We start from the raw sequence: 60,710 nt of genomic DNA on the forward strand, positions 1-60,710 counted from the left end.
AACAGAGGAGTAAGATGTTAACTACAGGGACTGGCAAATTAGGAAAGTGAAGTGGGTGAGGGTACAGCATGTGGAAGGAACCAGAGAGGTCAGTGAACGCAGCACCTGCCCTTGCTCATGGCCAGCCTCAGTCTGTTGTTTTGGTAGCTCTTCTCTGGAAGCAATGTAGTCTTGCAGATCAAAATGTTTTGCTGGACACACAGTGTGAAGTTATGAATTCTTGGAATTGTGTAATGAAGGAGCAGGGTCACATGTGAAGAAACGTGTCAAAGCCTGTGGCACTGGGCTGGGTGTCAGCACCCAGAAGAGGGGTGCAGTCAGAATTAGTTAAATGACACAATTTGTACTTAGATGCTTAATTTATGTCCCAAGCACATTCCAGAGTTGAAACTGCAGCTTTGTGTAGACTCCCCTAAGTTAACGTTTAAAGTAGCTGTGCGTATACAAAAGAAAATGCAGCTCTGCTGGTGCCAGTTCCAGACGATAGGTGCTTAACTGGACTCCAGGCTGCCCTGCAGCTCGCCGAGCCCTGTTCTGCCACGGGTGGGAGCAGGGCTTGCCCTGAGCCAGCTGGCTTGCATCCCTGAGAGCTGCAGCTGCCTCCCGGGGCGCAGGGCAGGCGTCTGAGCTGCAGGGAGTTTTGCTGCAGCGCTTTGAAGAGGCTCCTGGCCGCGTCTGCTTGGTGCGTTTATTGAAGCCAGACACGTCTCGCACTGTAGAGTACAAAGCGTGGTGTCTTATTCTTAAGACTGCCTTCTTCACCGTTCTGAGGCGAAGTTTGAGCCGTCTCAGCTTTATTCTCCACCTTATTTGCAGAACCATCGGAGCGGTTTGCGAACACATGCCTGAGCTCCCTGGTTCATAACTTGGTCACACTGAAAGACCGTGGTGTAAACCATGGCTGCTCAGGAGTGGTTCAGCTTTGCTCCAAACATCTGAAGCAAGCAAGTTGTATGCTCATCTGTTGCTTCTTCAGTGAGGAAGGTGACCTTGGCAGCAGCGTCTTACATTCCTTCAAACAGGTTTGCTAGAGTTCACTAATAATCTCTCCTATGGCCAGAACTTGCCAGTTCAGCTCCTGGGTATGTCTCAACTCCTTTGAGTTCTTGCTGAAGCTCAGGTGAGCTGACATCTGCGTGAACACTAGCTGAGATGCTCCACACACCTTTGGATGCTGGGTGCTCCCTAGCATTGCCGTGTCTATGCTAAGGAAAGGTCATGGCTGGGCAAGAGATACCAGGTAGCCCAACTAACGTTGTGTGGAGAAAGAATATGACCTGGCCAGCCTGGTTTGTTTTCAGACTGCCTTCTGTGGATTTAGGTGACCATTATGAAGAGACACCAAGTTCAAGGAAGTGCTGAGCAACATGTGTGATATAAGGGTTCAGCAGCCCTGGACTGCGGGTAATCTACATCACCATAGCAGGCAGTCAGAATGTGGCCCAGTATCCTCCAATCCATGAGACGGACACAAAGCATCATAGTGGAGCACAATCGGTTAATAATCCGTGTATTTATAGTGTTCGTCTTGCTGTAATGCGTCAGACCAGCTGTCCTCAGGGCAGCCATTGTGCAGTGGTAGCTGTTGCCTGAAGCAATAAAACATTTTCACAAATGACAGCTACAGAATGATTTTTCCTTTCTAACACTTGCTCTGGTAGCTCATCTTTGAAGCGGGAGGGTCCACAGACTTTCCATCAGCGTTTGCTTTTTTGATAATCATTGCTGTGGTGAATGTCCTAGAAGGAGCAGTGTAAAAGCATAAGAAATGCCCTTCTGAGTCAGACCACCAGTCTCAAAAGGAAAGGATGCTTTGGGGAGGTGCTCCAGCCAAGTCACCTTCTGCAGTTCATTCTCCTCACATTGCCTTAGTTCCACAGCTGTTGTATTAAGAATGAGAGAGGATATATCTGAGGCTGTTCCTCTTGGTATCTGCTCCTGGATCTGTTACCCATGAGTTTGTGGAACCCCTTTTTGAACCTGTTGCCACAGTCTGACTCCAAACCTGAGCGCAGGTTCCAGCGGTCCACAGCTCAGCGAGTACAGGAGTAGGGATGTGGTAGGGGTGACTGTGGCCTGGAGATATCACACCACCTCAGTGCTCCTCTTGATGTCTCAAGTTCTGCCTCTGTGTTAGCAGGGCGAGAGGAGAGGGGCGTGCCGAACTGCTGCGTTTTGGCTAGCAGCAGGCAACAGGTAGAGTGCTGAAAACGTGGGGGGTGATCGTGTCTGTTGTTATTAGCGTAACAGTCAGCTGGTTTTGATTCACATCACTCTTCACTGCTTTACGACTTGCCTCCTGCCCCCAGTCTTAGCTCAGTGGTGTAAATTCATAAGCCTCCTTCCACATTGTGAAAAAATATTTCATATTAGCAGTTTGACATTTCCAGTCTTTTAATTTCATTGAATACTGTTTTGCAGCAAGTGAAAGAAAACTTTGCACGGATTCAAGCCTGCATTTCAGAGCTCCGTTCACTGCCAAGAGAAGGCTGTTTTCCACAGGGGGGAAATGGAGTGGTACAAGCTGTGCAGGATGGATTGCAACAGTTCAAACAATACAGCAGACACGCCGCAGCAGGAGGCTCGACAAACAGTTCTGTTGAGGTAAGAAAGTGTTGGGAAGGCAGTGGGAGCCATCCAGCAGAGTTGCCACTTGTTAGCACGTGAAGATGAGAGTCTGTGTGGTGTGTAACGTCCACGGGAGGGGGAGAGTAATTAAGAAAATCAGCCCTGCAGAAAACCTCACGTGGCAGTCTCCAAATGCTCGTGGAAACAAGATCGATTCAGATTTGAGTTGCTTGTGGAGTCTGATGGACTTTACAGTATAGAAAAACGGATTTAATTTCCAGGCATTTAAGACTGGATGTTTCTTTAGGCTTATTTTGATTGCTTTCACAGAAGAACTGTGTCAAAGGCAAAGACATTCGCAGTGCTTACGGACACGATTTTCCTGCCAGCCTACAGTTACATGCTGTGGTTACAGTGCCTGGAACTCTCACCGATACAGCACGGTGTTTGTCCAGAGGTCCTTGTGTCTGAAAGCATGTCCACGATTCACTGAAAGTGAACTCCTACAGACAAAAGAAATGCATTTCATCTTGAGAGTAGTTGGAATGGTTGCAAAGGACAGGAAAAGCCTACGGAATGGTCATTGTCTTGGCACAGTCCTCTTCAAATCAGTTTTCAGAGTAGAAAGAAAATGCGGTCACAATCTGGAATAACAAGAGGGTTTGTTTATAATTAGCATTTTTCTTCTCTCACTGGCAGCTTGGGAGTTCCACATGGCTCCTGCTCTGCAAAGGGTAGTAGGGGTCCCTTAGAGTACGTCGTTGGCAATGGCTGTATGAAATATCTGGGCAGTGTGAAACGACCAGTGTAAGCTCTGTGCAAGGACAGCCCCTGCAGCTTAGGAAGAAGCATGTCTGTTCTTGGCATGCATCCCTACCCTGGGTGAGTGGAAAAAGGGTGATCTCTGACACCTTTATGGCCGACACAGAAGGAACGGGGCAATCCATTTGCTTTGCCCATGTCCCAGAGAATTGGGGAAGAACTGTGCCTGCTGTAACCCTGATGCACTAGTACTTCATCCCCACTCCTTGCACTTTACAAGGCCCTGAATAAGGTGCAGCTGCTAATGCATAAAGAGCACTTTCTCTCTCACTTCCCACTCCATGAATCATGCTTTAGAAATGTATATCTCCCATGTTCCACCTACATTCACATAGTTTAGGAAATTTCATAAAAGATAGCCTAAAAGAAAGTTCCACACCTAAATAAGTATTCCTGCATCATGAAAGGTATTTCTGTTCATCCCACATCTAGGCTATGTGTTACTCTATATGCCATGCCACAGCAGTTATCATAGAATCATAGAATGGTTTGGGTTGGAAGGGACCTCAAAGATCATCTAGTTCCAACCCCCTGCCATGGGCAGGGACACCCTCCACTACACGAGGTTGCTCAAAGCCTCATCCAGCCTGGCCTTGAACACTGCCAGGGATGGGGCAGCCACAGCTTCTCTGGGCAACCTGTTCCAGTATCTCACCACCCTCAATTTAAAGAATTTCTTTCTTATATCTAACCTAAATCTGGGCTGGAGCACCTCTGCTATGGAGACAGGCTGAGACAGTTGGGGCTGTTCAGCCTGGAGAAGAGAAGGCTCCGGGGGGATCTTATTGCAGCCTCCCAGTACCTAAAGGGGGCCTGCAGGAAAGCTGGAGAGGGACTTTTTACAAGGGCGTGTAGTGACAGGACATGGGGCAATGGCTTTAAACTGAAAGAGGGCAGATTTAGATTAGGTATAAGGAAGAAATTTTTTACATTGAGGGTGGTGAGGCACTGGCACAGGTTGCCCAGAGAAGCTGTGGCTGCCCCATCCCTGGCAGTGTTCAAGGCCAGGTTGGATGAGGCTTTGAGCAACCTGGTGTAGTGGAGGGTGTCCCTGCCCATGGCAGGGGAGTTGGAACTGGGTGGTCTTTGGGGTCCCTTCCAACCCAAACCATTCTGTGATTCTGTGAAGTTTTGAGACTGGCTATTGATGATTTGCCTGGAGAAGGTAGAAAGAACAGGGACTCTAGCTAAGTAAGTCTTGTTGGACAGGTTAGTGATGTGAGCTGGTATGGTGGGACAGCCTGATGTTTGTCTGGAATTTCAGTGCACATACATACTGGTGTCTCGTTTCCCAGGAGTCTCAGTGGGAATGAGCGTGCACACAGCAGGTGTGTGCAGCGCTTCCTGAGCCAATTGCATAGCTGTGTTGTCAGTGTTTAGCTTGAGCGGCGGCTCTGGCCTGACCTCGTGTACCATGAACATGCTAGAAAATTTTAGGTATTCAGCAATCTAGCTGTCTCAGAGATCCAATGTCCAAGAAATTCTGCATGAACATATCAAGGCCTCAAATCCCTCTGGGCAGATTCCAGTAGTAAAGGGGACATATCTAGGGAAAACTGTGTGTACAGCAGTACTGGGACAGGATGTAATAGATTTTGGTGCACGCTGGTGACTGTATTCTCACCTGGGTGTGTGTATGTGGGTAAGAGGGAGGGAAGCTGCTAACGACATATGAGAACATATATGCAAATGTGGAAAGCAGAGCAAGTTCACAGGAAGAAATATATATTTTTTTTAAGTAGTATCAACTGATGGGAAAGGATAGGCAGTTATCAAGGGGGGAAGGACTCAGAGAGAAGTGATGTTTTCTTCGGGACATGAGGAAACATCAGCTCCAAACTATCATTTCAGACTTTACAGGCTTAGAGGCCACCTGGTTTTGGAGCTTTGTCAGTCCTGAAAAGAAATCCAGACTTCCATGAGTGAAATTTCCCCAGTCCTACTTTGTTTAGATCCTTAAACGCTTCCAGAGTCATGCTGTGGTTAGGCAGACCCTCCTAGCTGTAATTAAGACTCACTTCTAGTGTCTATCCAGGAAGCCTTTCTCCTGATGTATTGCTTCTGTGTGTTCTCTTAGGGCCTTGAGGTGTTTTTCCTGACCCTTTCAAATGTGATTTGTGCTATAACTTCAAAGATGGGGGTAGGAAAACACAGAGTACGCTTTCGAGACAAGACCTTCTTTGACACACACAAAATCCAGGATGTTTCTAGTATAGTTGAAGGAATGAAATAGCTACATTCAAAATTAAGTTATCTACGAATATAGCAACTTTTTACTCCACCAAGTGATCCTTGTTCCTCTGGAATATGTGAACATATTATACTTTTCTTTGCAAGAGGATGTAAGACACCTGCTGCAGTGATAGGCTGATAGGCTGTGATATTAGATACTTATTTGGAAGTGTTCACCCCCATTTTTACCATCTACTTTCATCTTCTCATAGGAACAGATGCAACACTGATTCCTCCTCTTTTGACAGTTTATCAACTTGTACTTGCTCTTATATACTTGGATCAGCCTGGAAAATCGGGTGTTCTCCACTCTTCTGGAATTAATCTGACCACGTACCACTTTGTTGATAATTTTGATAGGTAGCTAAATGTTTTTCTTCCTGGCACCACAAAATAGTGAGTTCACATTGTTTGTTACGTTATTCCTGGCCCTGCAAAAGACCTGGATATGTATCCCCAGTCCCATCTAAAGACGACCCTAGACGGGAGTCTTTATAAAAATGCTCTGGGCAGTCTGAGAAGATGTAGAGCTGGCTGTTGTGCCTAGCTGGAAAAGCAGTCTGACTGACATTTGTGTGATTAATTCCAGTATACCTGAACCAGAGAATGATACGGTAGATTTTTGTATTAAAAAAAACAAAATCAAAACCACAACACTCAAACAACAAGCAAACAAAAACCCACTCTCACACATGCATGGATTCTAACTTGAAAGATTTCTTATGGAGGACAAGAATTCTGTAATCCAGGAAATGTGGCCATTCTTTAGAAACTTTGTGCAGCAAACTGTACTTAAATTGCTGCATAGAGAATCTCTGCCAGAAAATCTCTCAGGCAGTATAGAGAACCCTCACAAAGGGTCAGCTGAACAGGCAGGAGCAGCTCCTTGCCGTCCTCGTAAACTGGAAGCCTCTCACCGATAGCTGAACGTGAAAACTCGTTCCCTTCACCACATTCAAAATAACATCCACGCTGGAGTCTTTGAATTTTCCAGGTTTCCATACAACAGCAAATACACAGACATCAGTCACACATGCCAGCTCTAGTCTTCCCTCTGAGTTGCTCCATGCTAATTATGTTTCATTCCCTGTTTCTGCTGCCTGACTTCCCTTTGAGCTGTTTCTGACAGGCATCAAACGTTTCTTCTGAGAATGCATGCCTTACAAAGCAAAGGGGAAGAAAAACTAAAGTAAGAAAAGCTTTTTCATGGCTTCATTAGTGGCTACAATTTATAGTGTTCCTATTCCACTTGAAAAATATCCAAAATAAAACTAGAGAGATAATTCGAACAACGTAGAGATCTGAAATATTGCAGTACACTTGATTTTAGCACAGGTACTGGAGAGGGTGCTGAGGACTTCCAAAAGGCCACATATCATATTTGTCTTTCTTGAGGAAACTTGAGCTCAAAGTTTAGATCTGTGGAGAATTTCAAGGACAAAGGACTTCTCTCCAAGCTAGCAATCCTTCCAGTTCTGCATGCTGCATAAACATAACCTGCGGATGAGATCCAGTCTTCTGCAAATTCCAACAAAAGGTGTTTCACAGACCTAAATGGGACCTAAGGAGTGGCTTTGGTCTTTCACATAAGGCTGAATAAGCACCATCAGATCACAGAGGAGGCAGGAAATGAGCAGAAGAGCACCTACAATTCTCAAATCTCTGTTGAAAAATAAGAGCAGGTGATCACAGAAAGGCAGAGGGTATTTCACCCTTACAAAAGGTCATGTTTCTAAAAAAGGCAGCTTTCTGCTTCAGATACTTCAGTGATTGATATTTTGTCTTCATCAGAAGCTTTTTTTTTTATGCAAAGTAGGATTTTTATTTCTGTTTTCTTTTCTCAGAAGGCATTTGAATGTTTTTGCTCAGATAGAGTATCTTTTGAAGAAGGAAAAAAAAAAATACCTTCTTGGAAGCAAAGCCTGGCTGACTTAAGCCAGTTAAAGTAGGCATTTACCCTGTTCAATTAAATCGTACCAGGTGGAGCACGTGGGGTGACAAGTACTTGACATATCCCACAGGCATTTTCTATTTCATGAACTGTGGAGAGAAGTAGCAATTCTGTTTCTGTGGTACTTCGAAGCATTAGTGAAACGCTGGCAGGGGTTGCCCAGAGAGGTGGTACATTCGTGGCCAGGTTGGACGGGGCTCTGAGCAACCTGATCTATTTGAAGATGTCCCTGCTTATTGCGTGGGGGGTTGGACTAGATGACCTTTAAAGGTACCTTCCAACCCAAACTACTCTGTGATTAGAAAACATATTAGGAGAAGGATTTCTGCATTGAACTATAAGGCACAGACAGGAGAAAAGAAGCCCTGCTTTATCAAATTTTTGGAACTCTCTAGTTGCATCTGTTTCGCGATGAGATGAATGTCAGATTTTACCAATACAATTTCTTCCTTCTGTCTAAAGAGCTTCATGCCTTAGTTAAGCGCCCTCACAAATCAGTTGATTCCAGTATTTTGCAGTTAAAATTCAACATGACTTATCTAGACTGTTTGTTATTCATCAAAATTTAATGCTTCGTACATCATTTTAGTGCAGCGATGCGCGATTGCCAAACTGACGTCCCGGCGTGCCCTATTACTGAGATCCCGTAACCCATGGTGCTGGCTGGAACAGCAAATCACAGACAGTAAACTGGGGAGTCAATAACTGAGAACAAGTAAGATCACTGCCTGTGAAATCCTGCAGCAGAGGGAAGGTGCTTAGCAGATGGAGCATGCACAGCTGGGCAGGAGGAGAAAAGGCAGCCAGCGCGGGGCCAGACCTGGCACTCAGATGCACTGGCTCATCTTCTCATTTCTTCTCTGAAAGGGTTGTCAGCCACTGGAATAAGCTGCCCAGGGAGGTGGTTGAGTCCCCATCCCTGGATGTGTTTAAGAATAGGGTGGATGAGCTACTTGAGGATATGGTTTAATGGGGATTAGGGATGGTTGGACTCGATGATCTCTAAGGTCTTTTCCAACCTAGAAATCTATGAAATCTATGAAATCTCAGCAGGAAAGTTACCGTTTCGATTTGTGAAGCCTTCTCTTCTGAAAGAGGTGCTCTTTCACAAGTTAAACCAAAAAGCTTTCCACCTGCTTCCATCCACGTGGAAGAGACTACTCTGGAGCTGTGTGCCAGGAACGCTCAGCCTACAAATACTTGAGAAGGGATGGGGGGGAGGTAGGGGAAGGGCTCTTTACATTAGTGATGAGTGATAGAACAAGAGGAAATGGGTATAAGCTTAGTCAGGGGAGATTCAGGTTGGATGTTAGGAAGTATTTCTTCTCGGAAAGGGTTGTCAGCCACTGGAATAGGCTGCCCAGGGAGGTGGCTGAGTCCCCATCCCTGGATGTGTTTAAGAATAGGGTGGATGATCTACTTAGGGATATGGTTTAATGGGGATTAGGGATGGTTGGACTCGATGATCTCTAAGGTCTTTTCCAACCTAGAAATCTATGAATCTATGGATGCTCTACTGCCTTTAGCACCGTCCCGCTGCTGCCGCAGGGCAGGCAGAGCCTGGAGGGCAGCAGCAGTGGAGCGGGCTGCGGGCAGCTGGGCACATGCTGCTGCAGCTCAGCGGGAAGAGGGAGGAAGGTCAGTCAGGACAGGACTATGAACAGCAGTAGAGTGAAGAAACATAGTACGTTGGGAGCTGTTGGTGAAGTCTGCTTATATGTGAGCTAGCAGAAACGCAAGTGCTTAAGGAGGAGTTAATGGTTATGTTGGAAGTAGGGTTTGTTTATCCCAGACGAGATGGCAGGTGTTTATAGGAGATGACAACGGCAGGTATTTATAGGACAAGAGTACCACTGGCAATTTGCTTGTGCAAATCAGATGTAGTCTTTAGGCAAATGTGCATTTTCCTAACAGTTAAACCTCAAAGAGGCAAGTATATTCCTTCCTGACTAGTGAGCATAGGAGGCAGACTTTGTTACAACCTGCAATCATTTAAAACCTAAATATTTGTTAGAAGTATTGAAAATGCTTACTCTTTTGAGATCCTGATGTCAGAGGAGGAAGACCACCAGCATCAGCAAAGCTAAGTCTCAGCAGCAGCTGCAGGGCAGGAAATGTGGCCAGTCTGCAATAGGATGAAAAGCATTTTTCAAGCAACCAGCAGCCCAGAGGCAAACACTGGGGATAAGTTTGGTTGGAGAGGTATACTTTGTAGGGAAATTGGGCTTGATCTGACATCAGCAAGGCTGCCACAGCTCCATGCCCCCAGGCCCAACTAGATGTGTGCCCAACTGTGTTCAGCTCTGGGGTCCCTGACACAAGAAGGACATGGAGCTGTTGGAGCGGGTCCGGAGGAGGCCACAAAGATGATCCAAGGGCTGGAGCGCCTCTGCTATGGAGACAGGCTGAGACAGTTGGGGCTGTTCAGCCTGGAGAAGAGAAGGCTCTGGGGTGACCTTCCAGTACCTGAAGGGGCTAGAAGAAAGCTGGAGAGGGGCTTTGGACAAGGGCGTGTAGTGACAGGACATGGGGCAATGGCTTTAAACTGAAAGAGGGGAGAGTTAGATTATAAGGAAGAAATTTTTTACATTGAGGGTGGTGAGGCACTGGCACAGGTTGCCCAGAGAAGTTGTGGCTGCCTCATCCCTGGAAGTGTTCCAGGCCAGGCTGGATGGGGCTTTGGGCAACCTGGTGTAGTGGAGGGTGTCCCTGCCCATGAGGGTTTTGGAACTGGATGATCTTGAAGGTCCCTTCCAACTCAAACCATTCTATGAGCATGGATTCCCAGCAGGCAGATACCCACCAAGCACATATATATAACACGTATATACACGCATAGTTGGTCAGACAGATCACAGCACTCAGAACACTCACACAAACATGACGGCACCAATGGCCTCAGCCTGATCCCCTCTGGCTGAGCAGGATGGAGATTCACTATCAGGAATATATACGCGTGTGTGTACATATATATAAACACACACACACACACACAGCTATCTCCATACATAAATGAGGATCTTTCCAGCAGCTGGGCTCAGACATTCAGTCTGCTAGTAGCTGCTCTCAGATCCCAGTGTCCCCAGCTGCTGGCATCTGGACATACAAGCAATGAGCAGATGTGCTGAGAAGACTTAGTACTTCACCACTGCTAAACATCAGGCAAGGTCAGAACTCAAAACTTTCTCACCTAACTACTCTTCAGGGTAGAAGCTGGTGTCGAACATGCCTGATGTTTCTAGAAACCGTTGCTGCTTGTTGATGATGAAGAAACTCTTTGCAGTCACTTGGTGTTATGTCAGAACTGGGAGGTGGGAGCAGCATCTACTGCTGCTCTCTTAAGAAGAGTATTTAGGATAGACTTTTTTTTTTAATATTACTTTTATTACTTTTTTAAAAAAATAATTCCCATTCAGCCTTCAAGCAAGAAGACCAAATTAGTCTACTCGAACTGTAATGGATGCAGTAGTGGGAGGTGGCAGTGTCCCTCAAAGCCCCAGGCAGAGCCCCTTCTATACACACACAGACTCACCGTAAGTGCAAAGCATAGAAGACAGTTGTGGATTGTTTCACCTTCCAGTAGGGGCACAAAACCTGTTGGTGTTCCTACAGTGAACCTCTCAATCCAATTTATATTGGCTTAAATATAAGCCAAAGCACACAAAAAAAAAGCTTTTAAAAAGATGAGATATTTTAGCAAGATTTCTCTCCTCGCTCCATGGTGGAACCTGTGCTGTTCAAACAGACCAGGCATCATCGCCTGTCAAGAGAGGATTAGAGTAGAGGCAGCTCTTGCACACTCTAATTTGTGTTTCAGATCACAGTGTTGACTAGCCAGTCCAGCAAAGAAATGGTAAAGCTGCTGGAAAAGAAGTTAAAAGATGTAGACCTTGTGAGCCTGCGAAGAATGCAAGTCATTGAGGTTTTGAAGAGAGACTTTCTGGAACCTGAGGATGTGGAACAGGGCATGACAGCAGAAGAACCCAGCAGCAGTGGTGAGTACAAGACAGGCAGAGTACCCAGGGGAGTTAGTTTTGGACAGCAGGACAGCCACTAGTTCGTGCTTTGGTCCAATATCTGCCACTTTGTGCCATTTGGCATCAGTCCATCATCAGTAGGGAACTACTGTGCCTGGAGGAACAGCAAAAAGTTTGTACCACAGCACTTCTCTGGGGCTTTTTCACCCTTGAGCAAAATTAGCATATAGACTTCACACGTTTTTTGCGTCGCTTGGCATTACCTGACATTGACTTCAGGTGCAATAGAGCTTCATTGAGGGATAAGGAGAAAGACAGGCAGGGTTTATGGAGGTGACACACTTTCAGACACACGTATGCTCCTACTGCTGAACGTCACCCTGGGCGATGACTGCCTGATAGAAAGGTCCTTGGTGCAGGCAGAGGCAACCAGAATCCTTGAAGCAGGTAGTTGGGGGAGAGAGAAGCAGACAGGCAGGCAGAAAGAGAAGGAGAAGCTGGCGAGCCATTTGCCATTTCAATGGTCCTGCAGAGATTGCTCCATCCTCCCCCTCACCAACTCAAGATCTTGTCCTTTTACAAGATGTTTGATTTCTAGGCAATTCTTAGCCTTCAGTCCTTTCCCCCAGGCTCCGTACTGCACAATGCTGGGCAGAGTTACTCTCCCAGACCAAGTCGGGTCCTTACCCTGTTGATTGGCTGGGTTTTGTCACTGCTATTGTTCTTGCTTAGTTGCTGCTGTTCTCTACGCTTAGGGCAGTTTTTCTTGAGCTGCTAAGGTTGTACTTCTTCAGTAACCAGTAATTGCATATCACTGAGCTCTTTGTAGCCCCACAACCTCTGTTTTCCAGTCCAGGTCTCTGTTTTAAAGGCCTTTACAGCTGACACTTAAATTCCCCATCAACAAGACACACCTGGTACCAAGCTCTGGTTAACACAGCAAGTTCTCACGAGTTTAACAAGCTTAAAAACCTGAGTCCTGATGCCTTTCAAAGTTAGTGTCAGACCTGTTACTAGAAATGCTTTTTTTACTGAGTGACAGGCAATGTTGGATGTGGTGGCCTTACCTGTATCTAGCTGTTCTTCTTTTCTGGTTGCAGTAGCAAATTTCTGGTGAATTGGCGGAGCAGGGGCTGGGAATGTTTACCTGGATCACAGATTCCCTTTTGCCCAGCACACACACACAACTGGTCACGTGTTTCATTAGTGAAAGAGCAAGTATCCCCCAGATCCTGAAGGTTGTTTTTCCTGGCCATATCTCTGAAGAACTCCTCCCTTAATCTGACAGTTTTCTGCAGTAAGAATTTAAGCTATAGTAATGAGAAATTCAGAAACAGAAATTCCTGTCAGCTCCTGTTTTGAGCTTTTTTGTTTCAAATCGAAAGGTGCTGAGCAGACTTCAAATAAACCAGCCAGCCAGCGACCAAAAGTCCATCACCACAGTGACTCAGTGGTAGAAGCCCGTACGTTGCAATGCTGCTGTAACTGCAGCTTTCATTTTGGTGTTTCGTTTTACCTGACTTTTAAATCTGCTTTTTTTTTTTTTAAATCAGCTCTTTCCCAAGGCTGATGAAGTGACTGCTAAATAGCAGGAATTTGCGCTGGTTTTCCCCTGTCTGCAGCACAGCACTGAGTGGGTGCATCGTGCTACAGATGACTGCTCTCCCTGCTGCCTCTTCGTCCGCCAGCATGGTGGTAGAGCAAAGCAAACACTGAGCTGTGTCATCAAGCACTTAGAGGTCTGTCATCCCTCTTACTGCTTGTTAAAAGCTTCCTGCCCTGAAGGGACAGTCTTCCTCAAAGAGACATAGCTGGTTTTTCTGGACTCTGCCTGTTGGAAAACAGAGGCCTCAGGGAGGGTGCTCATCTCTGCAGGTAAAACTGCTTGGCTGGAGAAAGGGAGCACCTTCTCTTTCTGACCCGCACCATTACCACTAACACTGGGAACAGTGAGTCCTAAGGAAGAGGATCAAGGTTTTATCACTCTGATGTGACTTTAGAATTAATTTAATATGCCAAGACTGCACCAAAACTGAGTTACAAAACCATGGAAGCAACTGTTGCCCACAGCTCCAAGGCTGAGGTGTTCTTTAAAAGCACCGATCTGATCTTGTCCATATGGGAAGAGAGCAGTGTTTTGGGTGGCTGCAAATGGTGGCTTCTCAAGAGAGGAGGATTATCGTGGAGCCTTTGCATCGAGCTGGTGCTGCGCAGAGCTGTGTGGGGATGCCTTGGAAAACTAGACAGCACAGCAGGAGATGTTCTGTGCCTCTTGGTCACGAGATTGCTTTAGAGCATGCAAAACCCCGCCGTGTTGTTTTTAAAAGCGAAGTTGTGTAGCCCTTTCACTTAGTAAAAGGAACGAACACAGCTCAGCCGCCGCGCGGCCGCGCGCTCCGTCCTCCCCGCAGGGCGGTGAGCGGGCAAAAATGTCACAGAAGGGCTGGGGGGCGAGGGAAGCACAGGGAGGGACCACCCACTGACTGCGGCCCCGGGCAAAACGTACTCAGTTTGGGGACAAATCAATTTAATTTGTTAACGGCTCGTTCAGAGAGGATAACAAGAAATTAAGACAGATCTTAAAAAAAAAACACCTCCCCCCCACCCCTCCCTCCTACCCGGCTCTACCTTCTCCCTGACAGTGCAGGAGACAGGGAATGGGGGCTGCAGGTCAGTTCACGCGTTGTTTCTTCCACTCCTTTCTCAAAGGAGGAGGACTCCTGACACTCTTCCCTGCTCCAGTGGATCCCCTCCTCACGGGACAGTCTGCAGACTTCTCCAACGTGAGTCCTTCCCGCAGGATGCGATCCTGACCCATCTGACTGCACCAGGGCGGGCTTCTACCGCAGTCACAGCTTCTTAGGGAGTTGCCCCCTGCTCGGGCGTGGGGTTCTCCACGGGCTTCAGATGGTTCTCCGCCTCATCGTCAGCCTCCAGCAGCTCACGGAGACCATTCCCTGTGACCTCCTTCAGGCAGACATCTCTGCTCCAGAGTGGGGTTCTCCACAGGCTGCGGGTGGGTCTCTGCTCCCCCGTTAATCTCCACAGGCAGCAAGGGGGCTGCTGCTGTTTCACCACAGGCTGCGGGGGAATCTCAGCTCCTGCACACTACCTCCCGCTCCATCTTTGCTCTCCTCGGTGTCTGCATGGCCGTTTCTCTCAGGTCTCAGTCCTCTCGATGAACCTGGGCAGTCCCGGCAGAACGAACTCCTCCCAGTGGCTCCCGGGAGCGGGACGCGTTGGAGCTCTCCCAGCCGCGCTGCTGCAGCCATCTCCAGTCGGGTGGCAGCGGCCCAGCATGGGCAGCCGCCTGCCCGGGCGGCCATGGGCAGCCCCCACCTCCCCTCTCTCCAGTGCAGGTCCGGCCTCAGTTCGGGCTCCTTTGTCCCCGACTTAACAGAGGTGCCGATGACGCGACCCAGGACTGCGGGGATGGAGCCCTGACCTGGCCAGAGGCCGGTCCCACTGGTTTTGGAGCTGGGGAAGCTTCTCGCAGCTCCTTACACAACCTCTCCCATGCTACCAAACCCCATCACGTAAAGCCAGCATGTTCAGCTTTTCACAGCTGCTTACAGGGGCCATTTCTGCAGCCCCTCTCGTAAACCCAGCATGAAAACATAAATGGGGATACAAAGGCCATTGAAATTTCAGATGATGACATTCTGATTTTTTGAGTCTTCTACTTATGAGAAGACTCAGATGATGTATTTGCTCTTTAAGAGAAGGACCAGGGAATGGATAGTCCAAATAATTTGAAAAAGGAGCCAAACTGATTTTTAAAGAGGATTTTTTTACTTGTTGGAACTCCTTTCCTCTGTTTCTGGAAAAAAAAAAAAAAAAAAACAACCCACGTTATTAGAAAAAATTACAGTAAAGAGCATTGAAGTTGCAAGATCTAGGATGCAGCAAGTGCAAGAATTAGTGCTGTGTTCAGCTGCAACACTTAATTATGAGGTTCACTCCACTGTGGATTTTCTTCCATTAGTTTGTGTAGTGGTTGTTTCAACCTGCTGACATTTTTAATATCCAAAACATTGCTGTGACATCGCATCCTGCATTTAGATTTCTAGCACATCAAAACATCATCTCTTTTTAAATCCTCTGCCTGAGAAATTAATTTTGTGCTCTATCCATCTCAGCTTATTGAAAGCAAATGACAGTTTCCAATTTATTTTTTCTGTTACTGTTTTACATAGCTCTACCACAGCACTCAGAGGTCTAAGCACGTTGTGAGTCTGATGAGCCTGAACAAAATCTCGTCTAGGGATTTAATTCTCCCTAGAACCTGCTCTTAGGATTTAATGTCAGATTGCTAGAGTTCGAGCTCTTTTCTTGGTTGGCCCTGTCGTCCTCTTTTTGAGGTCTTAGCAGTTAATGGCCTCCCTGTGTACCGTTTTCTGGCTGAGTTTCACGAAAAGTCTTTATACCATTGTAGGCTTCTGTCTATTGCTGCTGTTCCAGCTGCTGGACCTTGTGTCTGCTTAGGAACGATCGGTTAGCTGTGTCCTGCTAGCCAAACTCAAAGCTCTTTCATCTCACTGTCCCAAATTTTTGAAAGGAATGGTTTAAATCTTATCCCCAAATCAGGAAGCTCTCCTCTCCAATGTACCTTTTTACCAGACCACACTCTGATGTTTTATCCAACCGTTCTGGGTATTACTTTTGAAACCGTCTTCCTGCCAGGCAGGAGGGTTGGTAGGAGGCTGTTCCTGGCATCTCTCCCCTTTCTCTTGTAGGAATGTCTCTTGGGGGGTGGAGCGCCTCTGTGTCTGGCTGCTGATATTCACTGCAGTAAGCCTGACGTGTTCTTCCCTAAGCCCAACATTGTGCTTCTCCAAAACCTTCTGTTAAAACATACTTAAAATTAAGGTTTTGTTCCTCTCCTGACTTAATATCCACAACTCTTGATTTCAAGAACAGGAACATGTTGTCTTCCTACTGTTGTGGGTCAGGCCGCTCCGGCAGCCAAACCCTACACAGTCGCTCACTCACCCTCCCCACCCCCAGGGATGAGGGAGAGAATTAAAGAAGAAACGGGAAACCCGTGGGTTGAGATAAGAACAATTCAATACAGATGATTTAATACACAGTGTAGATGCTCACCACCCCCTCTTATCCGAAGCCCGTCTCGTCCCGAAGCTGCAATCCCGGACGAACGCGAGGCCCCGAAATAGTGAGACAGAGAGAGCACTCTGAGAGTCCGAAAGTGAGAGTTCTGGAAAGCCCTTCTTTCCGGCTGACCCTCACTTTTATACTGGGCATGACACTGCATGATGTGGAATACTAATTGGCCAGTTTGGCCTCAATCCTAAATCCAAGTACGAATTGTAAGGAGAGTCGTGGACCCCCTGTCCCGGCCATGCTCCCCCCCATCCTGTTGTGCCCCTGCACGCTGGCAAGAACACGGCAGCTGGAAAGTCCTTGAGACCTCAGTGCCAACCACAAACATCAGCTTGCTGTCAGCATTCTTCTCAGAGCGAGCCTCTGAGTAAAACCAAAACACGGAGCTCTTCTGGCTGCTAAAAAGAAGAGCTGACTCTGTCCCAGCTAAAACCAGGACACCTACCTTCACCAGTCTTTCATAAATGCATCCACCATCTGTCTGTGATGACCAACCTGGACCTCGGTAGAATGACCAGAATGGTCTGTTTCGTGTTTCACCTTTCTTTCCCAGTTAACTTGGATGCATTAATCTTTTAACAGACTGTATGTTGTATTTCCTCTGGGAAAGAACTCTCTTGGCCATTACACAGCTGGAGTAAAGGATTTTTTTGTTTTGTCTTTTAAATACTGTCAGGCTTCAGGAATATGACCTGATTTTGTTCCCTTCATAACACGGCGGTACAGTTCTGTTAGATTTCAGAATCAAGCCCACGGTTTCTGGAGCATCAAGAACCTTTAGAAAGGCACGTAGTTCCCAGGTAAAGAAGTAAGGTGAAGTCTCTTATAGACCAGCAACAGGCGCCCTTAGCACGAGTGCCAAGCTTGGAAGCAATAGAAATGTGGACTGACTCTAACGATGAAGAGCTCTAGCTCTGGATTATTACTAGAGTGGGTTTTTTTTCACTCAGGGACTCAAGTTTTGTTGCTGGCAGACTCCCTGAAAGGAAATAACAGAACAGTACTCAGGTATAACATTAGTGCGGTCAAGCAGTTCTTTTGCATGCAACGGTAGTGCTTGTATTCTCTCCAGACCTCAAAAGCAAGCTGATCGTTTCTTTCACTGCATGTGCTTACACTATTCACGGTGACATGAAAGTGAAATTTTGAGCACAGTTTGCAGCAGTATGAGTTAGATAGGGGTGAACATTGTGTGTGTATTTAAACCAAACTATATTAATTTAGTGACCTTCAAAATGGCACAGACTAAATATATTAGGAAAAGGCAGGAAAAAAGAATAAACTTACTGGAAATCCCATGCAGGATGGGAGATTCCCAGGAATGGCTGATGCTGAAACAGGGAGTGATTGAATAGGAAACGAAGCTTTGCCTTTATTAGCTTTTAATAGCACAGCATGCTTCTCTTAAATGACGTTTTGAAAGGCATCACAAAAACTTGCTTTCAAAATGGAAGAAGTATTGTAACAGCTTACTGCATGAACTGAAAACATTTACTAGACAGTCTGGTTCACTGAAGGAACTTCAAACAGCTAACAAAATTGTTTCAGCAAATACAGCAAGAGATTATATTGCTTGAGAACTCCTGCCACAATGTGAGAGGAGAAAACACTCCCATGCTCTCTGATGCTTCTGACAAACACAGTTGTTGCTTTAAGACTTTGATAACAAAACAGAGATTATTGGACATGTATACTCATATATAGAAAGCCATACCACAGGAAAACAGTTCAGAATTAAGGAGCTGGGAATCGTGTTTATAAACTATGTTTATGCTTAGATCTTCTGAACACAGAAGATCACTGGAAAAAAATGCAAGTTTGATTGCTTTTTTCTTTTTTAGATAAAAGGATGTTTGGAAGCTCTGAGACTTGGTTAACAATTATGACTTGGTATTCAGGGCATACTGGAATGAACAAAGTTGCCAAAATTTCCAGGAACAGCTAAAACTGTAATTTTGTGTACTATATAAGCCATTGTTATTGAAAGAAACTGTCTTAAATCCCTCCCCTCCATTCCATTCCGCCATCAAAACTGTTTGACATCAGGAAACTGGTCTGGGATCACACCACCTGGCGAAAAGAAAAAGTCTTTTCACTTAATAGGAAAGTGAAAAAACAAAAAAAAGAAAAGCCTGTTTTCACTTGACTTGTAAATCTGTGCCATAAGGTCTGCCATCTCTTTTTGGCTTTAAAGAATTACTGTAGATCTGCGGACCGTTTATGTGAGTAACAAACCTATACTGAGATGTAGCTATTGGAATTAAATACTTAGCTTTTCTCCTTCTTCCTGCCCCAACCCTCTAAGTAATTTTGGAAGTGAAATATAAGGACGTAAGACAAATTGTAATTAATGAACATGAGGAAAAAAACAGGGTTTAGGGCATGTTCATGCTGTCGTTCCCTGTCTCCATGATGCAGTCGTCTTTGGCAAATGCCAGATACACGGAAATAGCCTTGTTAAACTGGGCTTGTTAAGTATCTGCTCAAGGCTGGAAGTTTCCATTTCTGCAAGAAAGACATACCTGTAGCGTTGAAGATGCTTCTGAGTCTGGTACTGCAGCTCGCGCTGGGCGGCACACCGGCACGCCGCGGGTTTGGCCGTTAGGGAGGTGCGGCTGCGACGCTGGGCTCCGGCTTTCAGCGAGACATGTCACTTGATTACCTTGGCAGATAAAATGGACCGGTATTCCATGATTTCAAGACACTCTTAGGGACAGTTCGGTGAGAAGATTGCATTTTCTTCTTAGACTCCTGTAGAGCATATAGTGTTACCCTGCTTCCTGCTTTGGGTCTTCCGTTGGACTGTTGCCTTGCTGATACTGCAGCTGCTGCAGCGATATCCTCATCCGCTGCGAGGCTTCGTGCCGGGCCATTAATGGATGTTATCTGTGTTGTTGTACTGTCATGTAGTGCTGGGCTACAGACTGCTTCTTCCAAAGCCAAAAAGATGTGGAGATGCAAAATCTGCATCCTGAGAAAGCACCTGATTTTTCAGCTCACCTGGAAAATTTCCTCTCTCGTTTACCACAGCATGGGGGGGGGGCGCAACATACAGTTACAGTTTCTGGTACTGCAAGAAGGCAGGCAGGGTCGGGATGTCCCGGCTCATTTCCAGGTTCATGCAGCTAGAAAAGACTCCAATTGAAGCCCCACAGTTGCCAGGTCAGAACAGCTTTGAACATGCTGAGAACAGGCTGTCATGGATGAAAAATCCTTGCTGTTTCCTTCGCAAGAGCAGCCTCCTTGGGAGAGTGCATTTCCAGACAAACAAAGGCCACGTGAGCAACAAGGATTGTTTGTTCAAAACTGCAAGGCAGCTCCTCTGTGGGACAGAGACTAAATCTGCAGTGTGTCTTTAAGGCTTGCCAAACTGCAGGCTGGAGTAGAGATGATGATGCAGTGTAAATTCCATAAAGAGTGCAACGCATACAGCATTTGTGGTGGGAACAGTGTGCGGAAGCAATGGACAGGATGCAGTGGACTGACCTCTAATTGATAACGTGAGGATTGTTATTCGCTCTTTCTTGCCCCTACCTCATCACAAAGACGTGAGGCATCTGAGCATTGCCAAACCATTTGCTAATGAAGGTTAATATCTGTATGGGATACAGATACTGGCCCTATATATTTCTGTTCTGGGAAAACAAAACACAAGCACTGAAGATAAAGCTCTAATGCATTTTTTATTAACATGATCCATCTTCTACAAGTCGCAGGGACCCTTTTTCTATATGCACTCTGCAGATTGCTGACCAATAAATGGCTCTGCATACTGCTCTCCAGGAATTTTAAGACTCATTGCACAGTAGATGTTGGCATCCCAACCTGTTCTTCCTAAGAATGGACAGCAATGAATGCAGTGAATTTCTCTTTAGAATTGCCATGTGTTGGCATGTGACTTCAAATGCACAAGTGGCTACATACCTCTTACAGAAGAGAAAATTAAAAAATAGGAAAATATTTACCAGCCCCAAAGCACTGCCTCTCCAGACACAGATAATTCCCCGTGTCACCTGTGTATACACTGTTTGTCAAAGTAAATTACATGCATTTGCTGGTGCTTTGTCACCTGAACTATTAATGCCATCTTCAGTGCATATCCCAGACAGAAACCTAAGTCTAAAAAAAGTAGGGAGTGCAGCAGAGCTGGAGCAGAAGCAGCATGCTGTCCAGGTGCATTGGTGCATGCCACTGGGAAGAGAGAGCGAGACTCATAGCGTCAGGGCAAGTGACTCGACCACGGGAATCGCTCTGTGCATGAAGAGCAGTCTCCAGAGAGAGGCAGGACGTTCGCTTCCACCGGAGTATCCTCCAGCACTGCTCCATGGGGGAGAAACTCATATTCCCATGAGCATCAGACAAGACTGGGGTAAGGCATGGTAGCAGTCTTAAGACACATTTTGAAGAGCTGCTACAAAGCTAAAGGAATAATCAGTTTACTATATAGATTTGAGAAGAACTGAAAAAAAAAAAGGAATGGATGTTCAGAAGGCAAGGCTTTCAGTAGCAAGGACAGTGGGAAGGACCTCCAGTCCTAAGTAAGAGTTGATTCTGCTTTGCTGCAGAGGAACAACCTACGTGATCTCAATGCCTTCCTCAAGGCTGCAAAGTAGAGACAATTAGAAAATATGTCCTGCTGTGATGGCCATACTACAAAAAGTGTGTTTGTGAGTTGCAGGGCATTTGAAGAATTGCAGTCATTATTTAGCCCCAGATTATTTGCTATGTAAAGTGAGAATAATACATTTCCATCTTTTTTTTTTTTTTTTAATGTAGGAGCGGATGCGTTTTTGCAAACTCTAAAAACTAGTGCCTGAAGGAAAGATTTCTCGTTGCAGATGGGTGTAGCACTGTGTTTTAGTCTCCAGCTGGCCTGGTAAACACATTGGGAAAAAAGGGCCATTTCTGCTCTGTGTTCATCTTCTCACATACCTGTCTCACATCCGAGCTGAATGGTGCAAAGGTGGCCTACTGTGTTACCAAGCAGCACTGCAACAGTAATGTCTCAAAACGCGTCCTCTGCGTTGGTCAAGTCCAGGTCAAGTTTTGCTTCTGTTCTTCTCAGGTCTGTGACTAGCTGCTCCTTCCAACACACATTGAGGATGTTTGCCAGTTTAGTCGCGGGGCCGTATTGCAAAGTAACGTTCATCCTCTGTATGAGGAGTACTTTTCCATCACTACTTTTCCATCACTACTACAAAATTCTGCATTAGTATAGCATTTTAGTTTTGCAGTCTCCCTGATTTCTTATAGCATCCCGTATCCAGTGACCCTTACTTAGGAAAAAACAGGAAACGGTTTAAAATTGTGAGAAGAGTCTCTGAGGCCAATGCCAAGATGACCACAGCAGAGGATGGTTTGCATCAGTCACAGTTAGTCCTCTGAAGATAATAGCAGCCAGTCCACCCACCTCGTTAGTGAGAAGAGTGTTGGTGTGGCCTGTGGAGCAGCTCAGCTTCCAGCAGTGTCCTTTTATGAGGGTCAGCGTCACAGTGCTGTGCTGTGATTTGTGTGGTAATGGCTTCTGAAGCACTTCTTATGTGAAAGCGCTTGAGGGACTAAGGAGGTACAGTGTAGTGGAAAATGCAGAGGAATATTCTTTTCTATGGCTGAAATTATTTGTGCTTTTTCACGTTTTTTTCCTGCAGACATTGCAATCCTGGGAATGGATATCGACGTTCAAACCATAGAGGACAACGTCATCAGCTTGGAGATGCTGTTCAAAGCATGGCTACATGACTATGGCACAGAGAGAGAACACCTCCATCTCCTCCTTCCGTCAGGATGCTTCAGCCATGCCACTGCACCCAAGACCACACAAAGTATTTCATTTTCTCTCCCCCTCTGCAATCTCACAGCCTTAAAGATTACCTAAGCCAGTCCCGTGGGCGTGTTCCCCTCACATTTAGAGATCCAAGTAAGGTCTCTGGGTGACTTTGAAAGCTGTCTGGAGTTTCTGTTCTCTCAGGCTGAGAGGAGCCATTTGCGTAGAATACTTCTAGGTTGCTGCCATGTCCTGGGGCTGCTGAGGCTGTAAGTCATTTCCATTCTGCAGCAAAAATGTGCCTTGAAGAATATGTGAATTTATAGCCACCTGGTCAAGGTAAAAGGGGCCTTACATACTGAGAGCCAGGGACCTTCTGGCTCAGTTGTATAGCCCCGAAAATTGTGTTCCTTGTGTTTGATACTAGAAGTCTGTGCCAGAGCTGGGCTTAAATAAAGGCTGTCTTACAAAGAGACTTGGCTTGTATTTATATCTGTTGCATTAGCACTAAAATACCTAATGTTCCAGCTGGAGCTGCCAACAGTTATAATAATGCATGGGAAAATTTATAAGGAATATGTGATTTTTTTTCCTCTGCTAGCCTAAGTTCAAATCCCTAATCCATCCTTGGGCGAGCACTGAAAGCACCAACAGCTACAGCAGACGTAGGTGTTTCCTGTAAGTTGTTATTGACTGTATTGTCACCGTCACACTGCCATGGGAATCTGCACATGCAGTTCTGGCAATCCCCTTTCCAGTGCCTCTCCAGTATGGTACTATACGCCACTCCAGCATGGTACTCACGTGCAGCTTCCCATTGCCATTGCAGCAGAAGCACACTTGTTTTCTTCTGGTGATCCACAGGCCAGTTCCAGGCTGGAAGCAAAGCTCAAGGAGAGCTGCTAGTGGCTTTTGCAGATACGCTCCACAGCAAGCAATGAGAAAGCCTGGTGTGACTTTTTATTTCTGTAGTAGCTACCGTAACAGCCCCCAGACCAGCACAGGCGATGACGACATTTTGTTAAAGGCAGATTTTCCTTTACCGTAGCATTGAATTTCATCCTTTATGCATTGTCTTATTACAGCTGGCAAGGCAAACCACGTTACACTGCAGTCAGGTTTTTTTGCCTTCGCACACTCTGCAGAAGGCAAGAGGGATTGCATGTCATACCAGAGTTAGTGTCATCAGTGTGCTGAGTTTCTCCACAAGCACGGATAGAAAAGCTGGCAGGAACCGCATGGCCCTGAACCCGGTGTGGCACTGGGAAACGAGCTGCTGCTGCTGCTCTACAGCTGGCCACTCGTTGCCAAAACTGAACTCGCCTGCCCGGTTACCAACCTGTCATTGTTTCAGTACCGTGCCGAGCACACCATGTTTCCCCTCGTGTGAAATGGGGATAGCTTGCTGTCTCGTGCCACAGGCTTTAGCCTTGTTCTTCCCTTACTAGTGGCTGTCACTAGAAAACATGAACTTGGTGTTCGTAAGTGCTTTGAGCATGTCACATGCTAAACATTGCCATTTCCAGCAACCTAAACCAATCTCCTTCACCTAGTGTGCCTGAAGTGCGATTTGCAAGAGAGGCTGCTCGACCCAGCTCTACTTTCTGGGGTGGCTGATGGCACTACGAGAGCAGCCGATTTGAGTTCACCCTGCCAGATGGCAGCCTGGCCAGCTACCGTGCTGCACAAACTCCAGGTTGTAAAGTAAGTGTTGTTACGTGCTTTGGACGTGGCAACTGGAAGGCTGGTATAAGAGCAGCCTCTGCTCGCTCTTTCTGTGCAATTTCAACTAGGACCCAATAACATCACTGTAAAGCACTGGGGGACTCCAAACGTTAGTGAGCAAAATTCTGACGTCAGATACCCTCAAACCTTGTAATTCTGAGTGTTACAGAACAGCATGTCCCACGTATGTGTACCAGAGTGCAGAGCCAAACACAGCGTTACCGTGACACTAGCACTTTGTGCGTGTAACACCATTGTTTCCCTGCCATGTGAAGTTCTGTAGATTGCAGCCATTGCTCCATACATAATTCTGCTGTTCCCTCACTACCCAGTGAGGCCATAGCAATTAACTGGATGTCAGAGCCTGAGCTAACTAGTTGACTAGTAGTAAAAAAGCAAGCAAAGCCTCATAGTGCTGTGTGACTTCACGTGAGAATTTATTTGCTTTCCCATGAGCAGTCTATTGGTGAGCACAGAGCAGAACAAGAAGTGTCTTTTCTGAGGTTTATTTATAAGGAAAATGTTGTGTAATTTCTGAACTATGCAGATGTTCTTAAAATTATTCTCACCCAGTCAGTAGCTGAAGAGCACGCAGTAATTGTGCATAAATGGTCCACAGGCAAAGCACTGAAGCTACTTAATAATGCCCTGCCATGAAGCAGAAGTGTGCTATGGACCAGTGACGTCAAGCACTGTAAAGTCTGTAGTGGTGGTTGTGGTGGGATGTTGGCTCTGCGTAGTAGAGCACGTGTCAGTTTAAGTGAAGGATAACCACGATCCAGTAAAAATCACTTAGGAAGAGATGTAACTGCCTGGGTGAGTTGCTGCCCGAGAGGCCAGATTAACAATCCGTTTTGTTTACAAAACGCACGAAGCTTGGGTTTGCTGCTGGGCATGCTCCTGTCAGCGCAGATACAAGGGAATCTGGAAATGGGCACAAAAGCCTCTTTTCACTGCAATTGGACTTTTCTGCACGGTTTCATAGCGCTAGGCCCCAGCAATACAGACACGCAGTGCTTGTCGCAGCGCTGCAGCTGGCACTGCCACAGCCGCCTGAGCTGGTCATCTCCTGGCAGAGCCTTCTTGGTGATTTCGTGTTGGCTGCGCTTTGCTAACGTGAGCTGTGTATTTGCAGGGCTCTGAAGTCTGACGGGGTCTGTGAGTCCGTACTGTATGGCCTGCCCTTCATCATCAAGCCCACAAGTTGCTGGCAGCTCGACTGGGATGAACTGGAGATAAACCAGCACAGCTTCCATGCTCTATGTCTTAGTCTCCTGGTGAGTGTGTGAAATCGCAGCCTCGTGGAGAGGGACTACCATAGAAAGGAATAGTTAGTACACATCTAGTAAGATCTGTCTAGCCTGCACCACAAAACATGTTTCAAAAGCTGCAGCTTCATCTTATGGGCGAGAGTCGGGCTTGTAAATCCTTCCAGCCGATGCAGCCACTGGAAAGATGCTACAGTGCATCAAGCCTTAGAGAAACTCTCTAGTCTATGGGAAATCCAGTGTTGGGAGGTAGGAAGTGCAAAAGTCGGGGTTGGAGTTAGACGTGCATCTTTAACTGTGAAAATAATTAACCAAGGTTTGGGATGTGGAGGACTTCTCTGTCTAGGAACTCGTCAGTTCCTACTGGCAAGTTGCAAAGCAAAATTGTGGTTTTTTCTTAAGCATAGTCTTGCGTTCAATTAAAAAAAAATAACCAAACAACATATCCTCAGCCATAATGTAAGTGTTTTTATTCTGATGCGTATGAATGTCTCTGCTCCTAACCCAGCAGCCCCTACAGTGAAAGTGCTGAAGAAAGTGGCTGTTGCCCATTGTTCACATCGGTTTTGGCTTTTGCCATTTAGAAAAGGAAGTGGATGCTTTTGGCCAAACGTGAGCCGCAGAACACTGGTCCAAACTGGAACGTCGTGGTGCATCCTTACTACATCATTATCCCTTCCGACTCTGCCACTCTGCTTGTCAAAGCAGTCGCCATGAGAGAGCTCTTGCTGCCGTCAACCTTCCCACCCCTCCTTGCTGAACATCCTGAGAGAGTGCATGGCCCTATAGAGGTGAGTCACTGACAGCCCTGCACAAGCTTCTGTGGAAAGGATCCTGGCTGCTGTACAAGGGATCAGGGTAATGATCAGCCTTTATGCACAGGACATGTAGCTGCTGCTGAAGATGTATCTATCTCCCTCATAGCTGGGGAACAGAGATCTCCTCAGACTGCAGAGAAGTGCTTTAGGCATAAGATAAATCAGTACATAAAGTGTCTCTCTTTCTCCCAGTAGATTCAGGCTTCTGCATTTCCTATTGTGCATCCGTATGCTCTTTTCCTCACTTGTCTGCCCGCTGCTTCAGGTGATGCCAGGAAGGGTAGAACTCTCACTGCACGTCTTAGCAGATGACTAGAGGAGGAAACAGCTGTGAAAATATCTAGTGACAGCTGGAAAATGATGGAGCACTCCAAAACTTCTTCCCAGCAGCCAATATATCCTACAGCTTTCTTCACAGACAGCAAAGGCCTATCCTTTGGAGCAATGCTGTATGTCTCTTGGGAGGAGGGAGAAGAGGCCTTACGAAGCAGAGAGTTGAGGGTGATGGTGCCCAGAAGGGATGCTGCAGCTTGGTGGCCGATTCTGGGCACAGGAGAGGATAGGGCTGCATTCTGCAAGGGAATGCTTAAATCCATTAAGACCCGGTTGCAGATGCCTCTTGTTCTATACAGAGCTAAGTGTGGGCCTTGTGGGTAACAGCACAGCCAGAGATCCCTTCTCCCATCACTGCAGGGTGGCATGGAGTGTCTGTCACACTCATCCCTGCAAAAAAGGCCCTTGACACTAAAACAACAACAAAAAACCAAAGCCTTTACCTCTCACATCTCACAGCCACTACTTCCTTCTGTTTGAGCAGAGCGCCCTGAACAGCTTGGAAGTGGAAGTTGCTTATAACCCCCTGCATCTCAAAAGCAACCTCTACAAACACCTGAAGAGCACGTTGCACAAACCTCTGCAGCGGCAGCAGCCCCAGCCCAGGGACCAGCGAGCAGAGCGGCACCAACCCAAGCAGGTACGTCACTAGCCTAGGTGGGCTCTCTCCTGTGCTTCTGGTCCGCTTCCTGCGGAAGGGCTGAGGGCAGCGCCCCGGTACCCGAGCAGTACAGGAAAGGCAGCACGTGGCAGAGGCAACGGTCACTTGCAGCTGGCAGAGCAGAGGGATGGGCGCAGCACAAGCTCACACAGCTGCGGAAAGGGATGCTGAGCAGCTGGCACACGCAGACACAGTCGGACAGCGCGCTGTTGGACGAGCCAGTGCCTCATTCCACAAGGTTCACTCCTATTTTGTCCTTGTATTGCAGCATCAGAGCAGAGCCAGAGCCACGGTGGCACCTCTCCTGATGGCTCCTTCTCCTGTCCAAGCGTTCAGACCAGCAGCGACGAGGAGAGAGTCCTGTGAGCGCTCGCTGCTCCCCAAGGAGTACGACGAGTTCCTGCAGTGAGCGCCGGGGCACCACGACAAAACCACCACGAGTTCGCTTCTTGCTCAGCTGCCAAGCCTTACGCACTGGGCTGGAAGTGGTCAGGGAAGACATTTAGGTTGCCCTTGGTCAGACAGGCACTTCCCATTGTTTGTTCCTCCTTGTTCTACGGTTTTGCTAGTCACCAAGTCGGTCTGCAGGAAGCCTGCTACTCCAGAGCCCTCTGTCCGGAGATTCGGCTATTCCCCGCAACACCACGCATTCCCTGTGCTTGTCAGCACACATCACCAGTGCCTCAAATTCTGGTTTCTGAGGCCGGGCCAGGCCACAAACCACAGATCGCTGCCAGCAGGTGCAGAAAAGCTGCAAGCAGGGCGGTGAGAAAGTTAAAGCAGGTGGCATGTCGGGCTGCCCTCACCCTGCAGGAGAGGGTTCCGCAGGGTCTGAACTGGCACAAACCAGCCCTCAGATGAGCTTAATCTCAAAGCCGAGAACGCTGCTCTCCTGGGAGTGGCACTACCCGCGATGATGCTGAGTTGCTTCTACAGCTGGTCTCGCTGTCCAGCTCCCCAGCTAACGAAGGGGTTTGTGGCAAGTGCCAAGCCAGCGGTAATGCCCTGGCTGGCTCCTATGCAGTGACAGCGCGGCACAGCTGGAGCTGCAGCACAGCACCATTCTCCCCACCAGGTGCTCCTTGGGATGCTCTCCTCCTCATGGCCTCTCTGTGCCTGTGGGTTGTTCTGCGAGCCGGCACGGCAAGTACTTCTTGGCAGGGTTCAGATGATGGGGGCAGTTGGCCTGGAGCTTTCCAGAGAGCTCCTGCCCGGTGCTCGCACGGGTGCTGGCCTGTTTTTCAGTGCAGAGACACAACAGCCGCACCTGGCAGGGCAGGAGCATGGGTCAGCTTGACTGAGCCAAGGTGGGGTGGTCTCACTGGGGTTCCTGGCTGCGCCAGCATGGGTGTGTGTTCTACTTACTTTGTTCTGACAAGCTGTTTCAAAATAAAGTTATCCACCACAATGTTCACTTCCCGCCTGTCGTTTATAACGCGCACTGTACGCAGCAGTCTCAGCGCTGACCCGTACTGCGTGAGAAACAGCTGCGGTCGACCAAGGGCACAATGTAGTCACCGTGCTCCCGGGGGCACTGCTACAGCAGGAGCACAGAGCCATCTCTTTTCCCTGGGATCCTGGCTCAGTAACAGGCCCTGCTGTGCAGCCAGGGCATGGACCTGCTCTTCCCATGCCTGGCATGGGCCTGGCAAGAGGCTGCATCTCAGGCAGCGGCTTGGGGTAATGTGTCGAGGGCAGGCACCCCCACAGGCACAGGGGTACGGGTCTGCTGGGGTGTGCGAGCCGGCGGCTAATCCCTGCCCCTCTAATGAGCTGACAGCACGAGGAACTGGGGAAGGAGCAGTAGCAAAGGGCGGTGGCACAACGGCCCAGCCTGGGGCACGCCAACCAGACAGCAACACGAAAACGACCAAAGCGGGCAGACTGGGGGGGCGGGAACGGGATGACAGGATTAGCTTGACTGAACGGATGATGCAGGTGGAAATTACTTCGGCAACCGTACCATAAATACCAAACGGAGGGACAGACAAATGGGCATGTGATTTGTTGCTGATGAAAGGAAGCTGCTATATTTGAGAAGAGGGAAAAGGGACTGTAAGGGGAAGCGAATCACAAAACTGGGGCTGTTTGGGGGTCCCTGTTGAAAAGCCCTCTACCTGATCGCCACAGTGTGAAGCAGAGCAATAACTGCACTGGTCCTCTGAACAACCGGTGACAGCCCACACCAACTGAGGTGCTTTCCCCAGTGCTGTGTGATAGCAGATATCCTGGCGGAACAGCTGTCTCATGCCTGCACCAAGGCCCTACAGGGGAGGAGGTGGCCGTTATCAAAGGACATACCTTTCAGAACGGGAAACAGAAAAAGGTAGCCCCAAGGGGAAGAGGTTAGTTGGGCTTTGAGCAGCTCCTAAGTCATTTTCTCCTGGTAAAAACTGCCACCTGGCCTACAGAGACCAAGACTCCTGCTCCTGCCGCATCCCAGCTGTGGCTGCTGGACCAGCACTCTGACATTTCCGGGCTCATCTGTGGCTTTTAGCAGAGAACAGGGGGGCACACAGACTGCCCTCACGTGAGGAAGTCTGATATCCAAAGGACTTCCCATGCACCACCCAAGCTGTCCCACAGCACCTGGACTGGGCAGAGCCAAGCTGCTCATCCAGGACCATTTCTGCACTGTAAGAAAACAGGCAGAGCGAGCAGTCAAGCACACGCCACGCGTCCCCAAGCGCCTCGGCAAAGCCTTGCTCTGCACCAGCTGCCAGGATGCCATTTTTCAAGCACACAGAGTTCAGCTGTAGCACACAACCACTGTGATGTGCCACAGCTGCCAGAAAGGAGATGAGGTGAAGCACGGTGCAGCAGCCCAAGTGAGATGACAGGTCTGGTCCACACCACCAAGCCAGAAAAGAAAGGACTGTCTGTCCTGATGAGCAGAGACTACGGGCCTTCCCCACTTGCACGTACTTCTGCATCACACGGCAGGGTGCATAAATAAAGCAAGCCACACGTAGGAGAGTTCTTCCCGTCTTGCACACTTAACGTCTTACTCCCGAGTCAGCTGTTATGAGAGATGATGTCATTGCTGAAGCAAGAAATAGAAATATCCTTTCCTCCCAGCCAAGAGGGGCACAGGGCTGCGCAGGGACCACTGGTCGGGCACAGACGCTGGAGCATTTTCTTTCCTCACCATCATATTGTTTACATCTTGGAGCCTCACAGTGGAGTCACGAGCAAGGATTACAAGCAGGTGGCCTGGGCCTCCTGCCAAGCCATGCCCAGAGCTCTTCATGGAGCAGGTGGGCAGAGCTGCTCTTGGGACGAGTGCATGGACCCACCTTGGACACAGACACAAGCAGGGGACCAGCCAGCAGCCAGCCGTGAGCAGCAGATGCCTGCTGCTGGTGCCTTGTCCCAGGCAGGAACCGCCTCAGCCTCCCTGATTCCCAAAGCCCCTTAGGCTTTTTCCTTTCTGCAGCAAAACCCCAGCGGGGAAGAGGCCCCAGCACAGGAGAACAGCCACAGATTGGTCCTGGCCTCAGCTGTGCTGTACCGTTACAGGACGGAGGCTTCTCCGCTGCAGCTCGGGCATCAGACACTAATGCCCCGTCAGGACTCACCACCAGCTCACCAGTTGGGGACCTGAACCTCATCCTCCAGCCTTCCCCACTGGTTTGTGGCTCCCTGAGTTCGAGCTGGGTCTGCAGAAGTTGGTACGTCACAGTGTTGCTTGTCAGTCGCTCTTTTGCTGCTGTCTCTGTCAACAGGTTGGCAAAGCTGCAGAAGTCATCGGTGGCCTCATCCAGCCTCGAGGGCAGCCAGCGCCAGTGCCTGCTCTGGCCCTGCACAGAAGGGGCACAAAATCCCTCAAAACCACTACCAGCACCAAAAGGACAACCTGTTTTTCCCCTGCACAGGTTTCTGCCCAAGGCTGGCCACACAGCATCACAGCCAAAGCCCAGCTCAGAGCACACCGCAGGGATTGCAGCTTGTGCCGCTAAAGCCAACAGAATCAGACTGGGCCATCCCAGCCCTTCCAAGGGCAGCTGGCAGCAGGGGGAGATCGGCAGAGGGATCAGGCAGGGGAAGGAGAGGCTGTGACTGATCAGCAGTCCCTGAGCTGCAGCAGAGCTGAAGCCCAGCCCTGCCCAGCCTTACACCCAGACAAGACCCACAGGTTTTCAGGCCATCACGTTTTGTGCCCTGATCAGCACAAACAGACATCTACATATCCCTCAGTCCATGGCATGTGGGCATCCCAGCCACCGCCGAACCTGGCACGCGCTTTTCTTTGCGGTTTCCTCTCAGCTCAGCGGGCTCTGGCACGGACATGAAGGTGCCGCCGTGTAAGTACTGCTCAGTCGGCCACCCCGTCCGCAGCCCCGCGCCAGCATCTCCCCACCCGACGCCTGACAGCCAAACACGCCACAGGCAAACATTTCATTCTGAGACATACAGATTTTAATATCAAAATAATTTTGTATAAAAATACTTCTGGATACTGACGGCAAGCCATGTTCCATGTGCCACAACAGGCGTCCCAGCCCCACAGCCTGGTTGGGGGGAGCTGGAGCAGAGCCGGAGCAGCAGGTGCAGGGTGACAGCCAGCCCTCCGGGCAGTCCTGAGGTGGCCACAGAGCCGGCTCCAGAGTCAGAGAAGCACGCCGGCACCTGTGCCAGCCACAGCTCTCTTGCTCACCCTGTAGAAAGGGCCTTGGCAGGAACGCAGCCCCTGGGAGCTACTGAGCAAAAGGGGCTCTGCCTGAGCCAGAACAGTCCCTGGCCCCAGCCCACCCCCCGGGTCCGTGGAGCACAGTGGCCGGCACTGCGTGCCAACGGGGCCGGCCCCCCGCTCCCTCCGGGGCAGGCACCGGGCAGCAGCACGCTATATCTCTCCTAAGTCCTCATAGACAGGCGACAAGCTGCCCTCATCCACTGACTGCTCCCTTTTGGGCACGTGCTGGGGCTTCACCACCCGGCTGTACAGCACCTCCACGTTGTTGTTGTTGCTGCTGTTGAGGCCAGGTTTGACGGCCGCCTTCTCCAGAGCGGCGTTCCCCGGCCGCCTGCCCTGGTCCCCGCTCCGCTCAGCGCCTTTAGGGATAAAGGCTGCCTGGGGCTTGGGGGCGGGCGGCGGCTTGGGGCCCTTGGCCTTGGCCTGGAAGGCGGGCACCGCGTAGTCGTCCATGCTGGGGCTGTAGGGGTACTCGTAGCCGCTCCCGCCGTCGTGACCCTGGGTGCGCCAGGCCTCGCCCGTTGGCCGCGCTTCGTCGTAGATGCAGGCGGCGGCGGGCAGTGAGCGGGGAGCGCGGCCCTCGGGCTCGTCATAGATGTGCTCCCTCTGCCTGGGCACCGCGGGGGCCTGGCTGCGTCCCTCTGCCCGCACCTGCTCGTACGTGCCCGAGGACGGCAGCCCCGGCAGCCAGAGCTTTGTCTCGTCCGAGGCACCGCCGGGTGCCTTGGCACTGCCCACGGGCTTGCTGTCTACCGGGTCCGAGTAGAGCGGGTCCAGCCGGGGCCGGAAGCCCTTCACCGAGTCCAGGGGCTCCGAGTACACGCTGGAGGGGTCCTCGGCCAGCAGCACGGCGTGGGGCACCTTTGGCAAAGGGGAGCGCGGGGGTGTGCTTGGGACCGCAGGCTTGGCCTGTGGCACAGGGAGCTCTGGCAGAGTTCTAGTCTTCAGCAGAGATGGGGTGTCTCTCTCCTCTACCGCTGCACTGGGCCTGGGTGCCAGCCCTGCTTTGGGCGCCGGGGTGTCATCCCCCTCCACGGGTAGCTCCAGGCTCAGGGAGTCTGCCAGGGCCTGGCGGATCAGCACCACGCTGGGGCTGTCTGAATCCAGGGAGTCACAGCTTTGCCGGTTCTCCTCCACCTGCGCTTTCTGCTCCCGGATGGAGGCTTCCACCAGGCGGAAGATCTCATTGCCCTGCTTGGTCTCAAAGGTGAAGTTCCCTGGGCCAGAGTCGCAGCGCCTGCCAGCTTCAAAGGAGAACATCACCTGCAGGGGAAGTGGAAGGGTCACATCCTGCCCAGCACCTGCCCCAGCACTCAGCGCGCTGTGCAGGCTGTGCTTCCAGCAGAGGGGCGCATGGCTGCAGCACTCATCCCGCACGTCCTGCAAGAGACTTCACTGAACGTCCTGCTCCTGCCGCTCCCTGCAGCGAGGGCCGCAGCTCGGCGAGCATCACCCCAGAGGCGCGCTGCGGCACAGCGTCGGGGCAGGGGCAGGCTGCGCTGCCCAGCAGACCACAACAAGCTATGAAACTGGAGAGGGAAGCACATTTGAGGGGACATCACTGCGAGATGTGCCAGGGCCAGAGCAGCAGGTCCTGCTGGAGACCTGCTGCCTTACCCAAGCCACTCCAGCAGGGTCACCAACTGGCACTGCATAGCCTAGGAAGTAACACCCAGTTAGCACTGAGAATGGAGCAGGGTGAGACGAAAGGTAACAGCTCAGCAGGGGAAACTAGTATGGGCATCTTGGGTAGGTCAGCATTAGCCAGGCAGAAGGGAAGCGAACCCGAGGTGAGAGGAACACAGCTTTCCACAGGAGAAAGGCCAGGAGCAGCAGTTTGGCTACCAATAGCAAAGCATTTGCCTTACCAGCATTACTCTGTTAATGGTATTGAGTACTTTAAAGACAAGTCTTGCACCAAGGCTGTGCTCCTCAGGCCCAAACACACACTTCTGCATAGGTTCCCACCAGCAGATGCCCACATCCTTTCAGAACCTCAGTCCCTGAATCCAGGTGAGATTTTCTGCCTCCCTGGTGCTCTCTCACATGCAGCAGCAGTCTCTGGGATTGCTGCAAAAGCTTCTGGGGCCAGACTTCCTTTTGTGGGTCAATGCTGCCACACACCAACACAGCGGCCCAGGGACCTGCGAGTGCAGCTGCCTGCTCCTCACACCACATGGCTGTCCTTCTGCCCCTGCCCCAGACCCTGCAGATGAGCCAGATGCCTCCCCAAGAGCAGCTCGGTTTCCACTTCTGTTTTGGTAAAGTGCTGCAGAAATCGTCACCAGCAGACTGCAGCCAACATCGTCACTTCTATAAACAGCCCTGGGGAGACCACTTCCACCCTGTCCAGCGCAGCAGGTACCTCTTGAGCTCAGGGTAGCAGCAAGGCAGATCATGGAGGACACTGGAGAGGGGACAGACCTACACAGCCAGGCTAAGAGTAGTATGCCCTGTAAGGTGAACAAATCTAGAGTAACTGGTGTCTTCAATAGCTGCTCTTGTTCCAGTGACTATCATCCGGGAGGGATGGACTGAATCCCGAGCAGAGTCAGGACCACAGGGCGCCAAGGGCCCCGGAGGCTTGGGAGAGCTTGTGTGCAGCATGGAAGCACATGCCTGCCCATGGCACGGGCTGGGGAGTGCTGGGATGGAGAAGAGGGGCAAGTTAGCTGTGGTGATGTCTGGCAGAGGGGCCATCAGGAGCCAGTGGGAGCAGGGCAAGGACCACCGAGAGATGGGCTCTGCACAGCCATTCCCTCGGCAGGGACGGGTGTCCGGTTAGCCCGCACTCCTGCACGGTGACACAGGTGGGAGCTGAGGACAGATGGGATCAGAGATGTCCCTGGGGACCCTGTGGCAGTTGCCAAGGGCTGTAGCAGCTCTGGCGTTCGGCAGGGCACGCGGCACAGCTGCCACAAGCTGGATGCGCGCAGCAGCTCCTCACCCTTCTGCAAGGGAAACCCTGCGGGGAACAGGCCTCGGCGTGCGGCATGCAAGGAACCCCAGCCCCTCACCTTGTCCCGGCCGTATCTCCGGAGCAGCCGGTAGGGCCAGACATAGAGGATCTCATTCATCTGTGGGTCCTTCAAGACGAGGCTGTCACGCTCAGCTTTGAGCACGTAGGCGCCACGCAGCTTGCATCGCTCCGCAGCCTCGGTCCGTTGCACCGTCACCCAGAAGGCATTCACTGTGGGGACAAGGATGCTCAGGGGAGGGTGGAAGAAGCCGTATCCCCAGCTCCAGGCCAGGCCTGGCCCTGCCACCGGAGCCACGGTGACAGGGCAGCAGCAGGACAGGCCCCACACAAGGCAGCCCCAAGTCCCACCTTCATCTCTTGAGTAGTAGATGGAGTTCACGGCCATCTCCAGGGCCGGCACCTCCTCGCCACCCCCTCTGCCACGCCGGGCCACCACACTGGCATCGCTGGGGCTGTTTCCCTGACAAGGGAGAGCAGATCAGCCCAGACCCCTCTTCCCAGATCAGCCTCGGGTCCTCTTGTAGCCACCGCCCTCCTCCCCAGCCCCGCATCGCTTGGGACCTCCTCAAGGGGTGCATCCCCCCCCCAGGCAGCTCCACCATCCCACAGCCATCCCAAGCCCTTCCCTGCCCAGAGCCAGCAGCAGATCCCAGGGCCACCCTAACCCGAGCCAACATGAGCACAGGTTAACAGGGCCAGGCAGCGCAGAAAGGGCTTCCCTGGAGCTCCTGGCACAGCCCTGGGCCCTGGCTGCGCTGTGCATTGTAGAGGGTGCAGAAAAAAGCAGTTACTCCCGGCAGCCCTTCCCTCCAGACCCTGCGCCCTGTGCAGCAGAAGTCAGCACCGAGACACAGCTTCCTGCAGGGCAGCACCTGGGCATCCCACGAGCCCCCTCCACTGCTGCTTTTCCGACCGCTACGGCACGGCCATGAAGGTGCCCTGGTGCCAAGGCAGAGCACAGCTCTGCTTCCTCACCGACGTGCTCCAGCACAGGCGACATCAGCACCCAAAGCATTGCACGGGCCCAGGCACACTCTTCCAGCGGTCTGAGCAAGGGAGGGAGCTGACGAGACGACCTGGTAACGCAAGGGTCTGCGTCCTGCTTGTGCACAGGCAGGAGGGCGGTGCCAGTGTCAGCGCACAGCCCGCAGGAGGGAAGCGAGCACTGCTATTTTAGCACATGCAGAACTGAAAGTGCAATGTGCACGCTCTGCCAGCCACCGTGTCCCTGCTGCAGGGTCCCCCGAGGGCCTGCACCGGGGGCGCGCCCTCGGTGCTACCGCCGAATAGCACAGATCCCCCTCCAGGAAGCCCCACACGAATCACAGGCTCACAGATGCCCTGCAAGAGCTGCTGCAGCAGACTTGGCACTATTGCATGGGGGTCTGTATCCGGATGGGAGCTGGAAGCTGCTTCTCAGGGTCACGTGGGATGGGGTTGCAGCAGAGCGTGTGTCTTGCGGAAGGCAAGCTGTCACAGCTTCAGTTTAAAACCCAGCCACAGGAGCTTCTTAGCAAGAGGCAAGGCCCCAAAAGGGCCATCAGGACCTCTTGTTTGGCTCCTAAATAGAATGGGGACTGCTAAAACCTACTGTCCCTACCGCTAGTAGCAGCAGCTCCTGCCCAGCTAAAGCACCTAATGCAGCAGGGTTCCAGCCTGGGATCGGGAAGTCAAGGGCCAGCTGATCTGCCAAAGCCCTTTAGGGCTCCATTTGACTGCTCTTCCCTCATCTTCAAAAGAAAAAGGAATTCTGTGCTGAACCGCAAACAATCTCTGGCCCCAGTTCCCAAGCTGCTGGGCCCTGCCGACCCTCTGGGCAGCACCAGACAACACGACACAAAATCATGCTCTCCACGCAGACGACCAGAAATGACAGCTGAGGATCTTCAGCTTTTTGCAGAGGCCACGTGCAGCTCGTGTGCCTCTTGCTTCAGGCCAGGTCTAGAACACATGCCATCCTTGTAGCCTTTTGCTCACCACCACTCACCTAAACTGTCAGCTTGCTTCTGGACCTCAAGCAGGCCAACTCACAGCTCCTCTGTAAAGGAAGGTCCGAGAACACCCCTGCTCCAAGCAGATGCTCCCTTGCCTTGCCGCTACCCTGCACTACTCCAAAGGCACCTGCTGTGTCCTTAGCTCAGCCCCGCAAGCCGTTTCCAGGACAAAGGCTGAAACACTGTCTGCACCAAACAGACACGGGCATGGACATAAAGTCATTTCCAGCACCACACCAGTGCCAACTGGCCTGGTCAGGAGGGCACCTGCTGCAGGAGACACATTTGGCTTGAAAGCAGACTGCAGGGAGACGCAAGCAGGGACAGGAAAAGACTTAAGGTAAATCACACGTGGCAAACACCCAGGTCCTTGTGGGAAGATCCTGGGATCACCAGCTGTGCAGCCAGCCATCCCGCGAAGCAGCCCTACCCAGCACTGAAAGCCTGGAGTCAGCTAGAGCACAACCCAGGGCTGTGCAAACATCTCTTAGGAGGGAAAGGAGGGGACCTGTGGGGCAGGGCAGATGTGGGCTGCTTTTGCAGAGCAGTGTGGGCGACCGTACTCGTGGGCCACCTGCTGTCCAAACCGCCTTTGCAGGAAGGTGTCACGCTGGCTGACCACCAGCTCCAGGGAAGGCTGCACAGCTGCTACAGGGGCGCAGGAAGAGGCCAGGAGAGCCGGAGGGCTGCACCACAAGCCCAGCGCTGATGGGGTGTTCCCAGCAGCAGGCAGGAGCGAGCCTCGAGGCTGGGTGAGGGGGGTACACTGGCCCTGCACCTGCTGCTGCTGACACTCAGCAGCCAGGTGGGTCCCAGAGCCTGGCACTGACTTGCTCTCGGGGCTCCGCTTCCGCCACTGCTGTGGCAGGAACAGCAGTGGTGGTTGAGCCAAGAGGAAATGCTCCTCAGCCATCGCCCAGCCCCCACGCTGGGGGAGAAAAGTCCCACCTGAAATTCGGAGCTGCAACCTTAAGTTACTGACAGCGTGCTGAGACGTGCCGTAACCCACTGGCTGCTGGCACGGTGCGAGCGGCCGAGAGCCCCCGGGCCGGGTGCTCTGACCGCCGGGCACCACTCCCGCGTGCCTCGGGGTCCCGTGTCGGCCCCGCCAGGCGCTCCCGAGCGCAGGAAGGGGTCGCGCTCCCCATGGCACACTGGGCTGCCCGCCCCCGCGCAGCCCCCCTCCTCCCGGCCAGGAGCCCCGCACGCCCCTTGGCTCGCCCGCCGCTCACCGGGAAGGCGATCTCGCACAGCTTCGCCACCCACTCCTCGCTCTGCTCCTTGTCGGCCGCGAAGAGGTAGCTCCTGTCGCTGGTCTCCAGGCGGAAGACGGCCGTGCCGGCCCGGGGCCCGCTCTCGGCCACGGGGCCCACGCTGGTGCAGTCGGCCAGCCGCACCACCGTCCTGGCCAGCCGCCGGGTGCCCAGCCGCTCGGGCGGCGCCGCCGGCTCCTTGCAGTCGAAGAACTCCAGGCGGGCGACGCCGCGCTGGCTGGCCGGGTACAGCACGAACCAGCTCCGCTTCCACCTCTGCAAGGCAGCGGCGTCACGCCGGGCCCGGGCGCCGCCGAGGATCCCGCGAGGGCGCCGGGAACGCTCCGCCGGGCGCGGCGGCCGGGCCGGCAGCTCACCCCCCGCTCCGCCCGGGCGTCCCGCCCCGCCGCCGCCGAGCGCCGGAGACCGGCCCGGACCGCGCGCACCGCCGGCACCCCCGCGGGCAGAGGGGCCCCCCGGGGCTGAGCCCCAGCGCGGGACCCCTCGGCCACCGCCGGGCACGGGGCCGGGACCGACGAAGCCCCGGTCCTCCTTCCCCAGTCGCCGGGCGGCGCCCGCGGCCCGGCAGCGCGCCCAGACGGGGCGGCCGCGGGCAGCGGAGACGGTAGGCCCATCCCGCGGCGGTACAGAGACCGCCCGGCTCCCGGGACGGCGGAAGAGAGCCCGCCTGGCTCGGCTCGACCGGACCGGACCGGACCCATCCCGCCGCGCCGTCTCGCCCCCCGCCCGCCCCGCGCCGCCGGCGGGCCGCCCACCTTGGTGCCAAACTTGTGGCTGTGCTGCACCAGGAGCGGCCCCTCCTTGGCCGGCGGGTCCATCCCGCGCCGCCACGCTCCGCGCGCTCCCGTCCGCGCCGCCGCGGGGGGGGAAGGGGGGGGCGGGGCCGGGGCGGGGCCGCGCGTGTCGGCGGAGGGAGGGTCAGGGCGCGCACGGGCGTGTTTGTTTGGTTGGGGGGGTGTCACGTGCGCCCGGTACCCCGGCAGCGCGTGCGTGCAGGTACGGCTCCCCGGCGCGGTGCCCACGGCCGCGCGCGCCCGGCGCGGGGCTCTGCCCGCGGCGCCCGGTGCGTCTCTGCTCGGTGCCTCGCGGCTCCGGCCCGTGTCCGCGGCGGCCGCCTCCCCCCGGCTCCCGGCGCAGCGCCGAGGCACGGCCCGTGCTCAGGGCAGGGAGCGGCACCATCCCCGCTCCAGGCCATCTCCGCGGCGCTGCGCCGTGCCGCCCCGGGAGCTGCGGGAGGGCGGCCGGCGGCCGACCGTGCCCCGGCGGAGGCGGCAAAGCTGCAGCCTCTCGGGGAGGGAGTCGGCCCCTGCCGTGGCCGGCTCCGCTCTGCCGTGCTGTCCGCATCCCACGGGACAAGTCTCGGCTTTCCGACCCATCGGAGGGCGTGTCCCGCACCGTCCTGAGGCTGGGGGGAGACGGGCCTTGGCACCTTACAGTGAGATTGGCTGTCCTGGTTTCCACTGGGACAGAGTAGTTTTTCTTTTTAGCAGCTGGAATAGCGCTGAGTTTTGGATTTAGTCTGGGATTCGTTACGAGAAGACTGCTGACAGCGCGCTGATGTTTATAGCTGGTGCTGAGACATCAGGGACTTTTCAGGTTCCCGTGCGTTGCCAGTGGGCAGGAGCAACAGGCTGGGAGGGAGCACGGCCGGGACAAAGGGCCACCACTGTCTGCAGGGTTTGAACTTAGACCTGGGACTGAGGGCCAAGTTTGCCAATGGAGTATTCCATATCGTGCAGCGTCATGGCCAGTATAGAGCTGAGGGTGGACTGCGAAGAAGCTCTCTTTCTGTTCCAGGGGCTTTCTCGAACTGTCTCTCAGTCTCTCAGAGTTCTGTCTCTCTCTTTTTGGGCCTCTCACTCATCCACGATTGTGGTGTCAGGACTTAACTGGTTTTGGGATTGCTTACTGGGATGAGACAGGCATTGGTCACCCGGTGGTGAGCAATTACACTGTGCATCACATGTTTGTATATATTATTATATTTAATATATATGCATAGATTATTATTATTTTATCATTATTACTTGCAATTTTATATTATTATTAAATTGTTCTTATCGCAACCCACAAGTGTCCTTCCCTTTTCCCCTTTAGTTCTCTTCCCCATTTCGCAGGGGTGGGGGAGGGTGGGCGAGCAGCTGCGCGGTGTTTAGCGCCCGCCCGGTTAAACCGCGACGCTGCCGAACAGGAAGAGCGGTGAGCAGAGCGGAGGAGTTCAGTGACGTCGGACGCAGCCCTGCTCGAAGGCAGGTACCAGGGACCGTGCAGCCGCAGGACGGGGAACTAACGACGTGGCAGCACTTGTGCAAACCAGACCCTGCGGGACAGCGCAGATCACGAGCCAAAGCGCGTCAGCAGCGCAGAGCAGTGCGACAACAGTGCAAGGCACGTGGAACAGTCCTGATTCCACGGGCCCGGTGAGCCAGAGAGGCGTCACACCCCGGGCCCGGCACGGGGGTACCGGTGGGGAAGGTGCCGCTCAGTGACGGATACAGGGGGCAACAACACCCGACCACCGGAGAACGGCGCCGGGGCCTGGGGCTGTTTGCTCCCGGCAGGCTGCGAAAGCAGGAGAAACAACCAACGGCCCGCACCGGGGGAACACTCGGCGCTGGGGGCGCCGGGGGACACGGTGCGGGGGGCTGAGCCCCGGTGCCAGCGAGCAGCGGCGGCTGCGGCCCCGCCATGCAGCGCCGGCAGCACCCGGGGCGCCCGGAGCGCGGCCCGGCACACGGCTGCGGGTCGGGACCGGGCGGTGCACCGGGCCGGCCCCACTCGGTGGCCAGGCCGGCGGGGGCTCGCCCCGGGCCGCGGTCCCGCTCCAGCAGCCCCCCCCGCGCGGCGATCTCCGGGAGGACCGGCGCGCCCGGCCCCCCGCGGGGCGGTTCTGCCCAGGGGCTACGCCGGGGCCCCCCCGCCGCCCCGCCCCGGGCCCGCCACGGCCCCACCCGCCGGGGCCGCCCCCTGCGCTGAGACGAGCGCGTCTCCGCGGGGGGAGGGCAGGCGGAGGAGCCGGCCCTCCGCGAGGCCCTGCGCGCTCCTTCATCCCTCCGCGCATCCCTCGGGCCCTCCTTGAGTCCCTCCATCCTCCCGCGCATCCCTCCGTCGCTCCGCGCATCTCTTCATCTCACCGCGCATCCCTCCGCGCACCCGTCCATCCTCCCGCGCACCTCTCCGTCCCTCCGCGCATCCCTTCATCGCCCCGCGCACCCTCCGCCCGCCCCAGCACCGGCAAAGCCGCTCCTGCGCGACTATGGCGGGGCGGCCGCGCTTCCTCTGCGGCGTGGTGGAAGGTAGGTCCCTCCGGGGCCGCGGCTCGGGCCAGTGCCCCGCCCGGGCATTGCAGGGGCTGGCCTGGTCCACCCGGAGCGAACGGCGGCTGGGAAGGGCCGCCGGGACCCCAGCCGCGCCCGGGACTCCGGGAATTAGAGAGGCAGGGAGCCTCGCTCCTGCACAGCACCCTGTCTCTGCCGCAGGGTGCGGGACCGGCACCCCCCACTGATGCTCCCCAGCTCTTCCCTAGAGCACTGCGGCACCCCGCAGCCATCCCAGCACAGCGGGCCCACCCCCCCCGACCCCGCAGCGGGGCACAGGGACCCACTGCCATGCTTTCAGCGCTCTGCGGTGGTTTGTTCTCTCCCCTAGGCGTGGGGCAGCACCCCGGTGTGTGCCCATCCAGCACAACGCTGGCTTGGGTGGTGCGCAGAGCTGGCCAGGAAGAGCCTAGTCTCTCCCAGTAGTGCTGTATGGCTCAGCGCTGTCCTTCTGCCCCGACTCCTGTTTCTTGGAGCTGAGCCCACCTGGCACCCACTAGGCAAAAGCTTCTCCGCTTTTCCTGGCAGCACAGTACCCCGCTGAAGCCCACTGCCTTGCCTGGAAGGATGCAAAAGCACCATGCAAATAAACACAAAATAAGTAGAAAGTGCAGGGATGGGGAAGCTGATAGTAAAAAGAAATGTCAGGCAAGAATCGTTGATATAGGAAAGCTGACCTGGGAAAAAGAAGAACATAGATGGTGCCAGCAGGGCAACGCCAGGAGTAGGAAGAGGACCCTAGAGAGTGCAGAAGGAAAGGCATCCCCCACCCTGGCAGCACAGGCCCTGGCAGGGTACGAAGGTGGTGCAGTGACAGGCAGGCAGCTGAGCCAGGCACAGCTGTAGCAGAGCCAAGGCAGGCCAGGAGTGCCATCTCCTACATGGCACCGCCTGCTCCCTTGGAATAGCCTGGACATTGCTAGCAGCAGCCAGAGAGCACGGACAGACTGATGCCTCTGGGTGACCTGAACCCAGGACAGGAGAGCGGCTGGGAAACAGCTGGGGTCAAGGGACTTTGCTTCCCAATGTGCTCATTGGAACTTTGCCAATGGTTGTGAAGAAATTGCTGAGGGTCATCCCAGCTGGCCCAGAGTTTGACAAGAAGTGGTGCTGATGGTTTACTGGTGTAGTGATCTGGGCCATGGGAGAGCCGAGGTATAAACACGCATCATCACTCATCAGTGCTCATCTGTCTCCGAAAAGGCAGGGCACCAACATCGCTCCTCTGGGGATGCAGCTGCAGGTACAAACAGATTTTGCTGGTACAACTTAAGCCACTTTACTGGACAGAACGCGCTCGGGTGGCACGTTCAACAGAGCTGCTGCTGGCAGGGCGTGTGTAGGGGGTGTCATACTTGCAAGGCAGTGTCAGTTCACAGCAAAATGCGAGTGAGGCGTTTGCAGGCAGGTGCTGTACAGGGGCTCCTGGGACCTCGCCGTGAGCTGAGCAAGGGTTCCTATGGATTGGGAAATGGAAAAATCTATTTATCATGGAAATAATCTCTTTAGGTGACATATTTGCTGGAATCCTTGAGTGGCCACAAGTTTGGCCCCGTGCATGGTGGGGGATGGCTAGTAAGGTGAATATATGTTATTTCACAGTAGGTGGGGTAACCTTGTAGATGTTCAAGGAAGTAGAAGATCTGTCTGCAAAGAAGATAATGTTCAGTGTGTGCTATGGTGCAAACTACTACACTGTTGCCCAAGGTTGGTGTTGAGGGCTGCGGCGTGCGCTCCTGCCAGAGGGAGCAGGGCATTGGTGTCCTCTCCCAGGCAGACCAGCTCCAGTGCACTCAGGTGCTTTGGGGAAATGCAAGTGCTTTTCTGGCCAGCGCTGGCCTCATGCCAGACGCTGAGAGCTGGTCCCTTCTCCCAGACTCACAGAGTCATTACCACCTGCCGTTGTGTGACGCCCAGTTCAGTGAATGCCTTCACTTCTCTGAATATCTGCTCCTGTTGGCCTTGTCTGCTAGAAAGCGTGTTGACCGATTTAAAAGTGGCCAATGATGCAGAGCCCACCTGAGACTAGGAAGCTGCCTCAACGGCTGGTTGCATCACCGTTCAAGACGTAATGTATTTCCTGTGAGACTTCACATTGCAACTGCCAGATCTTGTAGAGACTTGAAGTGACTGAAAATTCTTCTCTTGCTAAATTTCGGGTCTGTGCTGGAACACTTCCAGATTCCCCTTAACCTCCTCTTTAAGAAGCTGTCAAATCTGCATCTCTCCAAACCCATTTACCTGCCTAGTCTCCCGTTGTCCCTAAGTAAACTGGCTTGTTTTCCACTAGGTAGTCTTTCTCACTGGCTTTGCAGACAACTCCGCACCTCCCAGGTCTTCCTACATGCAGAAATGGGGAGGGCCCTTCCTTGAAAGCAGTCCCAACAGGGCAGTGGGTGCTGCATGTCCAGCAGTGCCCTGCCCCTGCTCACTGTACCCAGTCATGGACGGGTTCCCTGCCACGCAGAGCACAGGGCAGGCTGTCAGCTGCTGCAGTGCTGCAGCCTCAAGCTTGTATCAGACACTGGTGCCCAACAACCACCTAAAGCCTGCAAGCAGCAGAAGTGGAAGTGTTAAGAACACTTGGGAATTTGCTGACTCTGGATCTGTAGTTCCTGCATTCGCTTTTGTTGATGTGAACCTTCTGGAAGGGCAATGTCCTTGCAGCCAGCCTTGGTGCTCATTGAGGAGTGTCTTTGTTAGCAGACAACTGGTAAGGTTGCTCCCTGGTGTGCTTTCCCTGTTTGGATTTTCTCTTTGCAAGCTTGTGGGGATGGTGTTTACCAGCGGCGAGCAGATAAGGTGTCTGTGAAACGTTTTGTGGAGTCACAGGCCCAGCACTCGTGGGCATCCACCTGAGCTGAACAGCTTGCCATGGGACAGAGGTGCTGCCTCAAAGTCCTGCCCTGCTGCAATGCAGGCGTGTGTTTTCAGGGTGCAGGGAAGAGCTGCGTCGGTGCAATTTTGGTGCGGTTTGAGTTGTGCAGTGATTAAAGACAGAGAGAGCAGCTTTTACAGCCCATACAGGAGTGATGATGCTTTGCTTGACTCAGCCTGACGCTACGCAGAGAGATGCAGAGACACAGAGCTGGTCTCTGTGAAGAAGAAAATCTCTAGGCGGAAAACTCTAGAATGGATGTACAACAGCTCTGTGCTTTGTTGCACCCCAAAATCATGCTAGAGTGCCTTACAAACTAGCCAGCCCTCAGCCGTCTCCTCTGGGCTTGGCTTTTACTGTGCAAATTCCCCCTCCCAGGTTAAGTGCCACCTTGTGCAATTCTTCCCAGCTGCCTCTTCCTGGGTAGGATGGAACCACAGGCATTATACCCACTTGCTTGAATACCAGTGCCCAGCAAGATCATCGCAGGATAACAGACGTTCACAGTACCTGGAGGTGAACAACTGGTGGATCTCGGGGTTAAGAGCAGCCACGCAGGGGTAGTACAGAGAGAGACTGTTTTAAGGCAGTTACTGACAACTGCATTTTGTTTGTTTTTTTCTTCCCTTTTTGTAGGTTTCTACGGGAGACCATGGTCTATGGAGCAGAGGAAACTTCTCTTTCAATGGCAAGTACCCTGAATTTTCCTCTCCCAAGGCACTAGCCTGTGGCAGAGTGACAAGGTGCAAGCCAGAGCGCTGTGGAGACGGGAGCAGCGGGGACAACGTGCTGGAGAGAGGCTGCTGGGGCTGGCCCGCCTTTGGCACACTGGGGTGACGGCAGCGAAGGGGGCTCAGGCTTCTCCCAGTGCCCACCCTGTCCCAGTACCCTTGCACCCCTGGCTCTAGCCCGGGAAAGGCTCCCTCGCCCTGGGCCCGGGTTCGGTGGCTGCGGAGGGACGGGCAGCCCAAGGACGCCCGGACGGATGCGGGCTGTGCTCCCCGGTGCCAGCAGATGGTGCTGGAACCCTGCCACAGCCCAGCTGCCGCCCGACGTGCTTGGCCGGGGGCCCCGGGGCAGGGCTGGGCACCCCAAGGGGACGGGGTCTGGGATGAGGCCCGGAAGGGGTTGGATGGGCACCAGCCCGTGTGCTGGCACTGCACAGCTGGCACCACACAGCTGGTGCCGTTGCTCCAGTGAGGGTGCAGACCCGCAAGGAGCTGTCAGTGGGACAGGGTCAGACCCAGCTGCTGGGCCGTGGGAGGGGGGATGGCAGCTGGGAAGGGTTTAGAGAGGAGCGTGGAGGCTACGTGAGCCTGATGACGCTGCCTCTGGAGGCACCCGAAAAGCGGCTCTGCTCCGACTGCAGTGTGGCATGGGGCAGCTATGGCAGCCCATGTGCAGGAAGGATGTCGGGGAGCAGGCGGAGGGGCTGGGGCTGGAAATGGGAAGTCAGACCCATACGAGAGAGAAGGTGGGGGTGTTCAGCAGGCTGGAAGCCCACCTTGGGTGCTGACCTGGCAGGAAAAGTGCCCATTGCCTCATCTCTGAACTGGGTGGGCCTGGGCAGCACCACGTGGCACCAACCGGTGTCGGTGCGCTGGCTGCAGGACAGCGTGCTGCGTGCCCACTGCCACCCACAGCAAGCGGCCAGCTCACCCTGCCTGCGGCCACTGTCCCCCTTGCCCTGTGCTCGCAGCGAGGGTACCAGAAGGCTGCTTCCAGTCAGCCCGGCCTCGCTGGAGCTGGGCTTATCATAGTGGAAAGAGCTGGCACAGCAAACCTGCGTCACGCCACCATGGGCACAGGTGGCTGCTTTAGCCCGAGGCTGCCATCCCTGCTCGGTGTGGAGGTGGCCCTTGTGTCCCTGTGAGTCCCCATGTATGCCTGTGTGTCATGATGCATCCCTGGGACACAAGGATGTGGGCAGGATCTGTCACTGGCTAGTGCAGAGAATCCACATTGGGATGGGAGTCCATCTGTGCAGGAGAGAAAAAGCCCTCCTGGCAGGTGGAGCTCATGCACTGGCCCTCAGTGGGATGGGCTGCACTGGCATGATCTGCCACTGACAGATGGCGTGCCCATGGGCCCTCCTGGGCAGCATCCGGCATGGGCAGCATGGTGGTCATGGGCTGGGCAGTGCGCCAGTCAGCGTGGATACTGCCCTGGTGATGGCATGGGCAGCACACAGGACACGGTGCGAAAAGCGTGCTGGTGACAGCGTGGGCAGCGCGCTGGTGGTGTCCAGGCAGCGCACTGCTCTTGGCATGAGCAGCACACTGGTGGTGGCTGGGCAAGGATGACAGGGCTGCGTGCTGGTGACTGTGCTGGTGATGGCACTGTCAGCCACGCACTGCATGGGAAACGTGCTGGTCATGCTGTGAGTGTGCACTGGTGACAGCGTGGGCAGTCACAAGTGCAAGTAGGGACCATAGTCCAAGGACCAGAGATGCAGATATGGAAAAATGTGGCTTTTTTAAAGTATGTTAGGAATAAGAAGGTCTAATGATGGCCCTGCCTGGTACCGGACTGGGATATATATTCACATGTTCGCACATGTGAGTGGTTATGTTCATCCGTGTTTTTCTTCTCTGGAAAGAAACAAGGCAGTTGTATCGTGTGGTACATGAAAGGTTTCCCAGTCTGTTCATCGTGGGAAAATGTAAAACATGTCACTAAGGAGGATAAATAAAATAAATGAATATATCAGATGGCTCTCATACAGGAGCGCCAAAAGAGCTGTCTAGGGAGGTGGCTGCCCCGTCCTGATAATTTCCAGTGAGTCTTGGATTGCTGGGGAGATTCTGGAAAGAATCTGTGCTTTTTGAGGCCAGAAAGGCCTTATGACGGTGCAGTCTGACCTCCTGAAGCAGGCAGGTCTCTCCCAGACTCCTCCGACTGCAGTGGAGCATCTGGAGAGCTTTCCTCTCTGGTCTCGCCCGAATGTGTGTCCCCATGAGTCGCCTCCGGACCCCGCCGCGGCCCCGGCTGCAGGGTGGGCCTTTCCTCTCCTCCTGAGCGCCTGGGTCAGGGCGTTCCCCAGGGGAGATGAGCAGATCGGGCTCCAAGACTCTGCGAGGCTGTTGCTCGCAGGCTTCCCGCCCGTGCCTGTGTGCGTGGCTCCTTGACAGACCCACTCTGGTTTATCAGCGTCCCTCCCGCGCTGTGCCCGCTGCTCTGGCAGCATCTGCAGCCAGCACGGAGACCAGCAAATCTCCCGGGTCCTGCCTGGCGCTGCGGTGTTCATCCAGGGCTCTCTGTTATGGTGTTACCGGTGGCCTTACAGGGGACACTCATATTCCACTAGTTGCTCGTTATGTTGTCGCTTCAGACACCGTGTCTTCTGTATTCTTTTACCTAGGTAGGACTTTATGATTGTCTATATTAACACGTGTGCTGCTGCTTCTCCAGTACCTAAAGGGGCTGCAGGAAAGCTGGAGAGGGGCTTTGGACACGGGCGGGTAGTGACAGGACACGGGGCAATGGCTTTAAACTGAAAGAGGGGAGATTTTGATGGGATCTAAGGAAGAAATTCTTCCCTCTGAGGGTGGTGAGGCACTGGCACAGGTTGCCCAGAGAAGCTGTGGCTGCCCCATCCCTGGAAGTGTTCAAGGTCAAGTTGGATGGGCCTTTGAGCAACCTGATCTAGTGAAAGATGTCCCTGCCCGTGGCAAGGGCTTGGACTGAATGACTTTTAAAGGTCCCTTCCAGCTCAAACCCAGTAGCTCATGGATACCTTGTGAAAGGAGTTCAGCTGAAGCAGAGTTACTGCTGATGCCAGATGCTGCACCTTGGTGAACCCTGGTCCCTGTTACAGCGGCAGTGCTGGACCCCACATTGGCTGGGTGCCACAGAGAGGGATGCCAGCTCTCTGCAGCTGCTCTGCCAGCCTCGCTGGCAGGGTGTGCGCAGCTGCTGCTGAGCCGCCTCTGGAGCTCTGTATCAAACCACAGTGGCATGTGGCAGGCACATCACCCAGCGGTAGGCACACAGCCTGCTCTGGGCCCCCGTCCATTGAAACACCACCCAACACAGCCGAAAAATGGCTGTTTGTGCATGAGCCGGGCAGGTGGTGCAGGTGGTGCAGGGCACGTCTGGCTGCGGCGTGGGGACGGGGAGATGTGGGCAGGCGAGGGACAGCCAAGCGGCTGCGAGGAGGCTGCAGCCCCCGTGTCCCGGGCTGGGCCGGGACTGCAGCCATGTGTCCTGGGCTGGTGTCTCACTGGAGAAGAGGTGGGAAATGCTGGAGTGCAAAAGAGCCCCAGAGAGACCCAGCAGCTGCAAAAACTGTTGTACAGCGGTAGATTCAAAGGTCTTGAACTGTTCAAGCGATGAAGGTGTGATCTGGGAACGGTGCAGCAGGTGTTTAGGGACTGTTGGTGGAGTCAGGCCAGCTTGCAGACGGGACATGGGCTTTTCGAGGGGATGATGCGAGGGGGTCTGCGGTGGCAAGGGCTCCCTGGGGTGGGTGGTCCCCAGAAAGGTGCCCCAGGCTGAGTCCCCCAGGCCAGACTGTGCCTGGCAAGCACACCCCACTCCTGGACACTGAGCTTGGGGTAGCGGTGAGGTGCCAGGTCTCCAGGGATTCTCTGCTGATCCTGTTCCACAGAGACCCCTCCCATCCAGAGGGACACCTAGCTGAGTCATCTGGAGCCACTCGTCACAACAGGCAGCCTTGCAGCCTGTGTGTCTGGGCTACAAACAAGTTTTGTTCTCCATTACACAATTAGAAGCATGGCTGAAGAGAAAGGGAAGAGCAACCCACCCTAACCACGTTTGCACGAGATGCTGAGTGCTCCCGCAGGTCTCACCCTGGAAAGAGCTGCTGCAAAGCTGCAGGGGTGCTTTGGCCTGATGGAGCCCACAGCCAGCTCTGGGGCTGGGGCCACCTGCACCCTCAGGCACCACGTGGAGCCACAGACCTCGGAGCTGCTCCCTCCACCGCCCCAGCCCATCCTCTGTCTCCTTGGCCATTTTGTTCTTGGTCTCCCCCAGGGACCCCTTGTCCTCCGCTGGAGGCTGCTCCAGCCATCTGCCCCTCCTCCGTTCCTTGCTCAGGACACGGAGCTTTTCATCCTCGCAGGACTTTGCCAAGTGGCTAAAACAGGCTGTTGGGGCCAAGCTGCTCCCTCCCGCGGGCTTTTCCCGCAGCAAGGGTGCTCTCGCAGGAGGCAGTACCCTGCTGGTCTCTCAGACTCTCCCATTCAGATGCACTGTCTTTCCGGAGGTCTCTGAACACCTCAAATCGTTGGGCTCAGCACTGGGAGCACCAGTGAGGTTAGTGTCTTGGTGTGGCTGTCAGGAGGCCGCAGGGCAGGGCTCCCTGTGCCAGGGAAGGGCTGGGGCTCCGTGGCCGTGGGGCTCCGTGGCACAGGGGCTCTGCATGAGCACAGCTGGGAGGCTGCAGGACGCGGCACAGCGCTGGGGAAGGAGAGTACGCTGTGTGCGAAGGAGCTCACGGTGCTGCGGGCTGGCACCTGCCCGATGCCCCTTTGCAAGGAGCCCGTCCACAGCCTGGGTGACCCCTCGTCCTTACTGCGCAGGCTGAGACGCTGCGGGCTGAACTGCTACATGTACGCGCCCAAGGATGAGCTGAAGCACCGGCTGCTCTGGCGAGAGCCCTACACGGAGCACGAGGCAGGTAGCGGCTCTGCGGGGCACTGCACGGGTGGGCTGCCAGCGTCCCGCTCCCCGGGGGCGATGCACCGGCTGCATCTCAGCCAGGGTCAGGCTGGCTGGTACCGCCCTTCCTGCCGGGACCCTGCCTGCTGCAGGGAACCCCGCAGACCTTGCCTAGTGCGAGGAGACCCCCTGACCCTGCTCATTGCGTGGAATCACCCAGGAGCCCACCCAGCACAGGAACTCCCATGTGGGTCTCTGGCAATGTGCTGGAATGTGCCAGGGCCCGCGACCCTCACGGAGAGTCCTCTGTGTCCCAAGGGACTGGAAACTGTCTTCCCTGGGCCTCTCCCCTCCGCATCCTCTCCCATGCCCCGCGATGCCCCCAGCTCCTTCCTTTTGGGCGCCGTGGTCCCGCTCCCTCCACGCTTTGCCTCCCAGCGCTCACAGCACCCGTCTGCTTTGTCCCCAGCCCACATGCGGTCTCTCGTCGGAGCTGCCCAGACGCAGGGGGTGGAGTTCATTTTTGCCATTTCTGCTGGCCAGGACATGGTGTTTTCAAGTGCCGGGGATCGGCTCCTGCTGCAGCAAAAACTCAGGCAGGTACCGTGGGCCATTCCTTCTTCCCGCTGCTCCTGGGCAAGGTGCACACTTGCTTGTGTGTGGGCCTTGTGCCCACCCAAAGGCTGGTGTGGGGCTGCAGTCCCCTCCTGCTGCATCAGAGAGCAGCTTCTGGGTTGCCTGGTGCAGACACACCGTCCCTGTCATGGTGACAGGGAGCCGAGGGCTCGGTGATGCCCGACTGCTCACGGGCAGCGCTGGGGGCAAGAGAGGCACCGGCCAAGGCCCAGAGCTTGCCAGCAGCACCGGAGGCTGGTGCAGGATGGTGCTGAACCTCTGGTCCCCAGGGAGGGTAAAAAGCTGCTGGCACAGTGAGTTTGCTCTGTGGGCAGCTGCTCCTGCCCGCAGCACAGCCCGGGCAGCAGCTGCCCTGCCCTGCGCCGTGCCCGGCCGCCTCTCCAGCTGCCCCAGCCAGCCCTGGCACATGCAGCGAGACTCCTCCTGAGGTTCTGCCAGCCTCCGCTCGCTCCGCGGGCTTTTAGTGCTGCAGGGCGATACGGGGTGCGGTGCAGGGATGGCAGATGCGGTGGGTGACGAGCGGGGCTTCCTGGCAGCGGCATGGTGGGAGCAGGTTCTGAGCCAGTGCAGCACAGACGCTGGTCTGAAAGGGCTCCTGACCCACGGCAAACACGGCTGGGACCGGGATGGGGAGCGAGGTGGGCCATGGCCGCGGGGCTGGCGTGCGCCCACGGAGCAGCTGGGCCTGGTGCACGGCATCTGCCAGGCAGGGGTGGGGGGTGCAGCGAGGGCTGCTCTGCCCACCCTGTCCATCCAGGCGCCCCAGATGTCTGCTGTCCTTATGGGGCACAGGCGGCCGGCACTTGGCCGGGGCTTGCTGCCTCCTTTCTCTCTGCTGCCCAGGGATTCTAGCAGCCCGTGCCCATGTCCGCAGGTGGCTGCCATAGGGTGCCACTCCTTCGCGCTGCTCTTTGACGACATCGACCCCTGCATGTGCCAAGCGGATAGAGACATCTTCCCGTCCCTGGCGCAGGCTCAGGCCTCTGTGGCCAACGAGGTGTACCAGGAGCTGGGCCAACCCTCCGTCTTCCTCTTCTGCCCCACAGGTACTGCCTGCAGCCGTGCAGCCCCGTCACCCTGCCCTGGCAGCCTGCTCCCTGGCCAGCCGTGGCACCTGCAGCGGACCGGGGTGCCCTTCGGCTGTCTGCACCCAGCACCTGTGTGTGCTGAGAGCTGACTGCCCTGGCAGCCTCTGCAGCTGCCCCCTGCCCCTGCGTGCTCCTGCGGGAGCCCTGGAGATCTCAGGACTGGGACAGGGCCAGGCTGTAGACGGGCTGGCGCTCAGCAGCCGTGCACGCTGTATTCCCTGCGCTGTGCATCTCCCCAGCCCCTATCCGTCGGTCCCAGACAGCCTCTCCTCTCCCTGTCTCCCTGCCCCTTAAGGGATGCCCTGTGCTCTCTCCCCAGAGTACTGCAGCTCTCTGTGCTCTCCCAGCCCCAGCCAGTCCTGCTACTTGCTGACGCTTGGCCAGGAGCTGCTCCCAGGGATCGGCGTCATCTGGACAGGTGAGCGCCTGGCTCGGCTCTGCGGGGGTGCGCGGCACTGGCCGGGGCTGGGCGGGCAGTGGGTCGGGCTGTGGGGCTGCTCTTCTGGCGAGGGAGGGTTGGGAACGGGACCTTCATCTCCGTGCTGTGCCCAGGCACATGCACGTCCCTGGTGTGGGTGCGCGTGCCGGAGCGTGCTGCCTGCAGCTCCATGCGTGTCCGTGCCATGGTGCTCCAGGCCCAAAGGTGGTGTCGCAGGAGCTCTCGGCCGCGCTGCTGGAGGAGGTGGAGGGAGTCCTGCGGCGCCGCCTTGTCATCTGGGACAACCTGTATGCCAACGACTATGACTGCAGACGTGTCTTCCTGGGCCCCTACACGGGACGTGCCCCTGGCCTCATGCCCAGGCTCCATGGACTGCTCCTCAACCCCAACTGCGAGCTCCAGGCCAACTTCATCCCCATACACACATTGGGCAGCTGGTTCCAGAGCGAGCTGGGGAGCTGTGCCCACCCCAATCACGCAGGTACCTGGCCCAGCACCCCCGGCAGCTCCGTACATGGCACCCCAGCGCTGGCAGTGAGCTCGTGTGCCCAGGGCAGGGCCGTGGCTGTCGCTGCCCATCTTTGCCATGGCCTTGCAGGCTTTCCTGCGTGGCAGCCTGGATGAGGCGTCTCACCTGGCTGGGCACCACCTGGCATCCCAGGGCATGGGATCCATCCTGGGGGCATCTCTTTAGGGGGGTTGGGGGCCGCCTGCCCTCGATGTGGCATGGGATGGCTCCATCCAGCACAGAGTGGGGCTGCCCAGGCTGATGAGCTGCAGCTCCTTAGGGATGGAGACCACAGCCCTGGGGGACAGCCGCAGCCCACGGGAGGGGAGCTACGACCCCCAGGAGGCCTTGGAGCTGGCGCTGCTGGACTGGGTGGCCGAGATAAAGTGTCAGGCCTTGGAGCCAGGTAGGTGATGAACTCACACCACGCAGCATCCCCCACTGCTCTCCCAAGCGCTGGACCGGCTCTGCTGGGAGCTCGGCGGGGCGAGGGGGCCCCATGCTTTGCCGGTTCGGAGTGGGGGCTCTGGCTGGCGCTGCAGCGGGGTCTGGGTGCATCGTGGTGGGCAGCAGTTTGCATGCAGGTGCCACAGGGGCTGCCCCCTTGTTCCTTTCTGCCAGGAGGAAGGAGCCTGGGACACCCCGGCGTCAGCCTCAAGGGAGGAGTAAGGCTACAGCCCAGCACCGTGGGAGGACAGGAGGTTGTGGCCGAGCCCCGGCCCCACAGCTCTCTTCCCAGTGGGGCAGAGAAGCGTGGCCCTGAGGCCTGCGGTGTGGCACCCGGGCAGGGAAGGAGGAAGGGGACCTCAGAGCCTGAGAAAGATAGTGAGAGCAGGAACTCTGCCAGCGTTTGGCAAAGCCCCACAGGGGACGGAGACCAGCTCACCACGGGGAGCGGAGCGAGCTGTGAGCCCTCCTCCGCTCTGCCCACCACGGCTGGGAGTGCCCAGTCTGCAGGAACCTCAGGGGCCACTGAGACCCTGCACAGTCCGGATACTGCAAAGTGCTGCAGCAATGGGGACACCAGCCAGAACCTTCCCCTACCCACCAGTGATGCCAGGACAGGGGGTGGCAGCCCACCTCAGCCCCCCAGCAGTACGCAGCCTGAGGCCAGCAGGGCTGACGTGCCCCAGACACCCCCAGGGCCTGGGGCTGTCACCAGCCCTGACCCCCCAGCACTGCTCAGTGATGGGGCTGGCGCCAGCCCTGACCCCCCAGCACTGCTCAGTGATGGGGCTGGTGCCAGCCCTGACCCCCCAGCACTGCTCACTGATGGGGCTGGCGCCAGCCCTGACCCCCCAGCACTGCTCACTGATGGGGCTGGCGCCAGCCCTGACCCCCCAGCACTGCTCATTGATGGGGCTGGCGCCAGCCCTGACCCCCTGGCACTGCTCACTGATGGGGCTGGCGCCAGCCCTGACCCCCTGGCACTGCTCACTGATGGGGCTGGTGCCAGCCCTGACCCCCCAGCACTGCTCAATGATGGGGCTGGTGCCAGCCCTGGCCCCGTGGCACCATTGACCCTGGAGGAGGCTGGGTCCAGCCGCATGACCCTGGAGGAGGCTGGATCTGGCCCCACGGTGCCACTGACCCCCAAGGAGGCCAGGACCAACTCCACAGCATCAGTAATCCCTGAGGAGGCCAGGTCCAGCCCCACAGCACCAGAGACCCCTGAGGAGGCCAGGTCCAGCCCCATGGCACTGCTGACCCCAGAGGATGCTGAGTCCCACCCCACAGCACCGCTGACTCTGGGGGAGGTGCGGATGTTGGTGGAGCTCTTCTACCTGCCCTACCATCACGGGCCACAGGCGCAGCGTCTCCTGGAGCACTTTCGGTGGCTCTGGGCAAACAGCCCGAGCGTGGGAGTCCCAGCCACAGCACCCGATGCCTGCGCGGTAAGGCTCGTCCCAGCAGCGCCGCGGGGCAGTGCCCGTCATGGCTGTGCTGACTCCGGTCTGTCCCCAGGGCCCGCGGTGGCGTGGCCGAGCCCAGTCCTTCGAGCTGCTCTGTGCTCAGACGTGCCGCCTGCACAGCCGCTTCGTCAGCAGTGCCGGGCGGGCGCTGCTCTACGATCTCCACCCCTACCTCTGGGACATCCGCAACATGCTGCTGGCCGCCAGTGCCTTCATCCTCTGGCTGGGTACGTGGCTGATGCCAGCCCCGAGCCAGCCCCTGTGCCCCCGTAGCGCGTATTTGCACCCCGGCCAAGTCCAGCCGTGTCGAAGCGCAGGGCCCCGGGCACTGCGGCACACCCAGGGCATCTGAAGCTTGTTCTGCCTTGATCCACTGTTCTCCCCCTAAAGAGATGAAGGTGTCTGGGACCCCCTCCCAGAGGTCTGGGGTCCATGTGTCCAGTGAGGGGATGCCAGGGTCTCTCCTGGGAGTACCCCTCCCCTCGACACCCTCCGCACCACTGACCTGTGCCCCGTGCTCACCACCTCGCCTCCCTTGCAGATGGCCATCTCCTCTGCGACCTCGACCCCAAGGGCGCCTGGGGAAGCTGCTTTGGCTGTAAGTACCGGTGCCACCATGGCTCACCCATGGGCGGTGGGGCCCTGGTTGCTGCCCTCTGTCACCTCCAGCCCCACAACAGCCGCCAGCGCTCGCCATGGGGCTGCCCTTCCCCATGCCCTGCCTGCCTGGCGGAGCGGGCATGGCGGTGGGAGGGCTGGCACCCCTGCATGCCCTGACACACCGAGGCAGGATGCGGCACTGCTGTGGGAACAAGGCAGTCATGGCAGCAGCTCTTCACCACCTCTCGCAGTCCAGAGGGAGTGCCTATTTCTCGGGCATGGTTCCTTGCCGCCTTTTAACCCAAGGGCCCCGTAGCCTTTCTGGTAAAAGGGATCCGTGGGCTGCTGGGAGCAGTAATGCCCCAGGTGGCAGAGGTGAGGCTGGATTTCGAATGCATGTGCATCCCTTCAGGAGCCCCCGTTCCTCTTGTTGAGGGTTCCCCGGTTGCTCTGTGGGCCTTGTGATCAGGAACCGTGACCTGATGACAACCTGAGAGGATCTCCAAGTCCAGTGTGGGATGGGGCCACGTACCTTGAGCCACTTCCAGAGGGAAGTGGCCGCAGGCAGGGCAAATTCCCCCAGGCACCGCAGAGCCGGCTGGACGGGCAGTGAAGCAGCGCGCTGCTCTCTGTGCCAGGCTGCAGCTTCCCAGCTGTCCTTACACCTTTCATGGAGGCAAGACCATACCTTTCGCTGTTCCCCCACTTCAAGCCCTGTTGTGGAGGGTACTGCTACCCCTATGCATGGGGCTGGCTGCCCGAGCCCAGGCGAGGTCCTGTGCCTGGGCGGCACCGCTGTGGGGGCAGATCCTTGGAGCTGCGACCAGTGTGGTGGAGGCTGATGTCCCCCTGGCCCAGCAGGGTTTTGTTTGCCTTGCATGTGTCTGTCTCCTGCTGCCTCCAGGGTGCCAGAGCGTCACTGCCCCGGTCCTGCTGGAGGGGGATGCTGAGCCCTGGGCACGTCGTGGGGGCCTCTTTGGAGAGCTGCAGGTGAGAGAGTGCCCATGTCTGTGGGGGCTGAAGGAGACACTGGGGAGCCGGGGTCCCAGCTGCGGCTCCTGGCCCTGCCATTGGGTTGCTGCAAGCTTGGGAAGGCAGAGGTGCCTCCGGCCTCTGTGCCTTGGCTGCGGCTCCCAGGGTTTAGGGTGCCTCAGAGGGACCCTCCTCCTGCTGCCTCCAGGACACGGTCTGGAACCAGGACAACTTGATCCTTGACGGAATGTATCTCTTCCAGGCATTGCTGCCCGTGGGGAACAGCTGTGACCTCTTCTACCACCCGCCTCCGCTCTTCCCGTCCAGCCAGCTGTACCTCCTGCACCCACTGCTGCCCCTGGACAAGGTGAGAGCCGTGGCCCGAAGCGGTGGCCCACGCCACTCAGGCCAGAGCTCTCCTCTGCACGGCCTGTGCTGTACGTGCGCTCCGAGATACGTGCTCGTCTGCTGCTGACCCCAAGGCTGAGCTCGCCGCACAGGGCGGTGCGGATGGGAAGGGATGTTTGGGGTCCAGCCCCTGCTCAGAGCAGGCCAGCCCGGGGCTGTGGCCAGCAGCCTGGCAGCCCCTTGGGCTGGAGAGCGGCTGTTGTGGCCAGTGGCCTCAGCAGGGACCATCGCCTGCTTCCCTGCAATGAGTGCCTGGGCAGAGCTCCTCCTGGCAGCCAGCAGCCGGAGAGGGAGACCTGGCTCACAAGTGAGCAGCTGGCACAGCCACAGCTAAACCGGCACAGCCTGGGTGTCACCAGGTTGTGAGGGCAATCTCCAGAGCACCCCAGTGCTGATCTCCAGCCGTGGCTGCGAGCAGATGCCAGGAAAGATCCAGAACAGGACGAGTCTAGATGGTGATATCCCGCCACCTTCGTCTGTCTGCAGCTCTGGGCACTGCCTGAGCCTGTTGAGGTTCATCTCCAGACCAGTCCCTTCTTCAAACACGCATCCCGTTTACAGGATGATTCCCTGCTGGAGAGGCAGCAGCCTCTGTCAGCTGCGACCTGCTTGCTGCGGCCCCCCGCTCTGTTTAACATCCCAGCAGCCCGATGGGATAGGGAGGGAAAGGGAGAATTTGGAGATGGGTGGACACACAAGTTAAACTGCTGCCAAATCCCGCAGAGCCCTGAGCTCCCCACGTGCCACGCTGCCTGCAGCAGACACCCTGCCCCGCTGCCTCTCCTCGCTAAAGGAAATGCTAACGCTGCAAATCCCGCCGGCACGGACACAACGGCGCATCCTGGCTGAGCACAGTGCCCAGCAGTGCGCAGCTGCAGCGCTGGTAAACAACAGGAGGAGTTGCAAGCACGTGAGAGCAGATTATAGCACCAGACTGCAGCTGCCAGCAATTCCCGTTGCAAGAACTTGTTTTCGATTGCCTGTTGGCAGATTTCATGGGATCAGGCTAAACCATAACAAGCTGAATGTCTGTGTCCAGTGAAACTTTAAGGGAAAAATCCAGCTGAGCACTGCGGCCGCTCCGGTCACGGCACTCGGAAGTGCACTGGTCTGCCCTTGCTCACTCATCGGGGCAGCCTTTCCTTTGGGAAGCGCTGGTTTTAGCCGGATGTTCTTTTCACTGATCCTGTGAGCAGCAGCAAACTCTAATCTGACCCAGACGGAATTGTGAGATGCCCCACTGTGCACGTGCTCTGTGAGACTTGATCTCAGTGTTGGTTTTGCTGCTGCTGCGGATGCTCAGAGCATGCTCCATCCCAGGGCTAAGCCACGATTCCTCAGCAGCTGCTGCTCTGGGGTGCCCAACCGGAACCGCAGTTCCTGGTTTTGGAGTGGTGCTGTGCTGTGGCAGCAAGCCCCCGGGCAGCAGGAGGTACTGCGTGGTGCATCGCTTGGCACAGACGCCGGCGCCCTTGGCCGGCTGAAGCACATACCTTCGCACCTTCCCCTGTCCAGGACGCCCCGGGGGCCACAGCCCTGGTCATGGTCCCTTGTTATGGTCAACTTGGGCGGCTGCCATTCCCCGTGCTCTGGCGGGGGCTGTGGTTGGGGCGGCAGGCAGCCGAGGGGCAGCAGTGGGGCAGGGATTGGGAAGGGCAGGCAGAGCCAGGGCTGAGGTGGATCTGGGTCTTCCAGGGAGAGCTCTACCGAATGTGCAGGGAGAGTTTGGACTGTGACCCCAAAGTTGCAGAGATCCTTGCGGCCCATCCGGACCTCCTCGGAGACAGGTGAGACATGGCCCCGCAGGGTTCCCCTTGGCAGGTGTGTGCCAAGCCCAGACTGTGCTGGGTGATGCAGGGCCACTGGGTGAGGCAGTAGCCTCTCCTCACATCCCTGTTGGGACCAGCTCCGCCTGCACCGTGGTTGGTGGTGGCCTCACCCCATGCTGGGTGATGGCAGCTGCTGTGGGCATAGGCCCGCTGTCCAGCCTGGCTGCAGGGAAGCTGCAGTGGCTCCACTTCACTGAGGGTTTTTGCTGGGGGTTCTCAAAGGGATGCTCTGGTGGGGACTGGAGTGCTGTCCCACAGGGGCAGGAGGGAGGAGGCTGGTGGGTCTGGCTTTCCCTGGGGCAGGCTGGGCTCCAGGCGGCAGCTCAGCGGTGCTGCTGCTCTGGCTGGCAGGATGCTGGGCAGCTTCCTGAGCCTGAGCCCCGAGTACACGTTTGTGCTGGAGGATGAGGGTGGTCCGTGTGGCTACGCAGTTGGAGCGCTCTGCGCTGAAGCTTTCCTGCAACAGCGAGATGGTAGCTGGCTGCCAGCCATACGGCACAAGTACCCTCGAGACCTGGGAGCAGGTGCCCCAGCTCTGGGACAGGTGAGGGGCACCTTGAGCGGAGGGGAGCAGCTACGGGGGCGGGATGGAGGGGCTTCCTTCACTTGTGTTTGTCATCTGCAGGATGCCCTGGAGGAAGCGCTGCTCTTCTTCCACACAGAGCCACCAGCCGTGCCCCTGCCTGTGCTGCGACGCTTCCCTTCCCTGGTGCAGCTGGGCACCGCTCCCCGCGTGCTGGACATGGGGGCCAGCCGCAGCCTGGCTCTCTGCCTGCTGAGCGCGCTCAGGGCCAACGGTGAGCATGGTCTCCCCATGCTGGAGGGGGCTGAGGCCCCCTTGATCCAGCACAGCCCCATCCCGACTGCTCCCTTGCCCATGTCAGAGCCAGGAGCTGGCCCCACCTGCACCCCACCCTCACCGGGGCTCCCCATCCCCTCTCTAACGCAGTCTGGCCCCAGCTCCCGTGCACCATGCCCTCCCCTTGCACCAGGGAACACCTGGACCTGTGTCTCAGGGCATCATGCGGGCACCCAGTGCCAAAGGGCAGCAGAGAGGCTGACCTCCTTGCAGAGGGGGTCCCAGCCACTGGCCCCCAGCCCCAGCACTGGCTTTCCAGTGCCAGGGGCCTGATCTCTCACCTCCCTTACAGGGTCGCGGGGAGTGTTTTGCCAGGTCAGTGCCACTGACCGGCAGCAGCTGAGCTTCTACAGCAAGCTGGGCTTCGTCGCCCTGCCGGTGGCCTGGGACAGCTTCCCCGGTGCTCTGCTCCTGGGTCGTCTCCTCTGAGCACACTGCGTTCGGTGCCGGCGCGGGGACGCAGTGCCGTGGGACAGACTGACTCCCCATCCTGCACAGCATCAGCCAGAGGGAACGGGAGCAGAGGGGCACCTTGAGCAAGGCAGGTACACGTGATGAGGGACAAGCCTGGGGTGAGCAGGATGTCGCTGGGATGTGTGCAGGGCACTAGGCTGTGAGGGTCCTTGGGTGACAGAGAGGTATTTCTGCCGTCTCAGGAGATATTGGCATCAGGGCCCCTCCACTGCTCCCACAACCGTTCCTGCTTGCTGGGCACCCTCTACCTTTGCTGGGGAGTCAGCAACATCCCCACACTGTCTGCAGACCACCAGGCCTGGTGGGAGCCACACAGACGATATTTAGGGTAGCGGTCTCGGAGCATGGCACGGTGCATTAGTGCTGAGGGATGGTCCCTGTCCCGCAAGCTGGGCTCTCCAGCTCTCTCCATCCTCTGTGTGGTCCTAGGCTGGGAGCCGGTGCCAGAGCTGGGGCTCGACACCCAGGACCTTCTTGTCTGTATGGACTGATCTGGTTTGGGACGCAGTGAGGCAGCCTCCATCTCTGCTGCCCAGGGGCTGAGGGCAGCGCTGTCCTTGGCAATAAAGCATTTGCTGAGCACTGACCATGGTTTGTCTCTTGGGGGAAAGTGTTGAGGTACCAGCATGTCCCTCTCGCACCCTCACGCCCACCTTCCAGGCACCGGCTGTTGTCAGAGCCGGACATGTGTAACCTCAAATGAAGCAGCCCCCCACCCCCCCACCTCCCCAGCTGCTCGCCAGCCCTCGGCCTCCTCCTGCACCACGCTCTGGGAAGGAGCTCCGGGAGCTGACAGCATGTGCTCAGGGCAGGGCTGCCCACAGGCCTGGGCAGGAACTCTCCTGCCGGATGGGGCTCCTCTGTGGGATGGGGCTCTCCTGTGGGATGGGGCTTTCCTGTGGGATGGGGCTCTCCTGCAGGATGGAACACTCCTGCGGGATGGGCCTTCCTTGTGGTCACAGCTGCCATGTGGATCTTGGGGCTGC

General features: G+C 55.2%; 3 protein-coding genes across 4 annotated transcripts; 2 read left to right on the top strand and 1 right to left on the bottom strand.

Moving 5' to 3' along the window:
- Positions 1-1,052: 1,052 nt before the first annotated feature.
- M1AP (meiosis 1 associated protein) lies at positions 1,053-28,607 on the top strand. The gene is made up of 10 exons (XM_086630987.1): positions 1,053-1,120; positions 1,993-2,059; positions 2,422-2,604; positions 11,391-11,568; positions 22,320-22,493; positions 23,989-24,139; positions 25,296-25,437; positions 26,013-26,219; positions 27,064-27,219; positions 27,509-28,607. The coding sequence occupies exons 1-10, from the start codon at positions 1,053-1,055 to the stop codon at positions 27,647-27,649; spliced, it is 1,467 nt and encodes a 488-aa protein (XP_086487113.1). The 3' UTR covers positions 27,650-28,607.
- Positions 28,608-32,083: 3,476 nt separating this feature from the next.
- Positions 32,084-38,999, bottom strand: DOK1 (docking protein 1). Its single transcript, XM_086630986.1, has 5 exons — positions 38,937-38,999; positions 38,140-38,436; positions 35,262-35,373; positions 34,951-35,123; positions 32,084-33,196 (listed from the first exon to the last, which is right to left on the bottom strand). Exons 1-5 carry the CDS (start codon positions 38,997-38,999, stop codon positions 32,084-32,086), a joined length of 1,758 nt encoding a protein of 585 aa, XP_086487112.1.
- A 2,438-nt stretch (positions 39,000-41,437) lies between these two features.
- On the top strand, positions 41,438-59,679 carry LOC147525803 (protein O-GlcNAcase-like). 2 transcript variants are annotated; one of them, XM_086630980.1, is made up of 18 exons: positions 41,438-41,477; positions 45,013-45,064; positions 49,920-50,013; positions 50,468-50,598; positions 51,478-51,680; positions 52,042-52,140; positions 52,358-52,642; positions 52,950-53,075; positions 53,291-54,270; positions 54,349-54,564; positions 54,635-54,809; positions 55,124-55,180; positions 56,087-56,172; positions 56,417-56,521; positions 58,258-58,349; positions 58,743-58,935; positions 59,017-59,188; positions 59,543-59,679. In XM_086630980.1, exons 1-18 carry the CDS (start codon positions 41,438-41,440, stop codon positions 59,677-59,679), a joined length of 3,243 nt encoding a protein of 1,080 aa, XP_086487106.1. The 2 variants fall into 2 exon arrangements, with proteins under 2 accessions (XP_086487106.1, XP_086487107.1); XM_086630981.1 differs by lacking the exon at positions 41,438-41,477 and adding an exon at positions 44,373-44,418 and having other exon boundaries at positions 49,920-50,017; positions 51,509-51,680; positions 53,291-53,939; positions 54,150-54,564.
- The last annotated feature ends 1,031 nt before the right edge of the window (positions 59,680-60,710 follow it).

This window comes from Tauraco erythrolophus, unplaced genomic scaffold, assembly GCF_009769465.1.
Source record: "Tauraco erythrolophus isolate bTauEry1 unplaced genomic scaffold, bTauEry1.pri scaffold_63_arrow_ctg1, whole genome shotgun sequence".
NCBI classification, from domain to species: domain Eukaryota; kingdom Metazoa; phylum Chordata; class Aves; order Musophagiformes; family Musophagidae; genus Tauraco; species Tauraco erythrolophus.

Bases quoted from the DNA above. Each gene is read 5' to 3' on its own strand.
- M1AP (XM_086630987.1), top strand. From the start codon at position 1,053: ATGGCCAGAACTTGCCAGTTCAGCTCCTGGGTATGTCTCAACTCCTTT. The intron at 11,569-22,319 runs GTGAGTACAAGA...TTTTTCCTGCAG, and splicing joins AGAAGAACCCAGCAGCAGTG to ACATTGCAATCCTGGGAATG. The intron at 26,220-27,063 runs GTGAGTCACTGA...CTGTTTGAGCAG, and splicing joins GAGTGCATGGCCCTATAGAG to AGCGCCCTGAACAGCTTGGA.
- LOC147525803 (XM_086630980.1), top strand. From the start codon at position 41,438: ATGGCGGGGCGGCCGCGCTTCCTCTGCGGCGTGGTGGAAG. The intron at 50,599-51,477 runs GTACCGTGGGCC...TCTGCTGCCCAG, and splicing joins TGCAGCAAAAACTCAGGCAG to GGATTCTAGCAGCCCGTGCC. The intron at 59,189-59,542 runs GTGAGCATGGTC...CCTCCCTTACAG, and splicing joins GAGCGCGCTCAGGGCCAACG to GGTCGCGGGGAGTGTTTTGC.
- DOK1 (XM_086630986.1), bottom strand. From the start codon at position 38,999: ATGGACCCGCCGGCCAAGGAGGGGCCGCTCCTGGTGCAGCACAGCCAC. The intron at 35,374-38,139 runs GTGAGCGGCGGG...CTCCCTTGTCAG, and splicing joins TGTGCGAGATCGCCTTCCCG to GGAAACAGCCCCAGCGATGC. The intron at 33,197-34,950 runs GTGAGGGGCTGG...CTTCCCCTGCAG, and splicing joins GGAGATACGGCCGGGACAAG to GTGATGTTCTCCTTTGAAGC.